The sequence below is a fragment of the Amphiura filiformis genome, chromosome 19 (genome assembly GCF_039555335.1).
Source record: "Amphiura filiformis chromosome 19, Afil_fr2py, whole genome shotgun sequence".
Taxonomy (NCBI): Eukaryota; Metazoa; Echinodermata; class Ophiuroidea; order Amphilepidida; family Amphiuridae; genus Amphiura; species Amphiura filiformis.
Window position 1 is genome coordinate 19,146,626 of NC_092646.1, and position 57,719 is coordinate 19,204,344.

Sequence of the window (57,719 nt, forward strand, 5' to 3'; positions counted from 1 at the left end):
TAATGATTAATTTGCATTTTCTCAGCACAAATGAACTTAATCAAAATAATATGCACCTGGGCATGGATTGCTAGTTTATACTAATTAATTTACTTTTGGAAAGAAAGACTATAATTAAAAAAGTTTCGATATTTCGATCAGTGAATCAGTTGTTGATGGATGGACACGAGTTTTGTATTATGTTGGGGAAGAGTGAAGGGTAATTAAGCGATAGTTGTATATGCTTAGTTAAATTAAAGGAGAACCATACCTTAATTAAATTAACGTAGAAACAATACAAAATAATAAACGCAGAAGATACACGTGCATACACTTGTTGGTCATAATTCTACATTTATTGTTTCACTTTCAATGTTGCTACTGTCTTTAAAAATGGTGACAGCAGCTGTGTTGAAAACTACATGTAAATCTCTTTAGTTTAAAAAGTATTTGAATGATGCATTCATAAACAAATCCTTCCTCACATTTTTCCTATAATCAACATGGTTTCATGCCGAGGCGCTCATGTAAAACTCAACTTGTTAAATTTATCCTTGATCTTGCTGGCAACTATGCCAGAGGGGTGGACATGGATGTAGTTGAAATAGACCTCTTAATGGCTTTTGACTCTGTCAACCATTAAAAGCTCTTTGGGAGGCTCAGGTCCACAGGCTTCGGTGGCCCTCTCCTGGAGTGATTCCAAATTTACCTCAGTGACAGACTGCAGTGGTTTTCCGGCAATGGTGTTTATTCGAGCTGGTGGCCTGCGTCCTCTGGGATGCCACAATGTTCTATACTTGGGTCATTGTTATTGGTCATTTATAAAAAATTACCTCCCCATACGTGCTAAAACTAGCCTGGTCATGTTTCACAGTTGTTTGACGTGATCCTTTTTCTAACAAAACGTTAGATAATTTTCAATTCTAGACCTGTGCAATACGAACAACTAGCTTGGTTACTATGGCAACCATTTCAAAATATCAGAATGAAATGTTCAATCTATTTTATTATATAACAGGAACTTTGGATTGAACTTTAAAAATAATAATTACCACTTTTCCATTATAGTTTCCTGAATACATCGGTTAATAAACGGGGCCCATGCGTTTTCATTGCTAAAAATCATACATTTAAAAGTCAGCTTTGGGGGTACCTGAATTTGATGATAAATAATTGGAAAAAAAATGTGCTTGGGTTTATAATATGAAACTTCCCTAAGAACTGCCCGGTGGTATTTTCTCTTACCAAAAGCAAAATAGACTCATTCCATTGCCCTCTGATATATAAAAACTTCAAACTAAAAAATGTCAAAAAATGTGTTTAATTTTACCCAAAAATGCCTCAATTAAACCAAAAATGACCATACATGGCCAGTGTATAAGCAGAGAGAACATAATAAATATTCAAAACAATCAAATCATACCTGTTTCATTTATCCTGAATATTTCATGGGCATTAAAACTAAATTTTTGACAATGGACAAAACTGCTACCCCTGCCCCTTACAGAAGTGATCAAAAATTACCCCTTGGGCGAACACAATGATAACAAAAAATCATGTCAATTTGTTAGCGCTCTTCAGCAAAGTCGTAGTTCAATGAATTTACAACCGTGTGACAAAACAGGCAAAAATAGTAATTTTTTTGCACAAGATTAGCAACTTAAAGAGAATTGGACATTGCTCATTGAAATGAAGCTAGTATATGGACAATATAAGCGTGCTCTTTCACTGAATGACATAAAATTTGAAAAATATTGTAAGGAACACTTGAGGTTTTGACTTTTAAAACCTACATCTTGGTCAAAAATTGTGCTTGAATAGATATTTTCAACAGATTTTTCATAATTATTCGAATTGCTATAAACATTGAATTGCGTCATCTGTTGACGGAATGAAAAAGAAAAGTGTTTTGAGTGGGAAGTGTTAGCTTTCGTTTGATATAAAAACCTTTCTGATTGAATGAAGGAAACATTCGGGGTTTTGACAAAAACCAATCACAGATGCCTTATTTTCCATTAGTCACTAGCTAGATCTCACACAGCTCTTATGATGCCAATCACTCAATCGTGTAGTATAAACACAGAATGTGTAGAGGCTAGCCTCGCTGTGCCTGAAAAAATCTGTGTACCGAGGTGGAAACTGTGCGTAGATGCATTTATAAGATCGTTTTGTAGCCAAACCTTTTCATATGTGGCTATAGCAAAAAAAAACCCACATGATTTAAGTTAATATCCCTCAAACCTAGTGGTTGTCTTAAACAAAAAAAACACCAAGTCGTCCATTCGTTATGTGAGTGAAGGAAAACTCCCTATCCACAGGGTCCAGACCTGAACCATTACCAGGGAACTTCGGCCTCCGGGAATTGTAACTGAAAAAGGTCACGATTCACACAAGTGGTATATCATCTCTACGACCTTAATTGACAGGTCAGTTTATTTCACGCCATGACACAAAGTGTGCAAATGAACATAAATGCCAAAACGTTCTTAATCTGGAATGAAACGCAAAGGAATGGAAAGGCCCACTTATTTGCTTTAGTCGTATTTATTGCATCATTCTCTAACGATGCCTACCTATTTTGCAGGTACATGTAGTGCGAACATTAGTTTACAAATTGCAGACAATTTTTCATAAAGACACATTTTAAAAGTTTTCAATTGACACCCGTACACACCACAAGCATACTGACAGAGGGCGCGGCAATTTGGCCCCGGCTCACTTTTCTCGCAAATCAGCGGGAAAATGTTGCCCACTCAGGCTCGGTGACCTCCGTACGCCATTGATATAAAAGGCTTTACTTGACAAACACAGCAATTATCCTATTTCCGAATATCAGCATATCAGCAATTTTGTTTAAGACAAAATCTTGTAGCACAACTACTTAACTTAACTTAATTAATTAATTAATTAATTAATTAATTAATTAAGTACTATTAATTATTTATGACTATTCCTTGACTTCAATTGCTGGTATCATGAGTAGGTAGTGTGGCAGATGAATGGTCAACTTTCCCACGGTTTAATTTCAGCCGTAAAAACGACCGTACCTGTAAAAGAACAAGAACACATAATACTCGACTTAATTTCCCAATGAACACAGAAATTATTTAAATGCTGGGTTATATATATATATATATATATAAAAGGTTTAAATAGTTTTAATATCATTCAACAATATGATAACTTGCTGCAAAATATCCTATCATAATCACTGAATGCCAAACTGGGGTCTAGATGACTCTAAAAGTAGAGTCCAGCCACTCTGCGACTCTATGTTTCAAATGACTCCATATTGGGAGTCATTTAACTCCCTTGAAGAGTCATAATTTTCTTGACTCCGCTGAAGAGTCACTGTTGATGACTCTACACAGGAGTCATTTGACTCCCAATATAGAGTCATTTTAGACATAGAGTCGCGTAGTGGCTGGACTCTACTCCTAGATCAACCCAGACTCCATTAATAGAGTCACCCTGACTCCATTACAGGGTCACTCCGACTGTCCGAAAAAAAGGCAAAATAATGATACACATAGATGTACATCAAGATAAAAAGTATAGACCTACCGGAATAGGAGACTTTACTCTGAGTTTCACGCCATTGGCGATTGTCAGACGATACGATGGAGAAAATTTGGCCTTGACCCCCATCCCCTTGGAATGGGAGAATATACATGTCATGGTGTCAAGAGCCAAGCAATTACAGAGTCTGACTCCCTTGAAGAGTCATAAATTTCTTGACTCCGTCGACGACTCTGAATGTAGAGTCAATTGACCACACAGGTAGAGTCAACTGACTCTCCTGTGATAATCAGGTGACTCGTTTGGAGAGTCAGTGTTAGTTTACTCCACTTATAGAGTCACATGACTCCATTCTGGCTATCAGTGATGTTATTTAAGTGTTTATAAAATACCTTGCAAAATATTTTGACCAAATTTATTTTATAACAAAATTTTTACATTTTTGAAATGTTAATTTTGTTCATATCAAACGTTATAAAAAGGTTTTCATGACCTTTATAAAACCCCTACATAAACGTTTTGACTATGATCAAAAACACGTTACTATTACGTTTAACGTTTGAAAACCATTTGTTTTTTGCTGGGTTGTTTATTATACACTGCTCCAAGAAAGTACATCCTTACACTTGGAAAAATAATCACAATTTCAAAACTGAATTATATTGGGTTAACTTTCTGTTTTTAATAGATGCACTATCTAATCCGGCACATTTTGACACCCATTGAATCAAATGTAACTTCAAGAAGCAAAATTACAAGCATTTGATTGGACGAAGGTCCAGTTTTAAAAGTGACACACTGGCCTATTCAAAGCTCCACGGACTAGACATCTGGTTTGAGAGTGGTAAATGTCTAATTTATGTGTGCTTGGTGTGTGCTTTTAATTTAAAACAAAAGGAACAACTGAAAACTGAAACAAAAGAGCTGACAAATAAAATGCAAGTTATGAAAAGTACAGAGAAGTAAAAACTGAAATAAATACTGCTTTAAATAAGGCTTCATTGAAGAAACTGTGTAGTCTCTTTGTTGCGCTTGTTGGAATCTTTTTTTTTGCGCCTTGTAAAGGCCAATTTGTCACTTTTAAAACTGGACTTTAGTCTATTCAATTGCTTGTAACTTTACTTCTTGAGGTCATATTGGATTCAATGTGGTGTCATAATGTGCAGGATTAGATAGTGCATCTATTACAAAAACAAATTAATCAGTTTTGAAATTGTGAATATTTTTCCAAGTGTAAGGATACTTTCTTGGCGCAGTATATATACAATATATTTAGTTAGGGGAGAGATATATTTGACCATCTTGGTAAATCCCATAAGCCTTTGCGTAGTTTCCTCTGATGACGTTTTATCGAAGCGCACATCTTTACTGCGCAATTCACTGATGATCGATGTGCGCATCTAATACGTCAACAGGGGGTAAATATACAAGTTAATGCTTAAGGGATTTACCTTCTTGTGGATCACTGACGCTTCCATAATGATGTCACTCTGAATATTAGACTATGCCATAGTCGATATTTGGTAATTTTTTATTTATTTTTCGAAACGGGAGCGAACTCAAATCTTACAGTAACATAAAAGAGAGCCCTCTCTTGATACGTTTAATGGTATGAAAAATAACGGTGTGCGTATACAGTGCCATCTTTAGCTTCGGGATTTATCTTAGTTCTTTGAGCATAGCAAACCTGCCAAACTCAATAGGTGGAGCCCTCTTTTTACAATTGCAAGGAAGAAAAACAATTAACAATCGGACTACAGGGTAGTCTACCTGAATAGCCACAACCGGAATGACGCACTTGGAATGACGTAAGGAACTGGTTGAGGTTTGGTTGTTTGTTTTAATTCTTCTTTTGCCTGGGTTACTCATTCAGTGGATGTTTTAAGGTATCCTCTGTTCTTCCATCAACACCATGCATCATGATTTTGGAAAACACCTTAAAACTGGTTCCTGATACCCCACATACAAGTTGTTCCCATTGAGCATACACACCCCGGATGCACACGAACTACAGCTTTAATATTTATGCGAAGCTGGGGCCTCATGTAATCCAAACATTAAGAGTTCGTGAAAGGAAGACAACATAGAATTATCAAATTTGAAATAAATAATGGAAACCAGCCATTTCTTGACACGTAAATCAACATAATAGCAGAGATTAGATATTCTTCATAGGGCACATGGCTCATTTGAATGGCAGTCGGACTCCTCCATTGTATTTGTTCATTTTTGTATGAAGAGCAATGGCGACCCTTCATTGTATTTGTTCATTTTTGTATGAGGAGCCATTCTTGGAGCCCGTGGGACTCAGTCTAGGTAGAGACAGACACTGTATGTACTAGTAGCCTGGTATATCTATTGTTATGCAATAGTCCTATTACCCAAGAAAATTCCCCCATACTTCCGGTAGAGAAACCTATAATTGAAGACCGAATTAAAAAGACTAGTTTCGCGCCTTTGCCCTGACGTTAGACGCAAACTAGTCTTTTTAATTTGGTCTTCAATAATACTTACGTCTTCGTCCAGTAAGCATTGTGCAAAGAAAACGAATACTCCCTGTAGAAAATAAAATCGTAAAATATTACTTGGTTATACACTTAAACAACATGGTATTACTTCATGTATTAATTTGTTATTAGCTTAATATTATGGAACAACTAGATATCCACAGGAATATCATGGCGGTCAGCATCCTGGTGGAGCAAGATGTCCGATAGTGAGGCGCCTTTCTCCATTTGCCTCCCTAGAATTGAGACATAGGGTGTGATATTTAATATACGCAATAGAAAAATCATATTCTAGGACCTATTTTAACGTCTGGATATTTTCAAAGGAAATTGGGATTTCCCCCTCAAAGTAAATTTACTAAAGACTACGCAACATAAATACTTTGCCGTTGGAAGGTCATGTAGCATAAAGTTATAATTATAAAGCTAGTTTCGGCGTATTTTCCATTTTTTGTTCTGTTTAACAAGGTAAAATATTTAAGTGATCCTAGGATTGGTCAAACAAATTGATATGACACATTTTGAGAAAGTTACAGCTAGAAAAGATGGCTAACCAAAATTACCAAGAAGAGAGAAGAGTGGGGCCGAACAACTTTAAGCTTATATCTTGATACTGTACTTTATTTAATATGTTACCGTATTTACGAGAGTTACCTGTAATCCATTGCAGATCGTAAACAAATACGAAAACACAATACTTGAGGTTTGGTCAAATTGGAGCACACCAAAAATCCATGTACCGCCAAGAAGTGGGCTTAGTATGGCAATTGCTCGAATACTGACTCTATAATTAGACAAATTACATCAATATAGAAATGCACTGCGCTTAAGGGATGGGGGTATGAACGTTTGGACATTATTTATTGTGGGACATGAGAGCACATCAGACATATCGAATTGCATTCGGAATACGAAGAATGTCCTTCTGATATCAAATAAATTTGACTTTTAGAAATACACATTTTATGGCAAATCATTAAAAATTGATATTTTTGATATTCAACAGTACTCATTGTAAACTTTATAAATCTGATGATTTATACTTGAAGTGTATGTAGGTGGGATGAAAAGCCGACGATCAATTGAACATTTTGACCTTTCGTATTGAAGATATGCATTTGTTCCCCAAAACACAAACAAAAAATTGGGTCTTTTTGGGAACAAAACCATATCTTCAATATGAAAGGTCAAAATTTTCAATTAATCGTCGGCTTTTTCTCCCAGCTACATACACTTTAAGAATATATCATTAGATTTATAAAATTTACTTCGAGGACTGTTATATGACGAAAATGTCAAATATATCAAATTTTAATGATTTGTCATAAAATTTGTATTATATCGTGAATTTCAAAAAATGAAAATTATTTGATATCAGAAAGTCATTCTCCGTATTCAGAATGCAATTCAATATGTCTGTCGTGCTCTCATGTCCCACAAAAAATACTGTCGAAACGCTTAAAACGCTCATTCCAGATCCCCTAAGGGTGTACAATTTAGCATAAAAGCAACTAGTCTGCAGGCCACTGAAAGAACGAGATTTTGTATAACGCATAAAGTGCACATCTTTCCAAAAAAGGAGATTTATGTTGTGATCTTCTTTGAAATCTTATTTTTCAAACGACACGTATATGGTCGAATCCAACCAAAAGTGTACACGGCATGTTCAGGGCCATAACTTAAAAGTATTAATCAATTGGCTTTCGTTTTTGTATTGTGTTTATTCGCCTTGATCATACGCTTCGCGCCATATATAATAAGACCCCCTTCTGTGAAAAACTTAGACACAGAGACCCCAAAACATGCTATTTTACCAATTTTTTCAAAATATTTCTTAAAGTATTTTTAAAAACATCTAAATCAGTTATGAAAAGAAGTCATTGGATTGAATCTAAATTGGTTTCCGGAAAGGTGTGTATTCAAAGATTGCCTGTTCAATTTTCCACATATTTGTACATAATTACGAATTTTTTGTGATAATTTTTGAGTGGTATTTTTTTACATTACCTACGAATACAATTTTTCATAGCACTAGATATATCTTTAAAAAACGGAAATCACTAATAAATGCGCAATTGATACAAGCTTTGATATGTCCAATACTGAAATGCATTGCATTCGGACATCTTTATTATTGTGTTTAGCTGCCAGAAATTCTAAATGGCACAAAGGTAGGTTTGGTAAAAATATGCATTACCTCCGAATACATGTTAAAAGCTATGTCATTTCCACAAATTGAGAGAATAGTAAACAATAGTTAAGCAATAGGTGCAGGGTAATACACTCTTTATTTCTACCAAGTTTCAATAGCCTGCGTTTAAATATTTCTGAGATGTCAACAATAAAAGCAAGTATTCGTAGGTAAATTTCGGTAACCGAATGTTACCTACGAATACAATCGACATCATGACAGTATTGTGAAACACCGCCATTCATGCCAATGCCCATAATGGTACATAACGAAGGCCTGTATGTTTGCTATCAAATCATATGTCAATGAAAGTTGCGAAGTCACATACATGCCCACCATGCAAAACTGAATACGGCTTAATTGTTGAAAAATAGGTACTGAGATAGACGATGGTCTGCTCATTTGACATGTTTGAAAGAAAAATCAGATTAGAAGAAGATTAGAAGGGGATAAATACTTGGATATGTCTACTCTCATGTGTGCTTCATTTTAATTTTTTACCGACCTTCTGGTTTCTGAGTAATTTGTGTCCAAATTGATTTATTCGAAGGTAACTTTTGACGTTTTCGTTAAGGTTACCTACGAATACCATGGAAAAAACGACTGTTCTCATTGTCTCATGATCTAGACAACACAGTGATGGACCCTGGTATAAAGCTAATTGTAGTTGCCCTCAAACGAAAGGCCACAAGACGTAACTGACTCCAAGATGGACTTCACAAGTCTGCAATAACGGTTTTAAGCGATTTATGTGCAATTAAGCAAATTAAAGTCACTTTAGTGCCTTTGTTTCTTACTTCAATCCTCTTTCAACCGCTGTGAACCGACATTATTAATACATGATAGGGTCTAAAGTATCAATAAACGCACATAAAGAAAATAATACATTCAAAGTGCTTTATAAAATGAAGTTTTGATTGCGATATCCACCAAAAGTCTAATTCTTACCTACAAATACTGAAATGTTACTTACGAATACAGCATAATACATGACATGTGTAATGAAGTGTCCCTACCAATGGAAATTAATTGTCAAAACTTTAAGCGGTACTCCAGGACACTATTATTACCCATATACGGATTCATTCAACAATTATTTATTATGTAAAATTGCTGATTAACTACTTGTATATCAAAATGAAGTGGTCAAAATCTTGCTAAAAGCATTAAAATTGTTTGATGTAAGGTAATAGCATTTATTCATTTGGACGTACCATCTGAAAGAGATCTAAAACTACCATTTTATTAATTCATTACCATAATAGCAAAATTTTAACCACTAAACTCAATATAGACATTGTTAAATCGCTCATGTTACCTACGAATACACGGGTTTCTTCACCTTTTTATTGTATAAAGCGTTAGGTGTATGCGTATAATTCCTAATATTCTTGAAAACATATATCCTACTCGTTCTTATACAGTGTGTAAATTGGTTCATACTCATTTGATAAATAAAATACAGAAACTGACCTAAACTTCATTTTCAAAAATAAACTAGCATAAATTGACTAAGATCATATTGATCGCATTATAAAAATAAAAACAAATACTTTCTGGTCGAGCTTGCATTTTCCTGACACCCTGTGGTCTACATTACACGAAAAAAGCGTTAATGGGAATATTCCATTTGTTTTAGGTTGATTAGTATTGCGATAGTGAAAGCATCCTAGTGGTATTCGTAGGTAACATTGGGTTTTGATATCACATTTACTATCATACGTCCTGGATTTATTTTTCAAGATTAGTAATGGCACTTTTGGTTCCTATAAGGCCAATATGTCATCAATCAATGGGCAAAAGGAAAAACTTGTGGAGACATTTTTATTTCGGCCTTTTATTTTTGGCCCGTGGACACTTTTGGTTGGATTCGACCATATGCCAAACAGTTAGTTACTATAATTTGGATTACCTCAAATTCGGAAGTGACATACGTCCGTATGTAGCTCACAGCTGTATCGAATCGCGTGCGTAAAGTTAAACGCGGGCAATTTGTCGTCACGCTTGTGGCGAGACCGCGAAAAATCGTTGACGTCACTACCGAACTTGAAGTGAAACAAATTATGCTACCGAGAGTCGTCTGCAACTTAATGAATTAAACTAATCAGTAACATGAACATTAACAAACCTTTATGTATACATAATATAAATATTGTCATAACCTGTTGTGTTATGATGCTTTTTACCAGTGATTCATATTGTTGGGGCAAGAGCTACGCCAATTAAAGCAATCTGCTTGTAGTGCAGGGCGATCTATTCAAAAATTGTATTCATCTATTGCTATGGTAGTTAATCCGATTATGACGTCACTTCGACGGCGAATTGAAGTAACTGCATCCCATAGAAGCCAGCGAGGGCATTTTTTAAATATTTTTTTACGAAGATCTGGTTAACATTGATTTTCTTTTCGTTATCAAGTTAAATTAACCTTTTCTGCTCATTTGTGGTAATATTTATTATATAAACTGAATAATTATTTGTGTGATAAATGAGGGCGCTATCTATTTGTAATTTGAATTAAATTTAGCCTTAAAAAGCTTTTAGAAAATGTCCTTGCTTTTTGATATTAATTTTTCTAACGTTTTAATGCCAGTATACATGTGTCTCCCCTCTGGAAATATGCAAATAAGATTTAGGATTAATAGCGCCATTAATGTTCACATTTAGTTAATAATGACTATAGTTCTACGTGCATCAAACAACCGTCTGCTCCCAAAGTAACATTTTAAGTGTGTACCAGTAAATAACACAGCAAAATACTCGATGCCTGTAACCTGGGTGACATCGGTCTACTCCCAAAGACAAATGCAGTAACTATAGTCTGTCTCGTCTCAAGTTCAGATTAACGCCATGCTAGATTCCGCATTTCATACTTACTTCAACTTTGCGGCCTCTGATTTATCTCTATTGGTCTTCAGAGCCAAAAACGTGTGGATGATAATCACCAAGAACATCATATTAATCTATGTAAAAGAAACGTCAACTTGTTTTTACCAATTTGACAGTCAATTGAATTATACTAATACGCAGAACATAATTATCCATCAATATAAAATTCAATTTTCTTTTTTGGTGCCAAAATATGTGAGAATGTGCGCCTCATTTTAGAACAATGATACTTTTTGTACGCAATTTATATTTCCTGTTCTTGAATGTATTCAACTTGTTACCACTTACAAGTGCAATTGCTAACGCAGGTACGGCGAATGCATAAATGATTCCACCTTTAATCGGTAACCAGCACCTATTCATAAAGTGACAAACATTTGTAAATTATTGTTGTTGTGAAATTCAAGATTGTAAATATTAATTTGTCTAACAAACAAGATATTTGCCAGGGGTAGTGTGTATGAATTACTAATACGCCTTATTCTGAAGCTATGAAATAATTAAGACATATAGTCACTTAAAAGAGCAAACGTCAAAATAGTAATGACTCGTAACATATGTGATGCAATAAAGCAAAATCAGTCGGAACTCGGAAATATTAATTTTCAGTTTCTTATAGGCCGATAACAAACATTTACAAAGCTGCATTTTGCAGAAAATCTATTGAAATTGAACGATCAGTTCCAAAGATATAACCTATTAAAGAGTTTCCAAAACAACAGGAATCAAAAGGAAATATTTCCTTTGTTTGGCTATATCTCAAAATCAATACTTCCGAGTTCCGACTGATTTTGCTTGATCGCATCACATCAAAGCCGAATTGATCAATTTTTAATCTCTTAAAGGCTGATGATCTAAATATGTAGACCTATATAACCAGCAAACACAAAATGGTTTTCAAACGTTATAAACGTGTTATAAACGCGTTTTAATTTGCTCAAAACGTTTGAATAACGTTTAAATGTCTCGTTATATAAAAGGTCATGAAAACGGTTTTATATAAAAAACACGACAACACAATTTGGAAATGTTGTCAAAATATTATTGTAAAAAATTTGTGGCAAACATGGTTGCAATATATTTTGTCAACACTTAACAATATATTAGAATATTTTGCAACAAGTTTACAAAATCTTTTGAATGTTATTAGACCGATTTATCCCCTTTAATTTTCTGTAAAATTTTTTTCAGAAAACTAAAAGTTTTGTGTCAAACGGTTTGTGTTTGCTGGGTATATGGCTGCAACTGAAACTGAAAATGTTGGCATTTCAAAGAAGGAAACAACAGGAAAAAATATTGTCCCAATCTCTGAGCATAGTAATGGCTGTCTCAAATCTAGACGGAATCAACCAATGCACATTGACATTACGTGTTAATTTTGCTTTAATTTGATAACATGTCTACCAAGTATATATATTCCGCCATTATTAGTAAAATTAAAATGTGTACATCTATCAAGTAAGTCTATGATTCAATATTGTCATTTGTAAAATTATTTTTGTTGTTTAGTTCTGTTTTGTATAATACATACTTTGTCCCCATTTCGGCATATTCCGTGATCCCCAAAGCTAATGTCAAAAAAGCAATGACCGCCGGTAGCCCTGAAAGAGTTAATGTGAGTTCATGTTTCAATGTGCATTAATTATGGACCCGAGGAAGACTTGAAGTACACACACATCGCTGTGTTTTCACATTACGTACGGGATGGCAATATTCTATGCATGAAATAAGAAGATCAGGCTAATCAATGGGATGGAAGTTGTCCACTGTGTGCTGACAAAAGTCGCGTATTTCATTATTTACAATAGTGGAATACTGGAAATCCCTTTTAAACGCAGAGACGAGGAAACTTTAGCCCGCAAAATGTCCAGCACTGAAATACGCGCATGATGACAATACAGCGGACATATTCCATCGCACCGATTATCCTAATTTGACATGTTTCATGCAAAGAACATTTTGTCATTTAAAATTCAAGTCTGCGAGTGGTGGGACTTGAGATGCTTCGAGCAACATTAATCACCTTTAGGTAATCTTAAACCCAAAGCCCTAATGAGATAAACATTTTGCCAAGTTTTGGGTTCCTCTGTAAGTGGAATTTCAAAATCTAGTATGAGGCAGAGATTACTCATACGACTTTCTTGCAATCATTACGACAATTTTCATCCAGTACGTAATGTAAAATCAACAGCGATGATAAAATACTTTTGACTTGTGAAGTTGATTATTATTAAACATTCTGTCAGAAGTGGCTCCAAAAGATGAAGTTTCTAAAAGATGTGACGCTAACTCTTTGAGAAAATATTTGATTCGGAAAAATCCGTTTTTCTTTATAATCGACTCTTACCCCACGCGATAGGCATGCATATCGACAGCTTCATCTTCAAATTGATGTTAGGGTTGATTTTCAGAAACAGGTTTATTCCTTCCATGAACATCCACATAAAAACCACCAACCAAAGGTAATGTAGAAGTACGGTCACCGCAATGCAGGCATTCTATATGTAAGACATTAATTGTAATGAGAGAGTGAGAGAGAGGGTGTTAAGATTTGTTCTTTGTACTCGGGTTAACACCTTCGGAGGTGTGATGTTGCAATTCTTTATATTTTCCTTCTTTACGTGTGTCGTCTCCAAACACACCCCTACACATCCGATACTGACTTAAGTATAATCACAAAAACAAACACTCGGAGTATTTCCATATTCCGGATTTCCCCACAAAATAAGTCGTTAGGATTAGAAACTTGTTCATCTAAACTACTCTTCACAACCCCTCCCCTACCCCACCCCTGTAAAGAAGTACAATCTCGTTGACTACTAATCCATATCTTTTCTAGATCTGGATTTCCCCATATAAATCTTAATAACTTAATGAATCCAATCCCAGCGATTGTTTGATTTGTAGGCTGTAATATATAGAACACACACACGTGTTATGTATATGTGGCTGGACGAGGCGAATGAGCCGTAAACTCGGCAAACTTCATTTCGAGCTACAGGTGAAAATATATGCAAATATCGTATTTTGGCGAAGTTGAGATTTTTGCAGATTTTAAATGTTTAAGCTTTCTTCTAAACACATACAAAGTTTTATTTTAAAGAAATAAGTGGAAATATGAAATAATCTACATTTTCTGAGGCCCGTCTGATGAATGGTCATAATGCTTCCCTAACTTTGAACACGTTTTGCTCAGTTTCGCGTTAGGATTCATGACAACCTATAACAAGCCATAACTTCGCTTCTGATTGTCATATGAAGTTCATTGAGGTGTCATTTTAATCCCTGAAACATGCTCTTTGCAAATATGCAAAAATGTAAAAATGACCAGAGGGGACTTTACGGCTTATTCGAGGTGTCCAGGCACATATGTGTTGTTTATTCGGAGCAAGAGAATTTTCAAAGACATGCATAATAACAAAAAAACAACTTATAATAACCTGATGCATAGTAGGCCTATTATGCTTATGTGATAATTTAGTATTAAACATTGTAATAGATTGCATCCCATGCGGTCAGGACATACCTTCAATTGTGCATCTATTCCCGTGACAAACACAAGCTGTGCTAGCAGCAGCGACATGGCCAAGTTGATATGAATAGCTATTCGAATGTTCTTGTACACTCTGTAAAAGTATAACAAATGCTGTAGTAGTTTCAAAATAAATTGGTTTGACACTATAATACACAACACAGCAAACCAATTGTTAAAAGTAGTTCGACGATGTGATTTGCCTCGCTTAACCAACAGTACTTTATGGTTCAAACCACTAATTCTCTAAAACACATGGTAAAGTAGTAAAGTAGGCAATGTCAAGCATGATTTTCTCATACAGGGAACTCTCACGGTGAAAAGACATTATTATCATTAAGTGTAGAAGGTTGAATCTCTAAATGACCAATATTTCAACATTATGATGACCTGACATTTTTTTTTAAACCACTGAAGTGTAAAGACCATACTTTTACAGAGCGTCCTCTTTTTTGGGACGAGATAGGGCACACCGGCTGGTTCGGAAAACCGATGTGTATCATGAATTTGGGGGAACTTTTCATTAAAACTGTAAACTAACATGTAATTTCTGCATGTTACCCTGAAATATGCACATTTTTGACTGTGCAGCTTAAAATAACATGTAATTTCTGCATGTTACTCTGAAATATGCATATTTTTGACTGTGCAGCTTTTACTTTTCAGTGATCTTTAAGCTTCTTTTTTCAGATGCCATGCAAGAAAATAGATCCTCTTTTTTTCAAGCACTACCCAGCTCTAATTAGTGCTGTTTAACCTGACTGCACGATTGTGAGGTTAGAAACCAAAACAGATCCCATTGTAAATAAATTATATAGAGCACAGCAAGTTGTTCATTCGGTTAATTTTTTTTTTAATACTGCTAATTAGTTCGTTTATCAATACATAAATATTGTTTATGCTTACATACATATATAGTATGTAATGTAGTTACGTACTAATTGTTCATTCTTAAAGTCAGGCCTATTATTCTTTAATAGTCCAATTCAGAATTAATCAAACGGTCCTTATTTACTACAATAAAATGCAAAACTTACTTGGATACTACATAAAGTATGATGGTTACCAGCAGACATAGTATTGATATGGAGATAGTTATGTAGCTTATATACGACAGCAGCTTAACATGAACACTTGGTAGTTCACCAACCTGATGAATGAAAACAAAGAGTCTTTGGAAAATATATTCACATATCAATAGTAATTAGAACTTACGCAATATATTTGATATGATATTTTGAATCTCAGAGCTCAGTACCCCTTTTTTGCACTTTTAGCTTTTCTACCAGTACCAGAAGGTCTTGCGCAAAATTTGCAAAAAATTATCATTTTATGTTTTTTAACACAAGTCTCCACATGATATAAACGACAGCCAAAGAAAAAATGACTCTGATCATCCAGAATTATTTTGAACTTGAGAACTTCGGATCACCGGACCGATGCTCTTGCAACTGAGCTAATGAGTCAGATGGAGAAGAGCAGTGGTGTTATTATCTATATGCCTTCAGACTCACTAAAGTTATCATTTTACTATTCTATAATTATCATTTATTATGCTGCATCCAAACACATTACATCAACAAGTTGCATCAAAACTGCAAAGCTAGTCATGTGATTGCAACCACAGGTCACGTGAGTCTTATTCGAGTCGGTGATCCAACAACCATCATCAGACCAAGTCCTACAAATGTTAATTAAAACAGACAAACGGCAAAAGAAATATGTTTAGATCACGATATAATAGACAATGAGCATGACGAGTTCAAATTGGAGTTTGTAAGTCTTACATATAATTATACATATCTTTAAAAGTAAAAAATCATGTTATTTAGTTTTTATATTTCTTCCCATATAGTCGCAAATTTCACTTACTTAAAATAAACCATATTTTTTTTAAATATTCATACATCTTATTATTAACATAAAATATTTCTTTTCCGTTTAAAGTCCTACACTGCAACATTCACAAAACACTTCGTGTTCTGTATGCGTCTTACGTGTTCAAGATGAAATTCTTCTGATAGCGATTTCATGATCAAGTCCAGGATAATATCAAGTTAAATTAAAATCGAAACACCTCGTGTTCTAATTTTGTATCGTCTTCATTGGAAGCATCTATCCAGACATTTGTAGTAGTTTCTTGTTCAAACAGTCAAATTGCCATCAGACTATTTTCATCTTGAACACTTTAGACAGAACGCTTCCGAAGTGTTCTGATAATTTTGCAGTGTACCAGTGGCGTAGATAGGACTTTTGTCTGTAAACAAGTCTATGTTGAAGTGCAAGGGCCCAACAAGTCTTCAAAACTACCTACCTACCTACCTACCTACCAGTCAGCTTCATGCATTTCTGCACATGCTGCCTGGCTCAAGAGATGCTTCCAAATCCTACGGTCCAAAGCTGCAACCTCAGCCTCCTTTACAGTCCACCCTAGGTCCAGCCTTGAGATGTCTCTGTGGATGACGTCTCTCCATGATGTCTTAGGACGACCAGGTTTGCGTTTCCCATGGGTTGGCTTCCAATGATAGAGCCTCTTGGGGGTGCGGTCTCCATCCATTCGTTGCAGATGGCCAAACCACTGTAGGCGGCGCTTTCTGATAACTGATGTGAGTTGGGGCTGTTTGGTCTTGGATCGAATACAGCTATTTGATATATGTTGTGACCATATCACTCGAAGAATTTTGCGTTGGCAGCGCATGTCAAAGGCATCAAGTCTAGCCTCGTCCCTCTGTGAGAGTCCAGCACTCAGCGGCATAAAGGAGTGTGGAGATTACACAAGCATTGTAGAACTTCAGCTTGGTCTCCATGTTGATGTTACGATCCTTCCACACCTTGTCCAGCTCTCTGAAGGCTCCTGTGGCTTTACCGATTCTGTTATTCAATTCTTTGACATTGGACCCGTCAGCACTGCAGTAGGCACCAAGGTACTTGAAATGGTCAACTACTTTGATGAGACCTTCATTGCCTAGGTGAACAGCTGGTTTTGTAACATTGGATCGGCTAATGGTCATGATCTCTGTCTTCTTATAGCTCATCTGGAGTCCTAGTTTACCGGCAGTAACACGGATGGCTTCTGTTGTCTCTGCCATCTTGACATCAGTCTCTTCAAGGAGAGCTATATCATCAGCATAATCCAGATCAGCTAACTTTTCTTCTGGATATCTTGAACTCCCCCTTGGCAATAGGATTAATCCTCTGTTGTTTTCATCAACAGCCCTCTTCATGATGAAGTCAATGGCTAAGCCAAAGAGTAATGGAGACCAGATGTCACCCTGTCTGACTCCGGTGATGATCTTGAACCAGCTAGAAAGGGTCCTTCTGCTTTCACTGCACATATTGTGTCCCGATATGAACTCCTTATGATGTTAATTATCTTGGGAGGTATTCCATAGATGCGGAGAATTTCCCACAGGGAGGGCCTGTGCACTGAGTCAAAAGCAGCCTTGAAGTCAATGAAATTAATGAGGCAGGGTAGCTGTTGGTCCAAACACTTCTCAATGATCTGGTTTAGGCTGAAAATTTGGTCTTGACAAGAACGGCCCTTTCTGAAGCCTGCTTGGTTGTCTCTCATTTTCAGGTCCACTTCATCTTTTACTTATCTTATCTTTCACATGCTTGCAGTTGAATCTTGCTATGAGCAGCCTGTCAGAAATGCATTCATATGACAGCAGGGATTTTGCAGCTGTGTGGGATAACAAAAGGCCGACGGTTTTCTCTCTTCTGCTGGTGTCTGGACCGGAGTGTATGATCTCCCAATTCTTGTGTCTACTCCTTCCTTGGCCTGGCCAGTGCAGTTCTGTCAGAGCGACTAAGTCCAACTTATATCTATCACATTCATCAATCAGCACATCGATCTTTCCTGGGGCATTGAGGCCCTGAACGTTCCAGTTTCCTATCTTGAGTTTGGTTTTTGTGATGTTTATTGAAGTTGTTTCTTTTGGGTTGTACCTAGTCTTCCTCCCTCTCATCGAGTTAGTGGCTTCCCTGGAGGGGCTTTCACCACTACCCTTCATATGGACTGGTTTAGTCTGAGGTGGCTTTTCGGTACGAGTTTTGGTAGTTTCTCTTTGTCAGGTTTCGTAGTGAATAGGTTTTTTACACTGGATGGGACACTAGCCTGTCGCAATAACCTATGCCTGGATGATGTATTTCAAGAATACACCTTGGTTAGGGGAATCCAGATAGGCTGCTCCCCCTTTGGACACTGTGGTAGTTAGAAACGAGCTGTTATCAATGTGTCCTTACTCACATAATCACGAAAACAAGGGGGGAACCCTTGTTGGTTTAAATTAGGGTTTTCCTTCCCATACCCAGAGCCCCGTCTGTTTCCTCAGGCCGCAAAGCCTGAGTTATCCGCCTGGTACCAGCTAGGAGGTGGGGTTGAGTTGCAAGCAGAGTGGCGATTATGGACAAGTGGGTTGATGGAATTGCCACCTGTACATACAGCTGGGAGAGTTAAAGTGAAATTAGAATGAAGAAGAGTATAAAGGGGGAAGGCATGCAAGGAGAAATGCAGGGGTGAAATAAAACAGAGGTGAAAAATAAAGAGGAAAGCAAGCTGGAATTGCGCTTCTACAAGCCATATACCAGCTTCAAAACAGCTTCAAAACTGGCATGGAAAAATAAAGAAGTAAAAAGGGTAAAAAGAAACAGCTCTACACCTAGGACTGGGAGGGAAGATCACAACAATTTCATCAAGAGCCTCCCCCAACACTTCAACAAGAAGGTAATAAAAGGAAAAGTCTATTACCCAGTTGATGTGACATAATGACATGACGGTCCAGCAGTACTATCAACGGCATCCTGAAAAATATAAAGTACTTCTATCCTTAAACAGTATATTGCATGTGTAATTCTATTCCAGTTGATCCACCTATTAATCGGCCGAAAACACACCTTTGGGTCAGGTATGGATTCGAGTTTGCTTGAAAGCCTTTGAGAAAAGTTTTAACATTTACTGAGGAACATTACCAGACTCGAACCAAACTAATGAGAACAAAATACCGCATGTTGAATCAAAATGACATGGAAACCATGGAATTGGAATATTTCCTCCAATCAGTGGGGCAACTTACATGAACAGCGGTCGGGCTAGACCCATGAACCCTGGACCCCTTCCATATACAATTGTGTAAATTTCCAGCTCATAGCCATCCAGAGGGTTCGAATTTAACCCTCACTCGGATATGTCATTACTTTAACTGTATTCTCCAACGACTTACCGGTAGCAATTTGTATGTAATATGAAAGATTTCTTCACTCTCGTATGGAATAGTGAGCTTGGTAAAAGTGTTATAAACGTTCATCGATAGCACTTTACTGCCAGTTCCAACAATCTGACGAGTTGTGTCTGAGAAGTTCCTCAATGGACGATCGAATTTAAGAACAGAAGCAACTATGACGTGATCTGTTAAAATAGATTGCCGAACAAAATCCCCAAAACTATAAACATTATTAAGAGGTATTTCATATAGCGCGGAACAACCTCTTGGAGTTTAAAAAATGGGTTACATTTACTTTTAGCGTTCAGAAAGAAGAAATGTAAGGCAAAAAACTTGCAATAACCAACCATTAAACTTTAAAACTTTTTTTCCATGTTACCTGATACAAAGGCCTTCGTTGGAATCGAAACTTCAAATTGAACGTTATCAAGGTGATTCCCAATATCGTACGTCCGGGTATCACTTGTATCGTCCATGCTAGCTCTGAATATATAGGTATCTGAAAGTTAAACATAGGAATACATTAATATAGTATTACTATACTGTCGTTTCATAACGTTGTTTTGATATTTTGATGAAACTACAACATACATTTTGCTCCTCCATCAAAAATTGTGAGCAGGTTCGGAGCTCGATTCTAGAAGATGAGGAGGAGGAGTGACACAGGTCAAGAACGTATATAGGCACATAGGCACTATGAAAGAAAACGGCATGGGCCAATCAGCGGTTCACAACAGCTTATGAACAACAAGAGTGAAGGGTTACAGTAAAGTATCAGACACGTGACATGAGATGCTTATGCACTCTGCTCTTGTCAGATATGTCTCCGACTACTCCATCTGGTAGGCTATTCCAAACGTAAACTACAGTGTGGATCTCTCGATCACGTATACGATCCACTGCTCGGAAAAAAAGCATCACTTCCGGGAAATGTCAACAAGCCGTTTAGCAGGAAAAGCATTGGACCAAGTCATGGCGAAAGCTAAAGTAGTGAGTACTTGTTTAATGGATTTTTCAAGCAAATATATTTGAATTATGAATTTTAAATGACCCTGTATGCAAAGACTACTAAGACCAATCGCAACCAGTCAAAGTCCCCGTGTTTTTGTATGCTATGAATTCTCGCATATTCATGAGGGCCGATTGTTCCATCGTGCCGTGTCTAACAATCACGCCGGCGTTGCGTGCCTTCGCGTATACGCGAATGAGTTTCGCGTGTCTTGACGTTTACACGAAAGACCGTAAAACTACGTGGTACGTGTGTAGAAATTTCGCCTGTCGCATTTCATGGAACAATCAGCCCTCATTATAGGGCGATGCTGAGACTTTGAATGGTTGCGGATAGACTGTTATCTTTTTAGTTCATGGTCATATGGATCAGTTCAGTTTAGTTGTATTTCATTTCATATTGTTACAATTAAAGAATATTGAATGTAATGCAGAGTACATTTTTGCAATAAATTAGGCTACGGGCACACCAGATACAAGAGACTTGCGCCAACCCATCTGTCAATCAAAATGTAACCACCATGTATGTATTGCCTCGAAAATCACAATGTGACCTACTACCACGAAATGAGTGTAAAGTCGCAAGTTGGTAGTTTCGAGACATCCTGGCCTAATGAGTTGGTGTTTTGTGTTTTCCGCGCATCTGTACAAGCCAATAGTATGTCGTTCGAGAATAGCCAATTGTGCCCCCATTTACAAAGGACATAAAGACATACTACTGGCTTGAACAGGTGCGTAAGAAACAACGCCAACGCCAAGTTTCGAAACTACCAACTTGCGACTTAATGCTCATTTCGTGGTAGTATGTCACATATCTCCCAAGGCAAAGATATTTAGCCTCAATACGTTTGCACACTAAGTGTACAGTAGCATACCCGACAGGTTGAGGTCAATTTAAGAGCTATGATGATTGAATTGAATTGAACTATTCCATTGGAAATGAGACTTTATTCGCCGTCGAAGTGACGTAATTAATCGCATTAACTACCATGGCAATAGACTAATACAATTTTGACAATATCGCATGCACTACAACGTTCAAGCGGTACCAATGCATTGACCATTATGTCAAAGAAAGGCTGTTTACTCAAACCTGTAGGATTAGTATCTTTGAAAAGAGCGCTATTGTATTCAATCTATGTTTGCTGACATTCACAGGTGATTAGTGCTTGTAGTGCAGGGTGATCTATTCAAAATTTGTATTCATCTATTGCTATGGTAGTTAATCCGATTATGACGTCACATCGACGGCGAATTGGTTCACAGTGCGCTCAGCTTTTGATATTTTATGTTACTTACCAAAATACGTGTCTTCAATTCTGGTATTAGATATGTTGTTTATGTCAAAATAATCCAAAACATACTCGTCCCTTGAATTTACAAGTTCTTCTATTTTTGAATTGCAGACCTGTGTTTTGTGAAAGAAACATTTTTGAAGACCTATGTTACATGACAACACATTCCCGATGACTCTGAAGATGGTGGTAAGTGTCTATTGTCATGCAACCTGGAACATGACCCTATCCAATGATCTTAGGAATCTTGTTTAAAGTCTTCTTCCATGTATGTTGTATCATAAGTTGGAAATATGCTTTGCCCAATTTGTATAAACACCAGGCTTTTTAGTGTAGGCAGTGGCGGCTCGGGGTAGTGGGGTAGCATGGGAGAGAAGTCAGAACTCTTGTTCCACCAGTTTCCCCCAGTAAAAACCCACAATTACGAGCATTTCCATTATTTGCGGCAATTTTGCGCAAAATCCCCCCCCCCCCTCCTAGCAAAAAATCTCTTATTAAGCATTTGACTCTGATCAAATATCGAAGAAATAGCATTGCAATTCATACCTGATTATTCTCGCATGATCCAACAACCATCTCAATAGGGTTTACTTGATTGTCATTCAAAGTTGATGGGATGTCGTCATAGATGGCAGTAACTGTTTCTTCTAACGTTGTATGCCCCTTTTCAGTGGAATGCTCGGATTCTGTTAAGGCTGATTTACAAAAACATTGACTTTTTGGGTGGAATCTGTGCGGATTTTAGTAACTTGGGGAAAATAAGGGGAATTTGTGGGATTTGCCAAATTTTAGGATATTTTTGGACCTTGATGGATTGAGCTGCAACCCCTACGTCATTGCCTTGACCTGATCGTGGCATAAATAACCACTTCCTACATCGATGTTGTTGTAATCACATTTTTTATGATTTTACCTGTATATTAAAATTCGTCTCCATTGCAGTTTTATACCTAAACAATGCGATTATCGAATCAGGTAACTTTGCTTTAAAATTTTTCTCAAAACGGCTTTGAGACATACCAGGTTCTTTTTTTATTTAGCCTTACTGTATAGACCACTTGACATCATTGTTTATCGACAAAGGTAGGTGATAGGTGGTAGGTGACAAAAACAGTGGTAGGTGAGAAATGATTAAAACTACAAATAGTAGTACAGCAGAACCATGATAAAATAAAGCAAAATTAAAAAGAATTAAAAAGAAAAAGAAAAATTATATATATAATATGGTGGGCCCTGAGCAATCTACAATGCGTACGTACACTGCCGGGCAATGAACAATGGAAATTGCCATAATTCGCGCGCATAGTGCCAGGCAATGCCGTCACATGTCAAGTGTCAGAAGGAGAGCAAAACAAGGCGAAAAGTCTTAAAAGTAAAAACGTACGGTCCACGTGCTGCGTTTGGAATATCGCAATCCCTCTATTATGTATCAACAAACTTAGTATAGTTCTCACCTGAACATGCTTGTCCACTTCCTGTATAGCCGGTATTACACGTACACGTAAATGACCCAGCGGTATTAGCACAAGTAGCATTTGTATCACAGTTGTCAGTATCCAAATTACATTCATCCAAATCTATGTCATCAATCGTTAGTAAAAAAAACCAGATGTGAAGGCATCGTTAAAAAAAAAGACATCTTCAAAAACGCTCAATTATGTTGACATATTTAGTAAATGTAAATGTTGGTCCATCCAGTAACATAATTATATTTCTACTGAAACGAGTTAATTAAAAACTAAAGGTAATTAAAATCAAAAGCGATATGAAAACAAAATGTTACGTAAAAATAACAATACTGTTAAGTAGTTCAGATCGGTGATATAGTTTTAATAACATTACCATCGCATGTTACTCCATCTCCGCTATAGCCGTCATTACATGCACATGTGAACGAACCAACAGTATTGGTACATGAGGCAGCTGAACTGCAGTTGCTTGTATCAGCTGTGCATTCATACCAGTATATGAAAGTTTGTGCATTTTCAATTAACAATAACACTTGGGATAGTCGGCAGCCGGCCCATCGTGGGCAAGCAAGTTTGACCAGGCTTTGTAATTTCGACCGCGTGCATCGTTTTGATTCGCAACTTTTGAAAATGTACCAATTTTCATAGACTGGTATCAAATTGTCATAACAAGATCATGTTTTGGTGTAGGACGGATTATATAACTGAGAACTTTCTTTTCTATCTGAGCTGTCTAGTGTTAATAGCATTACCATAGCATGTAAACCCATCTCCACTATAACCGACATTACATGCACAAGTAAAAGAACCAACAGTATTGGTGCATGAGGAAGCAGAATGGCAGTCGTCTGTACCAGCTGTGCATTCATCTTCATCTAATAACCGATAAGATAAGAAAATAACGTGTTACTTGTAATGAAAGCAATTGATATAAGCTTGCAATACCGTATTGTTTCGTCATCATAGAACTTACGCAGGGGAAATACTTATTTTTCACCCTACTTGTCTTGTCCCGTGGGTTACATAAATGTGTTTGTAGGGGGGGCTATTTGTGCGACCTGTAGGCTATTTAAGAAGTAATATGACACATAATATCTTAGGTCGATTTCAAAACTGTGCAGCAAATAGTGTGTCTGGCTTTAGAATAGTCAGTCCGTTTCACAGCAAATTAAAAGTCAGGAGTAAATTACTATCATATACGAATCATTTTATGAATCCTTTATATGCTTTACGCTAGCTAGAGGAACAGTTTGCCTCAACTGTTAAAAAACACCTTCAGCACTTTAGGCAATGTGCACTCCCTTTTGTATCTAGGCGGTTATAGACAGATACGAAATCATTATGAATGGCCTGTGACTTAGATCAAAATTATGAAATGAGTTGGTTACCAGCTTAAGTGGCATATTTTCTAATTTCCTGCAGACGTGAAAGATGAAGGTCGGCCGCCATCAATAATATTTTGGGACATTGATAGGTTTTGATAACACTTTTCAATCACGACACTAAAAAATTCTCTGGAGCCCCCCGTTAAAAAATATGACCACCCCCTAAAAATCGCTCCAAAATCACCAAAAATATGTTTTAAAAAGCAGTTTTTCATCGCATTTCCAGGAAATATTGTAGGAAACTCCATAATTCAACAGGTCCCAAACAAATTGGTATTGAAAATACATATATTGGTGAATCTCCTCACAAATTTGCAGAAGCCAGCAATTTCATTAAGGTGGATTTTTCATAAACTCAATATAGCCATATTTTCAAAATGTCGAAAATGAGAAAAAATGCAAATTTTACCTAATTTCTAACTTAATTATTGCCTTTATTCAGGCTGAGTTTGATATAACCTTTTTAGATAAACATTTCCCATCCTTTGCCTATAGAAAAATGCTTTCTCTATTGTGGTATCTTTTTCCAATTTTTTTTAAGGGGTCTTTAAAATATTGCATTTTGCATCAGTTCGTAAATCAACAAAATCAAAATGAGCATATTAATATTGTCTAATACTATTTACAATCTGTATTATTCAGAAAGAAAATATTATATAACATCAGTATGTAGATTATTAATAACAACTGAGTACAAGTTTTTACCTAGAAGTGACTTTTTAATGTCCAAATATCCCATTTTTGGCTGTATTTGGTCAATAATTTACATTCATATGCCTATATACATACGCGCCACCTAACGGCGCGCTTGATTGTTTGAGACTAAACAACGGCGATATGGCCCAGCGTTTAGGACCGGCTGATTTACGTGAGGATTTCAGTTGGAGAAAAAATGGTATGATGAAGAAATAGTATAATATCACAAAATGTTCTGGTATAAGCGTGGTTTTCATGAATGAATCCCTAATAAATTAAATTTGATGTGTGAGAATTTGTTAGATTTTACTACATCCACTTGGTCCCATTATCATTTGGTACAATAACCATTTGCTTCTATTTACCATTTCGACCAAAACCCAATAGTCTAAGGGACCGTTCACAAACACTTGTTAGGGGGGGGCCTGATGCCAAAAAATTTCATCGCGAAAATTTTTCGGGCCCGCCTTTACAGACCTCAAAATGTCAGGCCCCCCGTTTTGACATGAAAATTATGGGTCAACCCCATAGAAAAGCATATAAATTCAATTTTCACGGGAAAATTTGTGGTCATTTTTTTCAAGGCCCCCCCAGGAGGATCAACATTTTTCAGGCCCCCACCTTTTTGCATCAGCCCACCCTCCCAACAAGTGTTTGTGAACGGTCCCTAATAACCAAAAAGTCTAAAACCATTTATTCCAATGAACCATTTGGTCTAATACCCATCTGATCTATAACCATTAAGTCTAATAGCCATTTGGTCTAATATTACCCTTTTGGTATACAAACCATTTGGTCTAACAAGCATTTAGTCTACTAATTAATTGGTCTACTAACCGATTGGTCTAATCATACTGCAGTTACTGTCCGTTTTCCTATACACAATACACAGTGCTCTTTCCCATTGACGCGTGACCTCTACAAATAGCCTAAGTTAAAAGTATGGGGATATGCCTAGTTAACGTCGCTGTGTGAAAAATAACCGGCCAATATTAAAAGTACTCTTCTAAAATTCTAGACAATATAGTTTTGTAACATGTCCTAAATTTTTAGCTAATTTAGATGTTTGGAAATATGCGTACTTTGGTTTTTAGGAAGGATATGTAAACGACAGATAACACCAAAAATATGAAGAAATTATTTCCAAACCGTGTTAAGTCTGCAAACCACCATGTTTCTCATTTTCAAGAACGCTGGTTAACAATAAGCACGTATTGTCCCATTTCGTAAACAAAGACCACACAGATTTGTTCTCTAGCGCTCGCTTTATAATCGTTCACCCAACTGAAAGTATAATCCCAGCTCATTGCTCCATTGTACGTGTAAAGCAGACATATATGTTGTGTGTATTTAACCAGAGAAGATATGATTTAATCAGTTGAGCTGTTATCTTGGTTTAATAGCTTTTAATGGGGTTTAAGTCCTGCAAAGGTCGAGTTGAATTCTACTGTAGACATGACTGCATCATGTAGCACGTGTGAGGCTATGTAGGCGCAATGATGCTACTACACATGATGAGGTCATAGGCCGGGGTTACCGTGGTCGTATAAAAAGCAGGATGCCTTTGCTTGTTTCATAAACAGGGATTATATAAACAGGCCTATAATACATGTAGTATTCCAACAGCTTCCAACTCTATGCAAATGACGTAAACAGGCAAACCTATTTTGTTTTAATGTTTGGAGTTGCAGGTAACTCGTACTGGCCAATGTCCCATGCCTGTGGCACCCCCGGTGATGCATGATGAGTCCAGTGTCGGTTCTATTATTTATATACCTTGTAAAGACCAGAAAAGAAGCACATATAGCCCGGCAAAATGTCACTTTTAATACATGCAGGCCACATGTCTTCTTCTTATTTTTTTGGTACATTATAAACAATAATAAACAATATTAATTCTGAGAATTCCGAGGAATAATGCATAAGTTTTGATGAATGTAGTATGTTTATACACATGCTCGTCTCATTTACATATATTTACAGCCCGTAACCAGTTGTAGACGAATTTTTTGGCAAATACACGACATAGTATTAGACTAAACTGGTTATTAGACCATACGGTTAATAGACCAAACAGTTATTAGGTCAGAAGGTAATTAGGCCAAATTGTTCATAATAAAATATTAGACCACATGGTTATTAGTCTATATGGTCAGTAGACATACTGGTTATTGGACCAAACAATATTAACTAAATGATTATAGACTATGATGATTATTAGACGTGGTAATTAGCCTTTCTGGTACTAGACCTTTTGTATATACAGACTTGATATTTAGTATGGAATATTTTTTTCCAAAATTCCAAGACTGGTCTGGAAGGTGTCTGCATAAACCGCACAGACTAAATATTAATCAGGGTGTGTCGGGAGATGGTGTAACATAATTTTTTGACAGAAAATGTGCTTTCCAAATTCCATTAGTTTACATTATGGCGCTCATAATGTAGTGAATTAGTCTAAAATGGCGGTTTTAAGGAGACTGAATTGGATTTTTGTGGGGGTAAAATTTCTGAATTTGAGCAACATTATTGTCAAATTTATTGAGGTTTAAGGTGATGTTTACTGAACCTTAATACCAATAAGTATTCATTAGAACTGAAATGCACTTGTAATTTACCCGTTTTGAAAGTGGAAGTAGCTTTAAAAATATGGCTTTTAAAAGTGGTACGCACCCAGCAAGTTTGAATGCCCCCCTGGGGCCAGATGAAATGTTATAATCTTACTGTACACAAAGAAGCAGCGTGAGTTCATTGGACAATAACAAAACAATTTTGCATTAAGTCCGAAATTCCAGCCCAGTTCTTGAATTTTGTGAGAAAATATTCCATACTAAATGTCAAGTCTGTAGATAAAATGGGTATTAGACCAAATGGTATTAGACCAAATGGCAATAGACTTGATACCTGATAAAGTCCCTGAATGCGTGAGTTTCACACTCAATGAGATATTGAGATATTGTAAACGTACATCATTACATGTACATATTCAGATTCAATTTTAGACCCTGCTTAAACTACCTGTACATGTTATTTGGTAAATTTGCCTTTGAAAAGAAATGAAAATTCCATTGCATTGGTAGTAGATAATATGATGTATGGTGTGGTGTTTGTTTTGTTTTGTTATAAATGTTTTTTTAACTACAGATTAGTCTATTTTATTTAAAATATGATTTATTACCTAAACAGTGTAATGTTTGTTGCAAATTCCACTTTCGAAAATATGTTAAAAGACACAAATTCCTTGGAAAAAACAAATTCCATTAACACAAAACAAACACATTCTGTTATATTTCTAAAATCAGCAATTAAAATAATTTATTATCATATCAATCTAGGAAACCCAAGTTTCATATCATTAGTTTGCAGGGAGATTCATATGCAAATTCCATGAAAATTACCAAATTCCACTATAATAAACGAGCAAAATCCACTTGAAAATACTTATCAAACTCAAATCAATAATAACCTTGGTTGAGAATTGAAGCCGTATTGTGAATGTAAAATAATTAGTATGTTTATACAGTCGAAAACGTTAATTAAGTCTACAAATAAACAAGCAAAAAACGGAAAATCCACCAAAATCAACAAACTCCCCTACAGTATAGGAAAAAAGTACCACGCTAATTCAAACATATTTCAAAAGTACAACATGTTGGTTATATTATCCAAAAGGTTTGATCCAAAGTTAGCCTGAATATAGCAGAAAATGTGATTTGAAAATGTTCTTTTTTCGCTACTTTCAAAATTATGAAAAATCCTGTTTTTGCCCAAATTCCACCATTATTTTACGTAATTATATCAAAAGAATTATTTTTTTCTGAATAAGTCATCTTATAAAGCATGGTTCAATTTCAATATGTTCAACTTTCTGTCAGACCCAGGTTATTTCAAAGTACATTTTCATGAGTTCAAATGTTGGGCATTTTTAAGCCATATCAATTCTGAGGCAGGTCAAAAGAGGGCCAATTTTAGGGGGGTCATGGAATTTCCCCCAGGGGAGTCACCTGATTTTTTTACTATCATAGTTGTGAACCATCTGACCTAACTAGACTAAGTACCAAATACCATTGGATTTGGCTGACCTTCATCTTTCAGCTTTGTGTACAGGCCACATGGTGCTTAGAAAATATGCCACTTAAACGCAAACTTCCCCTGTTTAAATAGCACCAGTTTACTAGCATTCTCTCTTTAAATTACAGTCTTTTGTGGAAGTGTTGGGTACAGGTCATCATCCTCATCATAATCATCATAATTAACATCACCGTTGCCATCGTCGTCATCATCGTCACAGCATCATGTATAAACAAACTTGTTTCTCACCTAAACATGATTGTCCACTTCCTGTATAGCCGGCATTACACGAACACGTAAATGACCCGGCGGTATTAGCACAAGCAGCATTTGTATCACAGTCATCAGTACTCAAACTGCATTCATTCAAATCTGTACAAAAGTGTATGAAAAGATTTTTCAAACTTTGTAAGATTCGGTTACCAATTGTGACCTAATGCTAATGCTTAAATTGACATCCTACTTTATACTTTAACAAATGAAAATATCATCAAATGTAAGCACATAATTTCTTAATTTTCTTGATATTTATGTAGTTATATTTTGCCAATATCTTAAATCAAGAAAAATAAGTATAAAAACCTGAACTTGCCGTATGGAACATTTACAATTTATACGATCAATGACTGACGTATAATTTCTGTTATGGAATACACGTATTCACATGCATGAACATTTTAAATTATTTACAATACACACGATCATTTTCAAAGCTGGATGTCATTTAATTATCAACGTTTTAACTAAAATGATTCACCAAAGTTATGGTTTACGTCATTGTTAAGACCAAATGTCAATGTAAAATATGTTTTGAAATGTTTAAAAATTCAGTTTGAAAGTAAATAAATAGAAAATAAATCAATAAATCAATAAATCAATAAATCAATAAATCAATAAATCAATAAATCAATAAATCAATAAATCAAAAATAAATAAATAAATAAATAAATATATAAATAAATAAATAAATACATAAATGAATAAATAAATAAATAAACAAACAAACAAACAAACAAACATAAATACCATAAAGCAGTCTTACCTGTGCATGACATTCCATCTCCACTATAGCCGGCATTACATGCACATGTGAAAGAACCAACGGTATTAGTGCACGTAGCCCAAACGTGACAGTTGTCAGTGTTTGCAGTGCATTCATTGATATCTGGTGACATCCAAAACAAACAAACAATCGGACAAATGTCTTTAAAGTAACATTAACCATTCCTCCAATGAAGAAAAATTATCAGAAAAATATTTTTGGAGGTGTTTTATTTACCGCAATGTACATAAAATGCTGCATTGTATTAAAGGGAGTCTCCGGAAATCATAACATTATGATTTTATATTTAAAAAAAATAATTATCAAGCACGAATCACGTGGTTTTATTTTAAAAAACCTACTCATGTTGACCATAAAACGAATAAAAACAGTCGGCTCTCAACACGCGATATTCAAACTTCCGCGCCGTCAGTTTAAGGGTACTACACCCCTCGATAAAATTGTGTCTATTTTTGCATTTTTCTCAAAAACTAATAACACACTGGTAACAAAAGTTATGTGTATTATAGGGGCAAGGAATCCAATTACTACACTGGAATTTCAGTGACCCAAAATAAGCGGTTCGTTATTTATGATAAAAAATAAGGTACCGCTAGGATGTACCTCATTTCCTATCATATATGCTGAACCGCTTGTCTTGAGTTACTGAAATTTCAGTGTAGTAATTGGATCCCTTGCCCCAATAATATACATAACTTTTGTTACCAGTGTGTTATTATTTTTTGAGAAAAATGCAAAAATAGTCACAAATTTACCACAGGGTGTAGTACCCCTTAATCATAGTGAAATAAGTCATCCACGATCTGATTTCATATAGAAGTGACTTTAGAACAAACTAATTTTTTGATGGATCATGGGTGAAATTTGTTTGTTCATATGTTTTATCTTCAGGATTAATGTAAAGGAATTACAAGAAAGGTTGTAGTGATTGATGATCTTACCAACTGGAATGATAAAATGCTAGAATTATAGGGCCGATAAATGATCCCTGAGGTACGCCATAATCCACATCTTAAGAATATTACGAGTAAACAATATCCGTATAACAACATTCTTGATACAATATGCGTGCATGTCTTTTCGGAAGTGTATAGGTGGCATACCTTATTGAAGTGACAATATTTGCCGAGATCCATGTGGATATATAAATAAATCAGAAATTTCTAACTTTGCCTGAATCCAATATTGAATATCATCACATCTGACCTCCCATAACAGCTACGTTACTTAAGTGTATCTGCTACGTTACTTACGTGTAGATACTACATTTTTACGTAGGGCTCAAATCATTGACATGTAAGGACTTGTCTCCCAATGCAAAAGGTGTTCCTGTTACATAACTTATTTGCAAATGACAGATATATATAACTATAGACTGCACAAAAAAGTAACTCGGCAGTTATACATACGCGTACAGCTTCAGAACTAATAATTGCTTTCACACAATAAATGGCTTATTTACATGCATTTTGATACCCCATTTGTCCAATGTCGGTCAATATTAACAACACAGTACTGAATGGTGTTTTAAAGAAAAATACCCGAATTTCAAAGTTGCAATTTACAGCGATTAATAGATATTATGCAAGTATTGTGGTACGTATATTCCGCTATTAGAGACCTTGCGGAATGAAGTTACTTTAACTTTAACTTTAACGTCTAGAGGATTATAGAGGATTATGTATTCAAAACCACTCTGCCATTAAAGCCGCTTGAAGTTAAAGTTAACGCGAGAATCTATAGTGTGCCGTAAATTATGATGAAATACGTCATACTTTAGAACAATAGTTTGCCTATTTCCTCATAGACTACATAATTACCACTTATGTATTATCTAGTTAATAGACCAATTATTGGAAATCTAATTTGGTTTGGGTAAAAAACATGCTACATGTTGCTGAAAATTACTGATTGAATTAAATCAAAATAAATTTTGTTCCAAACGTCACACTTGATAAATAATTGTGTGTGTGCTCATGACGTACACCAAATCAGCTTGCGGAACCAAGTTTTTGGCTTGACTTCAACGCCAAGGGGATTAAGTTCCCGTAAAATGGTCTGGTTTTACTTGAGCCAGCAGTGTACGATACTTCTGGAAGAGTAAAGCAGGTGCATAACATTTTTATATATAACATGTCATAGGTTATGCCTGGTAAGAGAGAGAGAGAGAGAGAGAGGGGTAGGGAGGAGGAGAGGGAGGGCATTGGAAGTGGACAGGGAGGTGCTTTGCTGGTAGCCAGTGGGGGGCTCCCCCGTGGGACATCTTCTCTTCCTTCTTGACCCTTCCCTTTTGGATGCTGGCCGCCGTGATATTTTACGCTTTTAGGCCTTTTTCTGCCATTTTAAGCCCATTTTTGTAAAAACGTTTCCCTTTGAGAATCGGCCCACGCCCTCCTAACAGAAAAACCCTGACAAAATCACTGGGGGGGGAAACAGGAGTGCGAGTGGGTAATTATATGAGGTCAAGTTTGAGAGAGCGAGTACAGATAGAGGGGAGAAGGAGGGAAAATAAGGAGAATGCAGGAAGGGGAAACAGGAGGGGAAGGGGAGAGAGATTCAGAAGGAGGGAAAGAAATAAAGAATATGTATTTCATTAGGCTTTGCGAAGTAAATTGGAATATGGAATTGACAAAGCTGACGAGCCTTTATTAAATAATTATATATATATATATAGGCCTATAACTATCGTAAGAATATTAATTGAAACGTATAGGGCCTAGCTAGTTTCAAAATAATATGATAAGGAGATTAACGCTGGGTCCCGACATAATCCATGTTGAGTGGTATCGCGAGTTCATTCATGTTTACTCAAACGAAGCTCTTAAGGTAGAGTCTTTTGTCTTGAAGTGGGACTAATAACCATTTGACTAAACAAAAGAGAGAAATTTGGATGTAGTTGGTAACAAGCTCTTACACATACCCTTCTTTTGAACGCACATTGATACACATGTCCCGAGTTTAAGCAACAAGACGCTGATGGTACAGAAACCAATCTGACGTTCGCGTTGAAGTGAATTTGAGCAAGAAATCCAATCAATATTTTTGAAGTTGCCGTTAAAGTTCCAGTAACTTCATTCCGCAAACTCTCTATTATCTTCGCGCTGACTTCAAATCAATACAAAAAGCTTTTACAAAAACTTTTCAATTCGAGTATTTTTTCTTTCAAAACACTGCTGTGTTATTAATATTGAAAGAAATGGGCGTAAATAAATAACCCTTCTTTCCATGTTGAAATATTATAAACACAATTATTAGTTCTGAAGCTATAGTTGTATTTATAGCAGCTGTATTAGTTTTTGTACGGTCTTTACTAAAATGTCACGCACATACGGAACAAGTTAAATGACCCATATAGTTGTATTGAAAAAAAGTATTGAAAACCTCGGGCGGCATGTTCATTGATTGAGATCGCAACTCATCTCTTAATGAAGTCTGCTTGGCTTTACACGTCATTGATCAAGTCATAGTATCTCATTTTAATTAAGTTAATAAAACAATGCATTAAGTGTACCCAAACCCACATAAAATGAATTTGAATAAAAGAATAAGTGTATTATTTTACGCCAAAAATAGTGATACCGCCCGTGTTATATGAGACGACAGATGACGCCAGCGGCTGAAACAATTCTTTTATTCTCAATCATAAACACTTCGATTCAAATTAAAAATATTTATCAAAAGTATACCATCCATAACAAAGGCAATATAAAAGCAATATATATAATCTAATCTATGTCTGTAAATCAATACCAAAAATCAATACTGATATAAAATTGGATCGATTGAGCCCATATTTATTGGTCGAGCTATGAGTTTAAAAATATTGGACGAGACGTAGTCGAGTCCAATATTTTAAAACTCATAGCGAGACCAATAAATATTGAGTAAAGCATCAATTTTATCATTATTATGTTTTGGATCCAATATTTTCACACACTTGGATCCATCAAAACATAATAATGTAAAAATGTGGATTCATCAAGGTTTTGTTTTTTCAGCAATAGCTCAAAATACAATTGATAGATTAAGAAGACTTTTGTAACTCTCGGTTAACATGGCTAAATAGTTTAAATAAGATATAAAGAAGCCAGGAAAAACTACTGACGTATCTAATCACGCTGGGTTTGCGTATTCATTATATGTGACGTGTCATGTCAAAAGGAGACACTTTTGGGCAGGTTATGAATTTTGAGGTTTTTACATATCTTAAATATAGAGATATTTTGCTTCACAACGCCGTTTTCCCAAATGAATTTGGACATTCCTAAGCAAAGATATTGAGTTCGGAAGTTATGGTATTATAAAATTGGAAATTGAGATATCGGCCTTTAAAAATATTATTGACAATGTTGAGAGTGGAATTAACTTGAAAAATGTCTCAAAAAATACAAGATGCCAGTTACATTCCGGTCTGAAACTATCAGACAATATTTTTAACATTAATAACATCACAAATTAGCAACAAACCCAAATTGTGAAAAAATCACCCACCAGCAGATTTTTGGCTATTTCTCCATTTACGATCCTGCCCAAAAGTGTCTCCTTTTGACATGATACGTCACATATGGTTAATATTTAGATTCATGAAAAAGCTTTGACCTAGCACCTAGCGGATACTTGCATTAAATTAAACTTTACAGTCTAATACATTATATTTTGACTGTTTCATTGTTATGCTTGTTCTGGTGATTGAGTGGGATCCTTCGCAATAGTCTGATGAATGCCGCACTTTTTAAATGCAGCAGACCAACACGATCCCGGGAACACGACCAACAGATGCGAGTGAAACATCCAGATTGATAATTCTATAGAATCACGAAGTTGGTTATCCCTGTCTTCTAATTTCGATGCCCCGGCTATGGTTATTAATAATACAGAAATATGTAAACTTTGTTTGTGTCAAATTCACAACTTGACGCGCGTGTAAATAATTGCAGCTGTAACTCTCACCTGTACACGTGACTCCGTCACCGTCATATCCAGTTATACAGGCACAAGTAAAGCTACCAATCTCATTGGTACATGTTGCCATAGGATGACACATTCCAGGATTAGAAGCACATTCATCTACATCTAAAAGAAGATGAGTGAGTGGTAAATTGTTATACATGGTATATGTATTAAGAAAATTTCAAATTAAAGAGTCATCAATGGCTAAAAGATTGAGATTTTGGGAGATATGCAAACAACTTAGATCTAAACACTTGACTCTCACCTGTACACGTGAATCCATCACCTTGATATCCAGTTATACAGGCACAAGTAAAACTACCAACCTGATTGGTACATGTTGCAAAAGACTCACAGTTGTCCGTGTTAGACGCACATTCATCTGTATCTAGTAAAGCTACCAATCTCATTGGTACATATTGCATTAGTATGACAGATGTCCGGACTAGAAGCACATTCATCTACATCTAAAAGAAGACGAGTGAGTGGTAAATTCGTATACGTTGTATATGTATTAAGACATTTCCAAATTAAAGACGTCATCAATGACCAAAAGATTGAAATTTTGAGAGATATGCAAATAACATAGATCGAAACACTTGATTCTTACCTGTACACGTGACCCCATTGCCTTCATATCCATTTATGCAGGCACAAGTATAGCTACCAACCTGATTGGTACATGTTGCCACAGAAGATTGACAGTTGTCCGTATTAGACGCACATTCATCTACATCTAAAAGAAGATGAGTGAGTGGTAAATTGTTATACATTGTATATGTATTAAGAAAATTCCAAATTAAAGACGTCATCATCGACAAAAAGATTGAGATTTTGGGAGATATGCAAATAACTTAGATCTAACCACTTGACTCTCACCTGTACACGTGAATCCATCACCTTGATATCCAGTTATACATTCACAAGTAAAGCTACCAATCTCATTGGTACATATTGCATTAGTGTGACTATGACATATGTCCGGACTAGAAACACATTCATCGACATCTAAAAGGAGATGAGTGAGTGGTAAATTGTTATACATTGCATATGTATTAAGAAAATTCAGAATTAAAGACGTCATCAATGATTAAAAGATTGAGATTTTGGGAGATATGCAAATAACTTAGATCTAAACACTTGACTCTCACCTGTACACGTGAATCCATCACCGTCATATCCAGTTATGCAGGCACAAGTAAAGCCACCAACCTGATTGGTACATGTTGCCAGAGAATGACAGTTGTCCGTATTAGACGCACATTCATCTACATCTAAAAGAAGATGAGTGAGTGGTAAATTGTTATACATTGTATATGTATTAAGAAAATTCCAAATTAAAGACGTCATCATCGACTAAAAGATTGAGATTTTGGGAGATATGCAAATAACTTAGATCTAAACACTTGACTCTCACCTGTACACGTGAATCCATCACCGTCATATCCAGTTATGCAGGCACAAGTAAAGCCACCAACCTGATTGGTACATGTTGCCAGAGAATGACAGTTGTCCGTATTAGACGCACATTCATCGACATCTAAAAGAAGATGAGTGAGTGGTAAATTGTCATACATTGCATATGTATTAAGAAAATTCCAAATTAAAGACGTCATCAATGGCTAAAAGATTGAGATTTTGGGAGATATGCAAATAACTTAGATCTAAACACTTGACTCTCACCTGTACACGTGACCCCGTTGCCTTCATATCCAGTTATACAGGTACAAGTAAAACTACCAACCTGATTGGTACATGTTGCAAAAGACTCACAGTTGTCCGTGTTAGACGCACATTCATCTGTATCTAAAGGATGATGTGAAAAAACAGGTATGAAGCGAAATGTTCAAATTTTATGTTTGATTACTTAATTTTTATTAACAAGCAAATCAAGTGTAACATAATAATAATTACCTAATACAAACTATATTAGATCACCAATGTTTTAAAGAACATTTAATACAATTTTTACAGCCTTTTCCAGTCAAATCACTGACGAAAAAAAAACAATCGGTCACTTCCTAGAACTACATGATGGTGAAGTTCGAAGTTATATTTAGTATATACGGCCTCTGGCTGAATCATCTCAATGTGAGACAAAAAAAACCTCAAGGGAAATTTAAGCTTTATATTTAGTGAAAGCGCAACATGTATTTAAAACAGAGGTAATATAATAATAGATCAATATACCATCACACTTAACACAAGCGTCCTGATCGTGTCCGCAATCGTGGACACCCCATCCATTATGAGCGCAAGATTCTAAAGTACTTTCTGACCCACTACAAGTAATATTATCAATCCATGTCATACCGCTTCCCTGACCAAATACTGCACCCGGATACGCTATAGCTGATGCAGTAGTTGGATACCCCAACTCCCGACATACAACTTCAGCATCATTGGCATCCCAATTAGTATCACACACCGTTCCCCACTCATTATTATGATAGATTTCGACGCGTCCGTCCCATGCATTAAAGCCTCCCTCAAGCCGGACAGCTGCAAAATACACAACAATCTGATCAGACAAAAACGTTACGGAACGTTTAAACAGTATAGGCAGTATAGTATGGTAAACTGTCCTAGTAAACTGTCCTAGTTGTCGTCTAATACATACCATACTGAAAATATAAGACCGACATATTGGACCATTCTTCTCCTTTCAATTTATGCGATGTGACTTACGTAATGATTCCATTTAAGGGTCACGGTATCAATGTCGATTGTATCACTCACAATGCATTCCTTCTTCTGCTCGTTTACAATTTTACACAAAACAGTTGTTATAAAATGGTAAGAAGATACATTTGGTTGAAATACTCTGAACTTACAATCAGTAAACACACAAAGAAACACAATAAAGAATTCTGAAACACATGATAACTGTTCACCGTCACTTACATGTACATAGGCATTTAGAAGTTGCGCAATAAAATACCCAAAGGGAAAACCACAGCATATTAAAAACAAACATCGTGGTCCATTGTGATTGTCCTATAGTTACAAATCCATTGCAGAAAACAGACTTAAGGTGTCACATTCTTGATAATTTGTTCGAAATGCTTATATCCAAGTAATTGCCGGCGTACGATATTGGATTAGAAAGCCACTTAGTTATCTAGGCGCAACTACGTGTATAGGCCTATATCAAATGTTCAGTGCCAGAAGTGAGTAAGTGCTATAGCTGCTATGTTTAGCTGCCATGTGAATATGAGGACAATGACAATGTATGTAAATTATCAAATGTTCACTGGGCAGCTATTGCACTTACCCACTTCTGGCACAAGTCGAATACGTTTCTTGGTTTCTTTAATGGACTGTGCTGTGCGTTCGTGCAGTTGAGAAACCATTCATGTACAGCTGAAATAATACGCTGCTAAGCAACTAAAAGCACTTCAGCATTACCGTTTCAAGTTGTAATAATTATAAAATAATATACACAAAAAATGAAAAACAAACATACAAAGAGCTCACGGTTGTTTGATGTGATCATTTATTAGTTTTTCAAACAAAACATGATGTACAACCCAATTTTAGGCTAAAACAACTAAAACGGTATCATGCTAATGTATACAGAGTCATTTTCAACTTTCAACATTATTAACTTTAACAGCATTTTTTAAAGCTTTTCGAATATAAAATGTATCTATGTATGACAAGATTGGTGGCGCTATTTAGATACTGAAAATTACACTTTCAGGCTTATAATACAAACAATTCCTTTATTTTTTGTTGAATTAGATGTTTATAAAATGACTTTATTGCTTGTTTCACCTATTCTCCCTGTTTTAATTGCCTTATTGATTACCTACCCCTCGCAAATTAAGAAATATGATTTATGATAAATAGCGCCACCTATAGTTTGCGTTTACTTAATAATGAAGCCAATTCTATAAACATCAAACAACCGTGAGCTATGGAAAAGGAAAAAATGCAAGAGAGGGGAAACATGAGGTGAATAGGTAAGTTTTCATGTTCTTTTTAAAGGTTTGGACATTGGCAGATTCACGAAAGTGGGAAGGCAAACCATTCCATAAAACAGGGACACTGATGGAAATTGCTCTGTCACCAGCTAACTTGTGGGATCTCAGAGTGGAAAGGCAAGTGGCAGCAGTAGAGCGCAATGAGTATCCAGAATGACGGATATGGAGGACAGGTATTCAGGTGTAGACGAAACAAGAACCTTATAAACGTGAACGAGAGTGCGGAACTGGATACGTTTAGCAACTGGAAGGCAGTGCAGACTATGAAGCAAACGAGAAGTATGAGTATATTTGGGCTCTCTGAAGATGAGTCTGGCGCACTTGTTCTGGAGAAGCTGCAGGCGGGTGAGCTTTTTCTGGGAGATACCATTGAGCTAGGAGAATCAGTAATCAATCTTGGACAGGACGAGAGTCCTAACCGCATTGGTACACACATCAAAACTGAGCAACCGCCTAATCCTCCAGATATTGCCAATCTGCCAATTCAAAGTTTTGGAAAAATGCGTAACATAACTGGACATCTTCATGTCATGGTCAAAAATTCTTTATGGGAAAGATACAGAGATCTCCAGCCCATATGTTTGAGATTAATGTAGTGATAATCAGAAGAGGTAGCAAAAAAACAGTCTTGGCCATATTGACCTTAAGCTTGTTACTGGTGAGCCAAGCTTGTAGCTCACGGATGCAGTTGGAAAGTTTCAACAAGGCACACGCTGCATCACCCGGGAAAGCAGGATTGAAGATGATAATCTACGGTGATCCTGAACGGTCATAACTGTCCATGGAAAACACACAGTAAAAAACTATACAGAAACCAAGGGAAAATTCAAAAGTGGTATGAAAAATTTACTCTACACGTCATCGGCATAGAGGTGATATTAGGAGCCGTGATTACAAGTAATGTTACCGATGGCATGAGTGTAATAGGTGAACAATATCGGGCCAATGACCGATCACCGGAACACAACTATATGGACTAAATAATTTCGAACAATGACCATTCGGAGCAAATACCTTTTTGCATTGTGACCTTTCTTAGAAAAGCGCACTCGGATCACCGTCGCTTCTGAGTAAAACCATTCGGAACAAAAATGTACTTCGGGAAATCGCCCTGTTTCTCTCTAAACAGGTACCACCCCGTTGATCAACTTTGCTCTGGCAAGCATCACACAACAAACACAGCATAAATTTGTTTATGATTGATCCCTATTTATTCACTTAAACAAAGGATAGTGTACAAATTGTTGCTGATCACATACAAAGCCGTTATTGGACTCGCACCAACTTCCCAGATAACATGCATATATTGGCCCAATGTTGGTTTTCGAACGCCAATCTTGGCATCGGCATTATTTTGCTGGCCATATTGGGCCAGTCTTGGCTATCCATTGGTAATCTTCATATTGGCATCACTGTGGCAGCCTAAATTGGTCAAATATAGGCACAATATATTGGTTGTGAACAGCTGCCAACATAAAGCCAACAATCGTGATCCTATTGGCCCAATATTGGGCCACATTCGTCATGATCAATAAGACCAGTCTTGGCATTATTTTGCTGACCCATATTGGGCCAATCTTGGCTTTCAATTGGCAATTTTTACATTGGCATCATGTTGGCAGCCAATATAGGTTATCACACCAATTTCGGTAACAAATTGGGTTAAATTAGGGTAACAAATAATTATTGTGATGAGTACTAGTGTTTGGAAGACCTAATTTAAATCCTAAATATTATACTAAGTTGAAATAATAGGAAACAAAACCACGGATGATAAAACGCAGGGCAAACGCTATTTAACACCACGGATTATTTATTTTTAAGAAAATACACAAGAATTTTCGGCACTTCCAATTCTAAGACCATACTTTTAAGATAATTTCTAAAGTACGTGTCACCATGCTATCAAATACTCATGATGGCTATTCAACACTACGGTGATGAGTCGTATAGTGTTCCTCTCTTACCGCGAAGCGGGCAAGAGATGATACATATCGCTTTTCCCGAGCCAATAACGTCCAATAATTACAGTAATCCATTGCATCAATACTGGCCCAATACTAAAATTATATATTGTTAAAACATTGGCAGCCAATTGTTTGCCAATAATAAATAGGTACAGGCCCAATGTTGGTTCAATGTATGTGACAAGGTTTGGGCCAAGCTGGGGCCAACATTAGCCCAAGCCCAACTTTGGACCAATCTTGGGCCCATGAGCAAATGATATTGGTGTGATATCATTAACCAATGTTGGGCCATTAAGGAACATACATTGGGCCACTATTGGACCAATATCGCCATGCTATCTGGGTTACATCCAAGATCTTATCACTATCAAGAACCCTGCACGCACTCTAAGATCTAGCTCTGCCACTCAACTTTGCCACTACTCCGTGAATACTGTCACATACGGCCAACGTTCTTTTACTCACGCTGCGCCTCAAGTCGTTTGTTTAATTATTATGCATATTACTTTTGTAGGGCGCTTTTGTCGGTTCTGATTATCACGGGCGTCCTTAACCATTGTCTTCTTGCCATGTGTAATTTAAGTATGTTGTAGTGTAAGCCCTTTTACCTTATATCTTTTTAAACATGAATTAATTTTGTATTTTACTGTTCAGCGCATTGGGATATGTTCTTGTATGTAATGCGCTTTATAAAAGTGTTTTATTATTATTATTATTATTATTATTATTATTATTATTATTATTATTATTATTATTATTATTATTATTCAGAAAGGTTGAAAAAATGATGCACTTTAACAATGCTCTGGAAAGTTTTGTTTTAAGATGGGGGGTGAAAACTCGAGTAGCACTATAATTATATCCTGATTCCTTTTCAGAAAATAATTGTCAAATTGTTGTACAGGGTGCGGAGATCAATTTTGTTTTTCATGTCGAAGTTCATGCAACGCGCCCAATTTTCAGGACGAAAAAGTCTCATTTTGAAAGTAAAGTCATGATAATTTATATGGATGTAGTGATCTTTAATGAGACGAAAAAGTCTCATTTTGAAAGTAAAGTCATGATATATGGATGTAGTGATCTTTAATCTACCAAAATACATGTTTTTGGGCAACTATAGTATTTGAGGAGCATAAAAATACAAGTAAGTTTAAGCAGCATGTTAATTCAAAATTCTAGTCACAATCAAAAACGGGCTGTTTGAATTAGGTAGAGACTCAGTAGCCTGCGCTTACTATTAATGTTCCAATCACTATGCCCTCTATCGACCTAGATTAGATTAGATCAGATTTATAGTCTTTATTCCAGCCGACTTGATCTCCTTCTGGACGAATGAGCACAATCCAGTTTGAAAACCATGGCTAGCAATATTTAACACCGTTTTAACGTACATAAAAACGTACGTGAAAACGTACGGTCCACGTGCTGCGTTTGGAATATCGCAATCTCTCTAATACGTACGGTTTTACGTAGCTATGCATCGTATTTCAGTTCTGCAGAGGTGGGCCTCGAACCCACGCCGTGGCTACAAACAGAATACTCAATTCCAACCACATGACGTATCAGTAGCAAATTGAATTTTAAACATAGGCTATAGGCAACTCCAACATTTATCGGGTATACGCTGGCAAAGTGACGTAGTTAATCGGATTAACTACCATAGCAATAGATTAATACAATTTTGGCTATATCGCCCGCACTACAACGTTCATGCGGTACCGATGCATTGAACCATTACAGATGTCAAAGAAATGCTAATCACTTGCACCTGTAAGATTAGTCTCTTTGAAAAGAGCGGTATTATATTCAATCTATTATATGCTTGAAGACAGGTGCTGAGTGCAACCTGCTGTAGTGCAGAGAGATCTATTCAAAATTGTATTCATCTATTGCTATGATAGTAAATCCGATTATGACGTCACTTCGCCAGCGTATAGAGCACACCGACATCGCCTGGCTAATAATAACTTGGTACAGCAGAGATACTAAAATAAATACCCGGGATCGATACACGTGAATGTGCTATGCACGATGTTGATATTCAGACAAAAATCTTTGGATACCGAGGTAGAAAATGATGAATATCTCACGTAAATAATTTTGTATAAAGAAGCCAGATGTGGTTCCTTGCATATTGAATATACATGTTGAACAGATATGATAGTCGTTAGCTAGCGTCTTGAGGAAGAAGCTTGTGTCTCTCAAAAACTGACAATAATTCTGATTTTATATGTGCCGAATTATATAGCACAGTGTATAGGTCAATCGTGGAGGTAGTCTAAAAGCAGTGACCTATGGCGTACCATGCTAACTCACACCATAGATTTTTGATAAGCTATGCTCACACACAGCGAGGTCAGTAGCCTTAATAGTCAGATGTCCTTCGGCCCATTATGTGTCTCAAAACTATTAAACAGGTCGGAACAAAATGGCCATGCGTGGCGGTGGATTCAACATACCATGGCGATTTCTGCCATGAAGATATCGGGGTGATGACACTGTGAAGAGTAGAAATACAACAATACGGTGTACTTTGATGCGCAAAATACATATCGAGTTTGCCTGCATCGTGTATGATACATTGGTCTGAGCAATGTACAGTATATGAAAATGGAAGATTAGATTACCATCAAAACAAAACAGTATCGTAATATTTATCGGGGTTCTATGTAAAACAGTGGTGGCACCAGGATTTTTACGGGTGTATGGTGTGGGGGGGGGGGACAAAGTGAATTTCGGGGGGGCGGCAAATCAACAATTTTGCGCAAAATTGTCACAAAAGGTGAAATTTACATAAATTGGGTTTTTGCCTCAAAAATTGGGGTGGGGGTCAAAAAGGAGAAAGAAAAATATTTATGGGCCACTGCCAAAGAATACACGACCCTCCCCCCCTTTTTGACCTGCCAACACATCTGTTCCCCATATAATAATTCACCACCCGAGGATACACAAAATTATTGCCCCACCCCTCACCTGTACAAAAAACACATGACATTTTGATTATAACATTCGTAGGGAAACACTCGAGTTCTCTACGTCCGATACCTACGTTTGGAAATCGCAATGTCTCTAATGACGTACGTAAAAACGTACGGTCTACGTCTACGTTTAGAAAATCGCAATCTCTCTATTGATAATAGCATACTGTTTATATTTGTAAGAGCTTTCTTAGTTATTGTATATTGTGATATTTTGGATATTCACATGGGATTGCAGACTTTGAAATCTAGGATTAGCAATAAGCATAATGATAAGTACTGATAAAAAGATTCATTATTTGTAAGTGCCTTCATGGTCTAGTGGTGAGTGTAGAAGGTTTGTAATCTTCAGGTCCAGGTTCAATTCCCAAAGAAGGTAAGTGGTCATAAATCTGTTGTCATAATGATTACTAGGTAAGAGGATTTTCTTAAATTAATATATCAGTTTCAAAACGCAAAACTATGAGTATAAATCCCATCAGACACGATAAACTTCCACATTTGTCTCTTTTTTCATGGTTTTACTGCCTGACTAGATTATAACTGCGTGTCTAACGTTAGGTTAGTCAAAATGGACACCATCTGGACTAACTTGAAGTTAGTCATAAATTAGTCGAGCTATTAACATAAGCTAGTCAAACTAACGTCCAAGCTAGTCAGGCAAAGTGAAGCCTGCTCGACTAACGTACAAGTTAGTCAAGTTTCAAATCAAAAATAATGACGCACGCGGTCGAAATTGCTGAGCCTGGTCAAACTTATTTGCCCGCGATGGCCCGACTGACGACTATATACCAAGTACCAATTGTTAATTGAAAATGCACCACCTTTCAGTTAGCAGCCTGGACAACCGATTCTTTTGTTTGGCAAGGCTCACTCAGTCATTTAATGAGGCAATACAAACGATCGAATTTGGTGTTGAAATGAGCTAAATTTTTTGGTTACACCTTTTCGATGTAAAATTAATTTTCTCGGCCAAATGAAAAGCAATCATTTTCATTTTTTCAGTAAATGTCAGGAAAAATTGTAGTGCTTGATTCTGTATTTTTTTTCAAATTCTAGTGTTAAACTTAGGCGTGAAATTTAGTCATTTAGTGTAAGATTTTCGGTTTTGATAGGCTTAAACTCTGTCAGCGAGCCTTTTTTTGGATCAACCTTTTAGCTTTTCAAAGTAAGATAGTTCGCTAATGAAGGATTTTTCCCAACTTTCTAACGCACATCACCGTGAGCGATATATCATAGTTTTGTCAGAATTTGCGTTTTCATTTCACCATTTTAACTGCCGGCTGACCATTTTTCAAAATCAACGAGTGAAATCTAAGGCTAATACTAGCATTGTGGATCGATATCCCTGGGTTTAATAGGAATACCGGCATGGCTACAGTGTTGCTAGAACTTCAATATAGCAAAGAAATTCCCAGGCCTATAGCGCTCCTACTGATCATGTTTAACCAGAACACTCAATTGGGGATTTGGGCTACCAAATCGCTGGTCGGGCAATTTGCTTTCAATGGAAAATTGACCTGGATAAACAACAAAGGAAATATCGACTATTTCTGCTGGTTGCTCTCGAGATAAAAAGTACTGAGTTAGACATTTTCTGAGTATGATGGGAAAAAGGGTAAAATAAAAACGGAAATTCTAACAAAACTATAATATATAGACCCACACGATGTGCTTTACAGAGGTGGGAAATATCTTTCTTTAGCAAACTATATTAGTTTGAGACGCTAAAAATGAATTCCGTAAAAAGCTCGCGGGCGAACTGAAGGCCTATAAAATCAAAAATATCACACTAAAAGACACAATTTGATGCTTAATTTTAACACCAGGATTTGTAAAAAAAATGTATATCCAAGCACCAAGTTTTTAACTGACATTACTGAAGAAAAAAAAATATTGCTTTATATTTGACCGAGAAAATAAATTTCATAGCAAAAAGGTGTATCTCTGAATTGTGCTGATTTTAACATGTATCGATCGACTTTCAGCGCGACTAAGCATTTCTAAAGAATCGGTTGTCCAGGCTGCTAACTGCTTTAATACAGCTTATACAGACAACTGCAGTTCTGCTGCCCCATGTATCAATACTGTTGGTTCGTTCACATGTGAATGGTATGACGGCTATAGCGGAGATGGAGTAACATGCGATGGTAATGTTATTAATACTATATCACCGATCTGATCTACTTATTGTATTGTTATCTTAACGTAAAATTTTGTTTTCATATCGCAGTTTTGATTTTGATTACTTTTAATCTTTAGTAACTTGTGTCAGTAGAAATATAACTATGTGACTGGATGAACCAAAATTTACATTTACAATCCGCTAAATATGTCAAAAATGTACTATCAAATTTCAAAATTAGCTGACTAATTATACCCTCCATGTTTTAAAGTACAAATGCAAATTACTTCTGATTGAACATATCTACACATTCTGTAGTCGTTCATCTTCAAATGACAAAAGTTGCCCCGTGCATGTTATTCCATCGCCGCTGTAACCGGTATTACATACACATGTAAAAGAACCTACGTTTTTGGTGCACGTGGCAACACTATGGCAGTTGTCTGTACCTGCTGTGCATTCATCAGCATCTATTTAAAAAAAACCAATGTGCAAGTTTATTTCAACTTCACTAAGGTACCACATCTAATGTTGTCCTATAGAACTATCGGTGCCCAATTACGTACCTATGACTCTTAATATTACTCCCTGGAGATATAATAAATAGTTTCAAGCATAATAATTAACAGTTGCATATTGTCATTGTTTTTCATTTTAAAAAAAATGCACTGTACAAATGATCATGGTACGATAAAAAGTGCCATCTGTACCTCTTCGGGCACCAATAGCGCTATAGGACCAAAACAAAATTATGTGCCTAAGTATGCAAATAGTCACGTTCTGTCTATTAGCCCCATTTAATTCAACATCATGTTTTTAAACACACAGGTGTGTTAGCCTTGTACCGTCGGAATGTTTTTATTATTTAAGAAATCACGATCGATTTTAAAATCAATGAAACCAAATAGTTTTCGCAAACACACAATAAAATACATTATATTCGTGTATATTTCTAGTACATGCGTGATACAAGTACCCATTTTATTTATAAGAACAGTATAAGAGCTCTCGCTAAAAATACCACACCTCCCCACATTCCTCCTCCGTCTCATCATCGTCATCAGTATCATGTTTACCATCGTCAAACAAATTATCGGCAACAGAAGCAACTACACCACCATAAAAGAAAAAGTAATCCTTAATGATCTCACCTGGACATATTTGTCCACTTCCTGTATAGCCGGTATTACACGTACACGTAAATGACCCGACGGTATTAGCACACGTAGCATTTGTATCACAGCCATGAGTATTTAAAGTACACTCATCTAAATCTGTATAAAAAATTATGAATAATTTTCCAAATTTGCCGAATAACCATGTAATACACATTTCTTCTAACTGCAAAATGCTGATAGCAAATAAACTATTTTAGTATCTAGGTACTTTAAGTTAACAAGTTAGACTTCATTCATCTTTTAACTACAACGAATTATAATTAATATGCTGAATTGTTTCAAACAGTTTCAAAATAAATAAAATAAAAAGAACGATGATTAACTACAATCATCAGTATTCGAAGTACACTCATCCAAATTTATACGAATATGTATGTTAAAAAAATCAAAAGTTCGCCGACTATTTACAATCAATATTCAACTTAAACATAGATTTCTAATTGCAACGTGTTTATAGAGACTAGCAAACAGCAACTAAACACATCTACAAGCGTATGCGAAAACAAGATCAACTGGATAGGTACGCCAGTTATCTTTCAAGTTTAAACTTCTAATTAATGTGCTGAAATGTTTCAAAAGGTTTTACAAGAAATAAACAAATAAATAAAACGATGATAAAACATTCTTACCTGTGCATGTTATTCCATCTCCGCTGTAACCGGCATCACATGCACAGCTGAAGGAATCAACGGTATTGGTGCATGTAGCACCACTATGGCAGTTGTTTGTACCTACTGTACATTCATCTATAACTGGTCACACAAAGCAATATGCGTATTAATTTTAAATGAAACAATTGACAACGTAATTTTTTTGTTCTACAAGTCATGTAGGCAAACAATTATAATATTATGCATTATGCACGGTAATGTTCATGGGTCATTTTACTGATTGAAAAACCTTGGGTAAGCTACGACAGTATTCCGGCTCTCAACCGGGTAAAGTTTAGGCCCAAATTCCCGGAGTTTTAGCCGACGTCAATTCTTATACCAGTCCCGGCTCCACCGGGACAAGTTTTTAGTCAAATCCGGGTCACATGATGTCAAGTCCCAGACCATCCCCGGGTACCCAATGGCCGAGGTTGCAATTGACAGGTGCATATAACGACAATAAAAAAGCATGTTTTTAAAGTATATGTAGAATGAACTTTTTCAAAATATTTTAATGTTAAAGTGTTACATTTTCCGTAATATATTGATGAAAATCGATTTTTTTTTGCTGCTTCGACTAACAATACCTAGTCCCTTAACACAAATTTCCTTTATATAGACGAAGCTTGTTGTTATGATAACTTTTCCAAAAAGCTTGATATATCTGTGAAGGACAACAAGGAGGGGATCTGTTAGGCATAATTTTTTTGTTTGCGATCCGGAATTGAACGATGACGGCGCAGCGATAAGTTCAGTAGGCTACTTTACACATCATACATAAGCTAGGAGTTTATCAGTCTCATTTTCTGTGACAAACTCTTTCGCAGTACATTTCACAGATATGCAGGACAGTTAACCATATACTTACTTTCTGATATTGGGCAACCGATGATTTCTAGTCGCATTGAGCACCATGTTTTCCATGTTATAGGCAGCACACGAATGTAACGTGCAGTGACCGGTGTTGGAAACGTAATGGCTACTACACTTAATGCATCACTACTTGCATGGAAAATCTGAAGAAAAAAAAACCGAGTAAAATGACTAGTAATTAAAGTAAATAAAGGAGTGATGCTTTGTCTATGAACTGTCGGCGCTACGGGTGTGTGCAAGGGTGCATTTGCTCCCCCAAATATTTTTCTTGCCCCCCGATTACCCCGCCCCCAGTTTTGTGGCAAAAAATCCCAAATTACGTAAATTTCCACTTTTTGCGGCAATTGTCGATTCCCCCCAGATTCACTTTGCGCCCCTCCCCCCCCATAAAAATCCTGGGCCTCCATAACACATATGATTAAAAAGATTGTTAAGAAACAACACAGACTTGATGAACAAGAAATGAATGAATGAATGAATGATTTTGGTTCACTCACTGCACACGCTTCATTTAGGTAAGAACATACATGGATTACATGGCCTAACGTAAGTGAGACTGCTGTTTTAGATTATAATTATGATATATTGACAATATTAAACTTCACTTTAAAACAGTTCAAGTGAAGATGAATTTCCTATAGATCAACGGATTCAGACGGTATGGTTCTTTGCCGAGACAAAGTCGGACAAACTCACTCAAGCAAAGTTTAAGGAACATTTTAATGTAAATTATGCACCCAGCCGAAATACAGGCCAGCAACTAGTGCAGAAATTCCTATCAACTGGATCTGTTCATGATCTATCTCGGGCATGACGTGGAAGAACAGGAAGATCGGCTACAATCATCGATGTCATACGAAGAGCGGTGGCGAAAAGCCCAAGACGATCAGTAAGTCGACTTTCAATGGAGAACAAAGTACAGCGTACAACTGTTCATCGAATCCTCAGAAAAGATCTTAAGCAGTTTCCATAAAAAATCCAGATAAAAAGAAAATGAAGATTACGCATTGAAAACAAACAAACAATCAAACAAACACAGCAAAATTAAACAAAACAGATTCTAAAACGATAACACGTTATATCGTGTTATCACGTCTCAAATGACAAAACTTATTTTGCGTTTATAAAAGTGGGTTTTACGGTACGGTAGATATCCGTTAATTTCATGCCAAAGGGTCATGACCACATAGGCATGTTTGGTATCATAACATTTTTAAAAGAATTATCTGCATACTGTGCAATTTTTGTAACAACCCTATTAACCCACGCAAGTTATGGCAAATTCACAATGTTAAGTTACTTTTGGGACACCCGGTATTACCTTGTCTCGGAATATGTTCTGGTCATGCTCTACCATTTACCTTTGCATCCTACTTTTAATTTGAAACTTTAAAAAATACCAAATAATTGTTGGTATCAAATTAGAGCTAACAAGTTTCTCCAAAAAAGTTACGACCCAATTAAATAATTATAATATTCATTCTAGGGCATTTTCTAACACAGTTGTTTGATGTGATCATTTTTTTCAATTCTAGACAGTTGCGTATTTTTTTTTTTTTGAAACAATTTCTTGAAGTATATTGAATCACGCACCTTTTGGCAACAGAATAAGTTTGTGGTACAATTGCGAGCAAAATATTTTGCCATATTGAAACTAAACTGGTGAAATATGGAGCAAACGTGGAATAAATTGCTTTTGGGGGGCTAAAATGGCCAGATATGAGGTTAATTTGGTCAGAAAGCCACATACAGGCGTCAACATTTGGGAGTAGAGTGTATGGACCATTCCCCTGACACAATATTGAACCTTTTAGGTTTTAAAACATTTTATAATTATATAATTACATATCCATTAGTGATCTTGTGTGAAAAAATCAAGGAATTAGCATTTACCGTTTTGTTTTTATGACACATTTTATAGCGATACCCAATTTTAATGTTTGTCCAAGAGACATCTAAAATTTGAATGTCAGCCCACTCTGTGTAAGGTAGATTTGGGACCACTGCCGTTTTCTGAACCTCATTGGCATTGAAATACAATGGCGCACCTAAAGTGTTATTGCCCTTGGTCTTATTTAAGGAGAAGAAACATTATTTGTTGTTATTTTCATTTTCCCTTTATTTTAAAGATGTTTATTCTCTATCAAAACCATACAATTTGTAGGCGGGGTTTTCAAATGTAGAAATGAAATGCGCGCAAATTGAAGTGGAGTGAATTTCCAGTAAGTTGGACATTATTGGGATTAAAAAAAACTGGAGTTGGAGTGAGGTATGAAGGACTTAAAGTAATGTTAGAAAGTTTGTTTGAACAGAAAAAAGAAATCAAAATAACGCAAAAATCAACCTTATTTAAGTTAAAGTCAGTTTCAGAGCTGGTGCATTTATCGTGCATTGTGTGCTCCTATTCAAAATACATGTTATTTCGTGGACAAATAATGAAATTGCGTATCGCAGCAAAAGGACTCATAAAAATTAAACGGTAAAAGCGAGTCACTTCATTTTTTCACAGAAGGTAACTATTGAGGGTGGCATTTATAGAAACTTTTAATAATGGGAAAGTTCAACTTGGTTCTTACATCAATATCGATTCTTTGCTCTATTGCATTTTTTTGACTCTGTATTTACAATATTCGAAATTTAAATTAGCTAACAAAAATGAGTTATTCCTTACTTTTCATGATAAAAAGTTTGGTGAAGTGAAAATTTCTTTGCCATTTGTTGTTTTTCAGATGTTTTGATACCATTGTATAAGTGCCTACCCCCTTGTACAGATAAATAACATTTTTTATCATTGTTTATCTTTATTTTAACCCTAGATGCATATTCTTACCCGCGGGGGTAAGACCAGCCAATAAAAATGACCATAGAGGGGGAGGGGGTGGTGAGCCCCAATGATTTTCATTTCACTCTTGTAAAATTATTCCAAGAGCTACTGACATTTTACTTGTTATTTAGGCGAAAGTAGTCATTTCCTTTCATATTTAGGAGAAAAATAGGTGAAAATCACATTTTTGTAGAATTTTTTGCCGAAAATAAAATTTGTCTATACTTTTGTTCATAACCAGCCAGAATGGAGTCAAGAGACTCTCAAAGTGAGTACACTAGAATTTTAGCAGTGGATTCAATTGACTATACATTCAGAGTCGTCGGCGGAGTCAAAATGTATGACTCTTTAAGAGAGTCAGACTCTGGAATAATTTGGATGTTGATGGCTAAATTTCTTCATCCTGTCGTCTGACGATCGCCTATATGGCGTGAATCTCAAAGTAAAGTCTCCTATTCCGGTAGGTATATATACTTTGATAATAAGTTGCCATTTGTCGTTTTTCAGATGTTTTAATATCATTATACAAGTGCCTGCGCTTTGTAAAGAAGCAAACAATAGATAACTAGACATAGCTGTGGTCTAAGACCACGAACACAGCCGTGTTGTGACCCCTTAATGACCTTGGACCCCAAAATATATGGAAACCCATATACATTGGCTAATGTGAATGCATAGGTGCACGTGACATCACTTTGCCATGTTCTTTGTGGCCGAAGGGCATTTTGAATGTTTTTCGTCTCCGACCGGACGTGACCCCTTAAAAATTTCCACATAAACACTGGCTAACCAAAATGCATACGTGAACATACCGTTACAGTGCTATGTTTTCCTTAGCTATTAAAAAAAATCTGTGAGGGTATTTCGTTTTATACCGGAAGTGACCCCTTAATGACCTTTGACCCCAAATCTGTGTACACCCTAGAGACTGAGTATATAGCAATGCATGTGTGAAAGTGGCGTCACTGTCCTACGTAATGTGTGGGAGAAGATGCCTTTTAAAGGTATTTCGTTTTATAAAGGAAGTAAAACCGTAATCACCTTTGACCCCAAATAAAAAATACCACATATAAACTGGCTATTCACAATTCATGGGTATAATACCGTTACTGTTTTCTATGTTAGCTAATGCAATTTTTGGAGGTATTTCGTTTTATACCAGAAGTGACCCCTTAATAACCTTTGACCCCAAATATATGTACACCATGTAGACACTGGTTAATAACAATGCATGTGTGCAAGTGGCGTCACTGTCCAATGTAATTTGTCGGAGAAGATGCATTTTGTGTTGAAATAACGTTTTTGACCCCTGTGAACCCTGCGTGACCTGATTCATGTGACATGTAGAGGCACGGTCAATAATTATGGTGACCAAGATAGGTCAAAATCGATGTAAGCATGTGAGTGCTAGAGCAAATGTAATGGTTGACAGAAGAAGAAGAAAGAAAAATGAAGAACCTGTAATAAAAAGACACAGCCGTGACCAACGTCACGGCTGTGTAAAGAAGAACCTGTAAGAAAAAGAACACAGCGTGACTCATGTCACGGATGTGTAAATAGCTCCATCATTATGTATCTTTACTTTAAATTAGTACAGTTTTACATGCCATAATACATACGTGAGTTCAGACTAGCTAACATAAGATTATTTTGGGAATGATGCATTATGTGTAGGTAGCTTGGTGTTATCGGACTACATCTATACCAATTTAGCTAATAAGAGGGCCTACGTATATTTGTTCGTTAAATAAATTGATCAGAAGCTACGACCAACCTTTTTAACTCCATTTTCCTTTACGTATTCCAACGCAACATCTGAATCGCCATATTGGATTTTCAGCTCTGTGACGTACTCCTCATCACCTGCCGTATTTATGTCAGGCACGTTGCCTTGTACCTCTATCCCCGTAATAATAAACGTTGTAGAAAGATCAACTTGAATCCACGGATCGGTTGGGATGTCAGTTGCGGTGCCCCAATAACCATCAACTTTGTTGAGTCTACCCTCTTGAGGGGCATAATCGGTTGTTACAGTTCCAAAAACAAGATATTCAAAAAACTCAGATGCTGTTATTTCACTGTCCTTAATAGTGGAATCCTCCATCCCAAGCGCCATTGGGGTACCACATTCTGTATACAAAACATTTAAAGAGTCAGTGTTTGCAAGATAAATGAATCCTACCAATGCAAGAGCTAATGTCCCAAGTGGTTTTTAACGAGTGTCTAAAGTTGTGATGCTTCTTCATCACCATAATCATCACCAACATCACCATCGTCCCGATCGTCATCATCATCATCAACATCATCATCATCATCATCATCATCATCATCATCATCATCATCATCATCATCATCATCATCATCATCATCATTATCATCATCTTCATCATCATCATCATCATCATTATCTTCATCATCATCATCATCATCATCATCATCATCATCATCATCATCATCATCATCATCATCATCATAATCATCATCATCATCATCATCACCATCATCATCATTGTCATTTTTATAATTTGAATGGACATCAAATCTTATCTCCTAAATTGCTATCGAATCTTGTATTTTGTAAGTAATATTCCATTATACATGTTATATCACTTATAATACGTATATTGCTTTTGTTGTATCGGCATATATTTTCTATATATCACCATGGCTGCTCTAATGTAGCAGGTGTGGAGCCGAACATTAATCAAATTCAAATAATATATGAACGGTACCGCAGCGAAATGTACTTATTATTCTTTGCTTGTTTTCTCTTTATGTTAATTAATGTACTGCAGTGCAATAGAGCATTAATGCCCCCATTTTTTTAAGATAGATAATGACCCGGAGCTCAATCTCGCCGACTAAGTCAACGGGGTCTCGGAGTATTTCGATGACTGAACATGACCTTTTATTGGACAGAGTACACATTTTGTTAGTGCATATCATATATGTATTATATTTCTCAGCATAGTTGCCTCGACGTGGGTCTGCGGCTTGGGTTCCGGGCACGCCGACAAATTAATCGACGAGATCGGGCACCGGGCCTTAATGTATGGCTAATGGCAATACGCTCTGCACTACGAAATTGCTACTAGTTTATTTTCAATACTTGAGATTCAAAAAAAAATCTTTTATACCTTTTATACCTTTTTGGTTTTTGTACCAAAATTTTATCAAACCTTTGCTGTGATTGGCATCTTTTTGATAGCCGAGCTGATAATGCCCAGCCATACAGCAAGTGACTACTAACTGACCTTTGATTGGCTTGATTTATCAATGGCACCCGGCTGCAAGTTTTTGTTTAGCAGGTTAGATGGCTTTGCTGAGTATGGTACAAAATGAGATAATGGGTGTAGAATTGGCATCACTGGGCAATTCAAGATTGACAAGGTCAAAGTTTTTACAGGGGTCAAAATTCATACCCACACTGAAATGTTCTTCTAAAGCACAAGGATTTAGAAAATGTATAGTTGACCTACATATAAGCCAAAAGATCGAAGATTAAATTTGAAGAATTATATATTTTCTGACTCCTTCTGACGAGAAGAAGAATATGTGATGTGATATATCAAAAAGAGACACCTTTATATTGTATAGCGCTGCTACATTTAGAACGTAGCGCTCAAAACAAAAAAACAAAGCAAACAAAGAACATGAAGAGAAAAATAAATGAGAACTGACCAAATCATAGATCATACCAAATCAGAGCCGCACAGTTGTTAGATATTACCTTCACCACAATTCGTTTTATTCAATAACTGTGATGATGGTGATGCCGCTGCTGCTGATGATGATGATAGCAAAAATACTGAACCTTGTAATATCGACGAATCTTACGAGTATAAAGAATGGCATTAAATTATGTAATTCACATTACGACTTACGTTGTGTAGCAGCAATTTTCAAACAAGTCAGAAAATGGTAATTTTCAAGCAATCGCGAAGACGCCATAGAAAAGATGATGCCATGTTTGTTGTTTGCATTTATGAAGATTTATGAAGTATATCCTCAGCTTCCGAAATCAGAAGAACTACCTAACACATCTATCGATTGGAGTATTGAGCATGTGTAATTTCAAGAACTTCACATAAATGAATTAAGGTGGTACTTTACCATAACAATCCCTTTTCAATAACTGTGGTCCCCAAGTATAAGAAATGATTTTTACCCACATGAGATGTTGAACCAACGAAGCAGTATTGGATTCAAAGCATCTACAACACGAACCTCAAGGGGAGTTTTCACATTGTGTTAGTTAATTTAGAAAAAAAAAGTTAACATTGTTAAATTGAAAATAAAATATAGTTATCGTTTCTCCCACTATGTCGTGGAGCACCTTAACTTCACGGCTGAGTGATAAATCATTTTAATATCATGCGCCTTTAATGATTAATTTGCATTTTCTCATCACAAATGAAGTTAATCAAAATAATATGCACCTGCGCGTGCTAGTTTATAATTATTTGAATTAAAATTCAGTTTTGAAAAGAAAGTGCAGCATACTATAAGATACCTTTTTATAATTAAACAAAGTTTCGATATTTTGATGTTATTTATGGATGAAACGAGTTTTGTATATGTTGGATAAGAGTGAAGGCCCGAGATAAGCGATAGTTGTGTATGCTTATGCTTAGTTAACTTAAAGGTGAAACTCATTGAAAATTAAGTTATTTATCAATGGAAAGCTTATAATGTCAGGATACTAAAAACTTTTTTTTTTCAATTGTTTTGATGGCCAATAAAGCTGAAAAATTAAAAAAATCAATACATTTTTGGTCTTTTTAAGGCGCCCAAAAAGCACCCAAATAGATCGTCTATGACCTTTGGAATGCTCGTGACGTAAGCTCAGGGTTCGCAGTCGTGATCCCACTCGGAAACATGTAACTAGACTTCCTGCCCGGCAGGTCTGCTTTTGTATGCATTTTCGCAATAAAGCTTGAAATTAGAGGAATATTCAAGTTTCTGGTTCCTTCTATATATATTAGAAATAATAGAATTATTGTCAAAACAAAATCAGTAGAAACTAGCTGGGTATATTATTGGGTAATTGGGTTCGAATTTCGCGCTGCGATCAATTCCACGCGCAAATGCTCGCTCTGGCCGGCGACCGGTCATGACATAATAAACATGATCAAATTAAATACTTGTTTGTGACATTCCCTGATCTTGATTCATTTTAAAATATCTGATTTCTAAAAAATATCGTCTTGCAGTAATCAAAAAATTAATGAAAAGAAAAACATCCATGTAATTGTTGTATGGATGATGGTAGCAAAATACTGAAGAAATTGCAGGGAGCTGTCCGCAAGGCGGATATGCACAAACATCGCTTCGCTTCGTCTTCCGGGAGCACTTCCGCTGT

The 57,719-nt window shown here is 36.2% G+C and overlaps 2 protein-coding genes and 1 pseudogene across 2 annotated transcripts; 1 reads left to right on the top strand and 2 right to left on the bottom strand.

Annotated features, from left to right (window-relative positions):
* Positions 1–2,930: 2,930 nt before the first annotated feature.
* LOC140141018 (uncharacterized) lies at positions 2,931–36,093 on the bottom strand. Its single transcript, XM_072162795.1, has 21 exons — positions 36,042–36,093; positions 35,777–35,899; positions 30,806–30,928; positions 30,013–30,135; positions 24,364–24,486; positions 23,597–23,719; positions 22,689–22,837; positions 22,147–22,255; positions 20,219–20,338; positions 19,840–20,024; positions 19,368–19,420; positions 16,193–16,298; positions 15,655–15,767; positions 14,612–14,711; positions 13,433–13,583; positions 12,617–12,686; positions 11,374–11,440; positions 11,074–11,159; positions 6,660–6,789; positions 6,013–6,054; positions 2,931–3,026 (listed from the first exon to the last, which is right to left on the bottom strand). The coding sequence occupies exons 2-21, from the start codon at positions 35,868–35,870 to the stop codon at positions 2,940–2,942; spliced, it is 2,154 nt and encodes a 717-aa protein (XP_072018896.1). The 5' UTR covers positions 35,871–35,899; positions 36,042–36,093; the 3' UTR covers positions 2,931–2,939.
* A 61-nt stretch (positions 36,094–36,154) lies between these two features.
* Positions 36,155–56,335, bottom strand: LOC140140428 (uncharacterized). Its single transcript, XM_072162189.1, has 12 exons — positions 56,242–56,335; positions 54,132–54,487; positions 49,529–49,676; positions 48,640–48,762; positions 47,984–48,106; positions 37,967–38,278; positions 37,460–37,582; positions 37,194–37,316; positions 36,928–37,050; positions 36,656–36,784; positions 36,387–36,512; positions 36,155–36,243 (listed from the first exon to the last, which is right to left on the bottom strand). The coding sequence occupies exons 1-12, from the start codon at positions 56,306–56,308 to the stop codon at positions 36,155–36,157; spliced, it is 1,842 nt and encodes a 613-aa protein (XP_072018290.1). The 5' UTR covers positions 56,309–56,335.
* On the top strand, positions 41,621–41,716 carry LOC140141713 (small nucleolar RNA U3; annotated as a pseudogene).
* Positions 56,336–57,719: the final 1,384 nt, after the last annotated feature.

What these genes read in the sequence shown, in the direction of transcription:
- LOC140140428 (XM_072162189.1), bottom strand. Translation starts at nt 56,308, where the DNA reads ATGGCGTCTTCGCGATTGCTTGAAAATTACCATTTTCTGACTTGTTTG. An exon ending in AGATGGAATAACATGCACAG is followed by an intron (nt 48,107 to 48,639) that starts GTAAGAATGTTT and finishes TTTTTTATACAG; the next exon opens with ATTTAGATGAGTGTACTTTA. An exon ending in TGATGGATTCACGTGTACAG is followed by an intron (nt 36,785 to 36,927) that starts GTGAGAGTCAAG and finishes ATCTCCTTTTAG; the next exon opens with ATGTCGATGAATGTGTTTCT.
- LOC140141018 (XM_072162795.1), bottom strand. Translation starts at nt 35,870, where the DNA reads ATGTGTCATCCTATGGCAACATGTACCAATGAGATTGGTAGCTTTACT. An exon ending in GATCATGCGAGAATAATCAG is followed by an intron (nt 22,256 to 22,688) that starts GTATGAATTGCA and finishes CACAAAACACAG; the next exon opens with GTCTGCAATTCAAAAATAGA. An exon ending in AATTGAAGACACGTATTTTG is followed by an intron (nt 20,339 to 22,146) that starts GTAAGTAACATA and finishes TTTAACTTTCAG; the next exon opens with ATACCTATATATTCAGAGCT.